This window comes from Apium graveolens, chromosome 7 (genome assembly GCF_009905375.1).
Source record: "Apium graveolens cultivar Ventura chromosome 7, ASM990537v1, whole genome shotgun sequence".
Classification (NCBI taxonomy): domain Eukaryota; kingdom Viridiplantae; phylum Streptophyta; class Magnoliopsida; order Apiales; family Apiaceae; genus Apium; species Apium graveolens.
The window spans coordinates 141553171-141616787 of NC_133653.1; the positions used below are offsets into that span (position 1 = coordinate 141553171).

The 63617-nt window shown below is 35.4% G+C and overlaps 4 protein-coding genes across 4 annotated transcripts; 1 reads left to right on the forward strand and 3 right to left on the reverse strand.

The window, feature by feature from the left end:
- The first annotated feature begins 19072 nt into the window (after window positions 1-19072).
- Window positions 19073-19501, forward strand: LOC141674073 (putative WRKY transcription factor 27). The gene has a single exon (XM_074480799.1). It carries the CDS (start codon window positions 19073-19075, stop codon window positions 19499-19501), a length of 429 nt encoding a protein of 142 aa, XP_074336900.1.
- A 456-nt stretch (window positions 19502-19957) lies between these two features.
- On the reverse strand, window positions 19958-35445 carry LOC141671788 (pentatricopeptide repeat-containing protein At5g10690). Its single transcript, XM_074478140.1, has 12 exons — window positions 35083-35445; window positions 34457-34639; window positions 30243-30375; window positions 29534-29634; window positions 29253-29414; window positions 29075-29143; window positions 27743-27878; window positions 26075-26307; window positions 24249-24326; window positions 23854-23922; window positions 21549-21725; window positions 19958-21057 (listed from the first exon to the last, which is right to left on the reverse strand). Exons 1-12 carry the CDS (start codon window positions 35269-35271, stop codon window positions 20797-20799), a joined length of 1791 nt encoding a protein of 596 aa, XP_074334241.1. The 5' UTR covers window positions 35272-35445; the 3' UTR covers window positions 19958-20796.
- Window positions 35446-36555: 1110 nt separating this feature from the next.
- LOC141672196 (uncharacterized) lies at window positions 36556-38614 on the reverse strand. The gene is made up of 2 exons (XM_074478733.1): window positions 38514-38614; window positions 36556-38360 (listed from the first exon to the last, which is right to left on the reverse strand). The coding sequence occupies exon 2, from the start codon at window positions 38343-38345 to the stop codon at window positions 36972-36974; it is 1374 nt and encodes a 457-aa protein (XP_074334834.1). The 5' UTR covers window positions 38346-38360; window positions 38514-38614; the 3' UTR covers window positions 36556-36971.
- Window positions 38615-39993: 1379 nt separating this feature from the next.
- Window positions 39994-40815, reverse strand: LOC141674074 (serine/threonine-protein phosphatase 7 long form homolog). Its single transcript, XM_074480800.1, has 2 exons — window positions 40450-40815; window positions 39994-40401 (listed from the first exon to the last, which is right to left on the reverse strand). The coding sequence occupies exons 1-2, from the start codon at window positions 40813-40815 to the stop codon at window positions 39994-39996; spliced, it is 774 nt and encodes a 257-aa protein (XP_074336901.1).
- Between the last annotated feature and the right edge of the window lie 22802 nt (window positions 40816-63617).

Consider the following 63617-nt stretch of genomic DNA (forward strand, 5'->3'; position numbering starts at 1 on the left):
TTTCTGAATACCCATTTGGTGTCTATTGGATTCTTTCCTTTAGGCTTGGGCACCGGCTTCCATACATTATTCCTCTCAAATTGGTTTAGCTCCTCCTGCATAGCTAAAATCCAATCAGGATCCAACAAAGCTTTTTCTACCTTCTTTGGTTCTTCCTTGGAAAGGAAGCTGCTGTATAGACATTTTTCTTGAGTTGTTCTCCTGGTTTGAACTCTAGAAGAAACATCACCAATGATGAGCTCAAAGGGGTGATCCTTTGTCCATTTCCTTTGTTAGGGTAGATTAGCTCTAGATGAAGAGGCCTCATTGTTGTCTTGATGTGTGATTGAGTTTTGATTATTAGAAACTCCCTCTGAGTTTGTGGATCTTTAATTTGAGAAATGGAAACTTTCTATAGGTGATCTATTCTGATTTCCATCTTCTTTTGATAACCCGACGGATGGTGATTTTTGAGTTCCGACGGATGAAGCTGGTTGTCTACCAACGGATAACGCAAATTGCCTCCCGACGGATGAAGCATTATGCAACTCGACAGATGTTGAATTTTGTGCTTCATAGTGGATTTTTCGGCATTATCCTTTAATACTATTTCTTGATCACTTTCATCATCACTGTCATCACTAACCATCTCCACATTGTCAAATTTGAGGCTCTCAAGGTAATCTCCATCTTGTAGTCCTTCAATCTTTTTATCATCAAACACAATATGTATTGATTCCACAACAATGTTGGTTCTTAGATTGTAGACTCTATATGCTTTACCAACAGCATATCCAACAAAAATTCCTTCATCTACTTTAGCATCAAACTTCCCATTCTGATCAGTTTGATTTCTCAATATATAGCATTTGCAGCCAAAGACATGAAGAAAATTTAGAGTTGGTTTCTTGTTCTTGAACAATTGATAAGGAGTCATGCATCTTTCCTGATTAACCAGGGAAATATTCTGAGTGTAGCATGCAGTGTTTACAGCTTCAGCCCAGAAATATGTTGGCAATTTAGATTCTTCAAGCATTGTTCTGGAAGCTTCAATAAGTGATATGTTCATCCTTTCCACTACTCCATTCTGTTGTGGGGTTCTTGCTGCTGAAAACTCATGCAAAATTCCATTTTCTTCACAAAATGCTCCATGACAGAATTCTTGAACTTAGTTCCATTATCACTCCTGATTCTTCTAACTTTGAAATCAGGATGATTATTGACTTGCCTTATGTGATTGATTATGATTTCACTAGCCTCATCTTTAGACTTTAGAAAATATGTCCAAGAGAACTTTGAGAAATCATCTATAATTACTAGGAAAAATCTTTTCCTTGAGATGGACAACACATTGACTGGTCCAAACAAATCCATGTGTAGCAGTTGCAAAGGTTCTTCAATTGTTGAATCAAGTTTCTTTTTGAATGATGCTTCAATCTGCTTTCCCTTTTGGCAGGCATCACACAATCCATCCTTAGAAAACTCCACTAGAGGAATGCCTCTAACCAGTTCTTTCTTTACTAGTTAATTCATGGTCTTGAAGTTTAGATGGGATAGCTTCTTGTGCCATAACCAACTTTCATCTTGACTTGCTTTGCTGAGAAGACAAGTAATGGATTCTGCATTTGATGAGTTGAAGTCAGCTAGGTACACATTTCCTTTTCTCATACCAGTGAGAACCACTTTGTTGCTTCTTTTGTTAGTAACAACACAGGCTTCTGAGTTGAAGGTTATTGAATTGCCTTTATCACAAAGCTGGCTGATACTTAGCAAATTATGCTTGAGACCATCCACTAAGGCAACTTCCTCAATGATGACATTGTCTTTTTAAATCAAGCCATATCCCACGATATAACCCTTGATGTCATCTCCAAAAGTAATACTAGGGCCAGCTCTCTCCTTGAACTCTGTGAGCAGGGTAGAATCACCAGTCATGTGTCTTGAACAACCACTATCCAAGTACCATAGATTCTTTCTGTTTCCCTGCACACATCAAAATCAAATCAAGTTTATTTTGGTACCCAAGTTTCCTTGCGTCCTGCCTTGTTAGCTTTCTTTTTCTGTTTCTTAGGCTTTATCTCATTTGACTTGAGGATATCGGATTCATCCTTAGTCATTTGAGTTAGGTCTTTGAAACCATTCATCATAACAGAATTATCATGCATACTTTGATTAACAGGGAATGACATGCTACTAGTGAACATGTTATTCCAGTCAGGCATGCTAAATGGTATTTGTGGCATACTAAATGCAGTATAATAAGGATTAGGTACAAATGACATATTAACAAACTGTACATTCATATTTTGTGTAGACATAGCATTCATAGGCATAGGAGGTACGACATTCATGTTGGGAAAGTGAGGTGGCACAGATATGGAAGTAGGCATGACAGATTTGCAATTAACAGACAAATGATTTACACTAACATACTTGACACAGATTTTTCTTGGAGTATATTTATCAGGTGTGTAGTTATTGTATTTTTTAATCCCTACTTTACCATTTCTATTATTTTTGCTTTTAGGCTCTGTTTTAACCTCAATCTTTTCAAGTCTGTCACTCAATTGCTTGACAGTCATATGACCAACATTAGCCTTTTTCCCTTTCTTAACTTGACTCGATTCTCCTGTAACAAAATTCTTGGAAACTGATCCATACTTTTCATTTAACTTAACGAGTTTGGCTTTACTGATAGGCTTGCTCACAGTCGACGGATGAGGATTTACATCACTCGACGGATAACCCTTTTTGTTATCTGACGGATGACCCTCATCATCCGTCGAGTCTACATCTGTTAGCACTCCTTCAACCAAATTTGGATCTAGCTTCTCCTTGTTCTTCTTCCAGGCTGCATCACAAAAGGACTCGATCCCTTGAACTTTGGTGATTTAAGCATAAACATCTCTAGATGTTTTCCATGCCTTAATCACCTCATGTTTACGTTCAAGCTGCTTCTTCAAAATTTCTTCTTTCTTCAAGGACTCAGTTAATTCCTCCTTGGCAATCTTACACTCAATTCTTAATTTTTCAAAATCAATGAACTGAGACTCTAGCACATTATTCCTCTCACTTAAAAATAAATTGTTTTCTTTGATTTTAGCATTTTCTTTAGTAAGAGACTTAAGTGTAACACTCAAATGATATAACTCTGTAGACATGTCATTTATAGCATCATTACACTCAGCTTTAGATAAATGTGCAAGGTTTGTAATAATTACCTGATTACTTGAAGAACTTGTCTCTGTTTCATCAGACTTGACCATTAGGGCTAGATTGACATAGCTGACATCTTCATCTTCATCCAGACCATCTGCAGCCCAGTCATTTTCTTGTGTAATGAAAGCCCTTTCCTTTTGTTTGAGCAACTCAAAGTATTTCTGTTTATAATCCACAGGCTCAAACTTCTTTTTGTTGGAATCTGACTTTCTACACTCACTTGCAAAGTGCCCTGCCAAGCCACATTTGAAATATTTGAATTTTGATTTATCCACCATGGTTCCATTTGGCTTGGATGCTCCAAAGTTCTTCTTGAACTTGAGCTTGGCAAATCTTCTGGAAAGAAATGCTAGATGTTCATCAATATCCTCCATGTCATCTTGGCTCAAAGAATCTTCAATTTCAGCTGCCTGCCCCTTGCCATTGTTTTCACAGACCCTTGAATTTGATTCAACAGCTTCCATCTTCATCTCTTTCTCTTTTTCTAACTCAGCAACTAGTACAATGGATCCTCCTTTCTTCTTTCCTCTCTTCATCCTCTCATCTTGCTTTATTTCAAGCTCATAAGTCTTCGGGATGCCATACAGTCTCTCCAAAGTAAACTCCTTATAATCTTGAGAGTTTCTTAATGAGACTGTCATTGGTTTCCATTCCTTTGGAAGAGATCTAAGGAATTTTAGATTGGAGTCTTTTGTCTGATAGACCCTTCCATACAGCTTCAGAGCATTTAGTAGTTTTTGAAACCTACTAAAGATGTCAGTGAGAGACTCACTTTCTTCACTATAAAAATGCTCATATTGCTGAATCAGTAGCTGCATCTTTTTTTCTTTAACTTGCTCAGTGCCATCACAGATAATCTGTATAGTGTCCCAAATATCCTTGGCAGTTTTGCAATTGATGATGTTGTCAAACATATCACCATCAATTCCATTAAATAGGATATTCATGGCCTTCTTATCTTTCCTCACTTGTTCAATATCAGGATCAGACCATTCATGCCTTGGCTTGGGGACAGATGGCTCATTTCCAGTTGCAGCTCTCATTGGTACATGAGAACCTCTTTCTATGCAATCTACATAGGCCTCATCTTGAGAAAGTAAAAGAAGATGCATCTTTACCTTCCAGTGATGGTAATTATCTTTATCCAGAAAAGGAATCTTGACTCCAACATCCTTCTTGTTCATCTTGCTGTTTTGTTGTGATCTTTAAACTCTTTATTCTTCAAGAGTTTGCTCTGATACCAATTGTTAGTCCCTTAACAATTCAACAAGAATTACAGAAGGGGGGTTGAATGGAATACTTGAAACTTTTTCTTAAATAAAATTATTTTAACTTGAATATATATATATATATATATATATATATATATATATATATATATATATCAGTGTGATTTGATTTGCAGAGTGCGGAATAATAACATCAAATGAATCAAAACATAAGTAATTAAAAACTTTCTGGTGGATTTGAATGCATCCACCAGAGATATATAATATATATCGAGAGAACTCTGTGTAGCAAAGAGCTCACAGCTGCTTACAAATGTTGAACAACTAAGAATGCAGAGAAATGCTAAGAATACAGCTTACAAATATTTATCTTCTTGTATCTCAGTTAGTTGTTCTATTTGCTGCTTCTTGGTTTATATATCACCAAGATTACAAAGCAATAAGACAAAATAATAAAATAAAAACTATCAAGTCTAATACTATGCTACTTCATTACTCTATTCCAGCATCTTCGAATATCTTCATATTAGCATGGAAATGGCAATGCTTTTTTGTTCTCGAAAACCCAGTTGAATAGGCTACCACATTCCATTTGCATACACTCGACGCATGTGACTGTGTTGTCACTGTCAACGGATGTTTGAATTGATTATTCATTGATTACATGATCATCCGTCGATGGCTTTGTTGACCATCCGTCGACAGCTTTGTTGATCATCCGTCGACAGCTATATTGTTCATATGTCGATAGCTTTGTTACTCATCTATTGGTAGCTATTTGGCACTTGACTTCATTTCATTTATGCAGAATTACAAGACATCATCTATGTACAATTAATCAACCTATTCTGCATATCTAGTTAAAGTCAATCATGACTTATATGTTACTACAGAATCTATACAAAGGTGTATGTAGAAATGTACTACAGACTTATTACATAAGCTACTCACTCGATGGATAATAAATCATCATCCGTCGGGACTATATTGAGTCATCCGTCAGGACTATAATCCTTATCCGTCGAGTGCTACATTTTTCACTAAGTAAAATCTATCAAGGTGTTTTGTTAATGAAATCATCAAGTTTACAACATATACACAACACAGTAAGGCAAACCTACAAAATAGATCAATTAAATACATAGGTACCCTTTTGTCTTGAGGATCCTGGGGTTAGTACATCATAAATAACATTTGAATTTACATAGAAAAATCTAGGCATTGGATAAGCATTGTTATTCACATAGAGATTTCTAGATGCATTATTCGTAATATTATAAAGTGTTCCCCGTGGATATATGGTATTTAATTTTGATCTTCTTGTACTAGCATAATTTTTAGAGTTTTCATGTTGATATATCATGCTTCTATCATTTGGATAATACACATTATTTCTAGGAAAGATGCCATGATATTTTGGTTTATTATCTTCAATCCTAATAGGTGGTTGAAGGATTTGAGATCTAGGTTGCCTTTGATTGTTATTAGCTATCTTAGGATGAAATACATTCTTTTCAACATTTTTGGATGACTTATATCCTTTTTGAACCCATTTTCCTTTAAATTCACCACTTTTAAATTTACAATATGAAACGGTATGTTCGTGTCTATTGCAAAAAGAACATGTAAATGAAGGTGATTTATGAGCATCACTTTTAGTTTGTTCATGGTGTTGAACAACTTTCTTTGGTTGAACATTCTTATCATATCCTAAACCTTCATGGTTAAAGGAATTTTTAGAATGTACCATTTTATTTAATATCTCATTGCCTTTCGTAAATCTTTGAATAACAATTTCAAGATTTTCTTTTTCTTTGTTTAAGGCATCAATCTTGTTGTTAAGAAATATTTCTTGATCCTTAACTTGATATATAAGCTTGAAATTTTCTTGTTTTAACCGTTGAGCTTCTAATTCTAAATCTTTTTCTTTAAGCTCATTGGTTTGTTGCGGCTCTTTCTCTTTTTCAAAATTGTTTATTTAAGATTTAGTTGTTGAACTTTCTTGAGTGAGTGACTCATTTTGTATTTTTAAGTTCAACAACTCAACATGAAGTTTACAAATATTTTCATTTATTTATAACTTCTCATTTTTCATTTCTTCAGATTGGAAAATTAATGATATATTTTCCACTTCTAGTGTGAGAATATTTTCCTTGTGAGTATTATTCTCAATTTTTAGTAAGTGGAGTTGATTATTTAGAGATGAAATTTCATCTTCATATTGGACTTTTGAGTCCATCATCTGAGTAAACTCTTTACTTTGATTATAATGTATTTCCTCGAATTTTATTTTCTCGGACCATAATAGATGATGTCTTTTGTCAAGATCTTTATACTTGTTGTTAATGTTTACCACAAGTTCAATTAAATCATGATTATTCATATCTACAAGATTCAAATTAGATTCATGTAATTGAATGAAGTTTGAAGAAAGGGTTACATCTTGATTTGAAGTGGAGATTTCTTTTGAAGTAGATGCATCCCCGATAGCCATTAAGCATAGATTCACAATTTCTTCACTAGCTTCCGGAGCTTCTTCATCTTCACTTAAATCCCACCCGTTCTCGGCCATGAGAGATCGTCCTTTTATAAGTTTAGGACATTCTCGTTTAAAGTGACCGGGTTGTTTACTTTCGTAACACACCTCTTGTATTTCCTCCGTGTTTTATTCTTTTTGCTGGGGAGGAGTGTAAGCAGGAGTGTTATTATTATAGACATTAGTATTTTGCATACCTTTGCCTTTATTATAGCTTGTTGACGAAAAATTACTCTCATAATTAGGAGTATAATTTTGAGAGTAATTTTGAGAGTAATTTGGCCTTCCATTAGAGTTAAAAACTCTTTGTTCATTATTTGATTTAAGGAAGCCTTTTCCGTATCTTTGAGTTTTGCTTTGAATCACACGACGTAGTTGTCTCGTAAGTAAAGCAATTTCACTTTCATCGAGATTTTGGATTTCTTCGTTTAATTCATCGTCGTTTTCTTCTTCATCTATTAGTATAGATTTTAGAGCCATGTTTTTCTTTTTGTCTTCCACTTTTGGAATGACTTTTTCTTGTAAATTATCTTCTTCGTATGCACAAAGATTTCCAAATAGATTATCAATTTTGTAATTATTGAGATTGTGCATCTCTTTGATTGTGGTTATTTTAACCTTCCAACTTGGAGGTAATGATTTAAGAACCCTTCGGTTCTTTTCATTTTGTGTATAACTCTTTCCGAGTTGAGATAGTTCATCGACAATGCGAGTGAATCTAGTTTCCATGTCGATGACATTTTCTCCTTCTTGGAGTTTAAAGTTCAAGTATTCTTGGATCAAAGTGTCCATTCGAGAATCTTTTATATCCGTGGTTCCTTCGTAGATAACCACTAATTTATCCCACATTTCTTGTGCTGACTTGCAATTATTTACTCTTTTATATTCTTTTTCAGCAAGTGCACTTGTGAGTACCATTTTTGCCATAGCAGCTATATTCATTCTTTCTTTCTCTATTGCGTTATATTCACTAACCTTCTTTTCGATAATGATGTCATCAACCATTTTGGTAGGAATAATGACTCCATCTTCTATGACCATCCAAACTCTGACTCCTTGAGATCTAGCATAGATGCGAAACCTCGTTTTCCATGTTGCAAAGTTGGTGCCGTCAAATAGAGGAGGGCGATAGCTAGATAGACCTTCACCACAGCCAATGGTATTTAGATACGCCATTTCGGATCACTTTTTGTTGTGCTTGTAAATCTGCAAATCACTTAACAAACACGTTAAAAAGCACTGCTCTGATATCAATTGTTAGGTCCCGTAAAAGGGCTATTTTAAGCTAGAAGGGGGTTGAATAGCTTAATTACCAATTTAAAAATTATCATGGTGTTTTAAAAATATTTATCCCATTTTAAATATTTTACCGATGCAGATTATATATGCGGAAATAAAAGACAAGGAAGAAAATACCACACGAGAGATTTATCCTGGTTCGCGATGGCATAACCTCTAATAGATTCTCTCACCCCTACGTCCAGTCCCCGAGCTCCTCTCCGGGACCCGAGTTTTTTCCTTAAAATAACCTTGCTCCGTACGTAGGTGAAGAAGCCACAAATACTTGTCTTGGTGCGTAACTCCGGGTTACCCCCTAAAAATAAATATGCAAACCTACACAACCTATCTTAGACAATAACACCCTGTTATTTCTTCAAAGTTGATGTAGAACCTTTGGTGTAGTCTTTGTCCTTCTAAGCTTTGTCCGGTCTTGGATCTCAGTAGTTGGTCTTGGGTCTTTCCTCTTCCTCACGGTGCAAAGACTACTAACTCTCCGTTAGTACGTCTAGGACTTGGGTCTTAGAACGAGAATCACCTCACTATACTTCACCTCACTGCAAAACGAAGAAGACAATATCTACGAAACAATACCCGTTATAGATAAAAAGAGTTTGGACTAGTAATATACTTAACTAGACCGGATGACGAACAAATATTCTTAAAGAATATTAATGTATACTTTTCATTAGATTAAGTGAATGTTAAAGTATACTTGGTATTACTTCGTTTTGAATAATATATCTTATTTCCGAAGTAATAAATATATTAAGTCCTTGGTGAAGCGTTATAGCTTTCGGATCTTTGATAAAATAATTTCTCGTTTAATATAGTCGTGTGTAGACTTTTATAAATCGAGAACGTTACACTTATTCTTTAACTATTTGCACTTATAAAATATTTGGCCGAGAGAATAAAAGGTGCGTAATTTAAACACAATATATCAAAACAATATAAGAGCAGAGTTTAAATTATATTAGCATAGTTTATATGTGTATATATATAATATAATATAAGCTTTAAGTTTTTCCCACGAAACACTGAAGATGCTAGTAAGGGAAGTCACTTAATTCTTATACGATTAAATATATACTTATATTTACTTAAAAGCTTCAAGATCTTCCCACGAAACACTAGAGGTGCTGGTAAAGGAATTCACTTAAATCTTTTAACTAAATATAATAAATATGTGTATATAGATATATTATATATATATATTATAAGCCTTAAGTTTTTCCCACGGAACACTAAAGGTGTTATTAAGGGAAGTCGCTTAAGTCTTGTTAAACAATTATAACGAATATATCAATATATGACCAAAATAAGTGCGTTTAAGTTTAAAGAATAAAATTCTAGCTTTTTAATTTAATTCCCATGAAACACTAAAGGTGCTAGTTAGGAATATAAACCAAGCGTTGTATGAAATTATCACTTCGTGCTTAGAAGTGTATAATTTGTAGAAAACAATCTTTGTACGGATTTGTTTTTCTTTAAGTTATTCTATATAAGAGCTTGTAGAGATGAAGAGAAGGTGTTACTAAGATTCTTATATGAATATTAAGAGTGGTCGGTTAAGACTCGGATGAAAGCTAAGAGGTTTACCACTTTTAAGAGATGAAGGAAAAGTTCACCGGAAAAATTCGCCGGATTTTGGCCGGATTTTGACTTGTTGGTCGAACTTGGGCAGCCCTTCGGGAGGTAAGAAAGTGGTATGGATGAGCTTTTATTGGGACGATAGAGCTTGGTTGGTGGAACTAAGCTTGAAGATCAAAAACCTTGAATATATAATATATATTTGTAAGAGAGAAGGTTTTTGAGATGAAGTATTTGGGTTTGGATATTAGAGAGTGTGTAGAGAGAATACTTCTTGAATATGCACAACAACTCTTAGCTTATGTGTAAAAATGGTGGGGGGTGGGTATTTATTTATAGAAGGGATTAGGTGAAGGGAGTGGTTGAGATTGAGTTAAATTGAATGGTGGATGAAGATAGTGGTGTTGATTGATGACATGGAGGATAAGGTGTGTTTGTTTGCAACTTGCATATAGGACAAACAAGAAAAATCCCAGCAACTATTAATTATATAATAATGGTTTTTAGCTTTTTCAATTAATCATTAATTATTTAGTTAATTAAGTAATTAGCACCATTAAATATAACGACTTTGAAAACCCTTTAATAAATATAACCAAAAATATGATAATTACCTAAATATCATAAAATGATGATCTGCAAGTTTTGGTCAATATTAGTCAAAGGTAGTTTGGTCAAACACTTGGTCAATGTCTTGGTCAACACTCAGAAAAATCACACCCGGACAAAATTTCTCAAAAATTACGAAACTTTAACCATGCATAGAAAATACCATTTAAGTGACAAATCTTAAGTTTCAAGAATTTATAGCAAGTGGAAGTATTTTATTTGGATTTAAAACGATTAAATCAGGGTTCGGTTCCAAATAAAATATGAACGATCTTTTATGAAAGCAGATAGACCTTGTTGGCTTAGTTTGGGCTAACATAAATACTTAGAATATATTTCATTAAATATAAAATATTTTGAGGGTGTGAGAAATATTTTTTAAGTATTTAAAAGTATTTTCTCAGATAAATAATATATTTGAGATACGGGAGAAAATTACTTTCAAAAATAAGAGGAGGGGGATAAAATGAGATATTAATATTCCTTTATCAAATATTAATTTTTAAGAGTGTAATAATATATCTTTGGATTTATAAATATTTATGAAGTGAAAGATATATATTTTATCCCTTTTAAAAATATCTAAATAAATTTAGCACGAGCCTTCTAAAGAATATCCAAGTTCTGATATTCCTTTTTCAAACTTGTTGCCTTATTAATATTGTAAGAGAGCCTAGGAAATATCATATTTCCGATAATTCTTTTACGATCTCATTGTTTTGGAGTATATTCCTTTAAAATATATATTTTGATTTTCAGCAAATTGGAATATCTCTTGTATTTATATTTAAATTATAAATATATTTTGAAAAATATTTTTGAAAATATTTTGCTAGATATGGTTTTTCACTTTTGATTATGTCAATTAAATTCTTGCATTTTTGGAGAGGATATACGTGTTTTAAATTTTATTTTAAATTATGCAAATATCAAAATAAATAATTAATTGAAGATGTCGTTTCAGATTTATTCTTCCTTCTTTGAACCACCTGTCATTCCTCTTCCTTATTATTGTTCACACAATTTCCACTATTATTACCAACTGCAGATTTCAGAACTTGTGCATACGTCTTTGTGCTTAATTGTTTCTCCTTGTACAAAGACACTTTTCCTTTTGTTTTGCATTTCAAGTCTCCTTTGGCCTTCAAACTCCTCCAATGAATCTGATTTAGTGCTTTCGTAACTGCTTGCTTCTCCCTAAAGAAACTCTTACTAGTTTCCTTATCAAACAAATATTTATGATCCCACACAAAGTCCTTAAGAATCTACTCATCATCATCAATCTTACTCTTGATTGCTCTTGCTGCTCCAGCTTGCCCGCATTGAAAATTCTTACCGTTGAAAGAGATGAGAGAACCGTTGAGAGACATTCTTAATTAAAATAATATATACCTCAATATGATTTCCGCTTGATTGTGTTTCGGTTGGGTTAATGACAAGTGTAGTCTATTTTTATATAAAATTAATGAAAATGATAATTTTCTGAAAAGTTGGCCCAACTATAACCGATGGGATACCAAAGTGTCAGTGAAATATTTACTATATATGAGATACCCAAATTCTTTGTAGTATGCCATACATGAAATATCAGTGTAGTATTTAATACAAATTGGAATACATAACTGACAAAATTGATCATTTTTTTCAAAATAATTATTTTGGTTATTTTTTTTTAAAATATGACTATTTTTGTCATTTTCTCTTTTCGATTTAAGGTTTTTTTGCTCTATTGTATATTAACCTGATTTGGAATACACGGCCTTAAACTTCAACCATTTATATTATTATCGAAAATAATTTTTAAAAATACTTGTAAGTAATAATTAAAAAATATAGATGAGCACATGTACATAATGATATCTATAATGTCGATCTAAATTTTTTTGTATATTTTTTCTATTTGGAATATGTTGAATAAAGTTTAATTAATTATCTTTATAAAATTTTGAAATACCTTTGTATGTAAATTCAAATTCTTTTCTAATTTATGTTAAAATATTTGTATTGATTTTTTCCCTAAATTTGTATTCCCCTTCATTATAAGTTCGATTGTCCTTTCAAATTCGAATATATTAAAAGAAGTTTTAATATTTATATTCTCAAATATGTTAAAATAAAATTTTCACTGTATGTCTTTGTCTTTCAATAAAAGAGAGACTATGATCCAGTTTGGTATTGTACATCAGCTTTTTAGTGAATGTCAAAAAGGTGTTTCATAACTTTTAAAAACTCTCTCCTAAGAAGTACTGTCTGTTAGCAAAAATATGTCCTTATTTTTAGAAAAAAGTTGTTTTTAGATTTTGCACGAAGTAAGTATGAGTTTCACCATCAAACCTTCTCAAAACATTATTTTTATATATTATATCTCAAAATATACATAAATTAAAAAAAAATACGAAACAATCGTCTCATTTTTCTAGCAGCACTTTTTCCAGCAGCACTTTTTCTAGCAGCACAACAGTTTTGTTTTTAATAACACTCTGATCTTCAATTAAATTGAAATTTTCCTTCTCTATAAATTTAAATGTATTTTCTATTTTGAATATGTAATTTGATTGGAAGAGAGATTTTTGGAGAAAATCATGATGATATTTGACTTGTGAGCAAATTTTAAAGTAAATAATATTTTTGTTATTGTTTGGTACTTAAAATTCAACAATATAAAGGATTTTTTTTGAAATATATTCCCTTAGTCAAATATGGTAATGTAATATCAAAGGATTTGGTTGCATTGTCTGGATATTTAGACAACACTACGTATATAAATAATAGGTTGGTCCTTACGGATTCACATAAAGCTGGAGCCGAGGTAGTTTTTATTCTTGTCTGTTTTTGAGGTAGATAGTATGGAGCACTACTCTGGTCAGTGTAATGCAGGCCCTTCAACTTTTAAACAAGATAACCACGCCTATGATGAAAATCACTCTGCTTATAATAATAATAATAATAATAATAATAATAATAATGATTTACACGGTCTTGTACATGTTGATGATAATGATGATGATCTCACGTATCTATACAGTAACAACCTTAGCTCTGATCATTGTTTTGGTTTGAATGATTTAATAATCTCTTTCACCAGTCCTACAAACATTCCTGGAGATGTGTCTACTGATGATTTTGATATTATTGGTACTAATGATCAAGTCGCGTTTCTGAGTGATACCAGGGTTCCCTTCCAGACCAGCAATAACCATCCAATATACACGTATGAAACCAAGACCCCCTCCAATATTTATCCGTTAAACACTACATACACCAACGAAACCAAAGCCTCATCCCAGCAGTACAAGTTGCATCCAGCATACGCATGTGAAGCCAAGGCCCCTAACCACCTCTGCACTAATTATTTGTTAAACCCTCTCTTAAACTCCTCATACAAGGTCACCTCCCAGCCATGCAATAATTATCTATTAAACTCTCCATTAAATACCACATACACCTCCAAAATCAAGGCCCCCTCCCAGGCCTCCAGTAATTATACGTTAACCTCTCCGTTAAACCCTGCATACAGGCATGAAAACAAGACCACCTCCCATCCCTGCAATAATTGTAAGTACTAAATAATAATCTGAGATAACAAGTAAATGATACTCTGAATAAAACACTACAATTGGGATTAATAATGAAGAAGAGTACACAGCTTATTTAAAGAGACCAGCTGAAACGCAAACTCTTTCCACGAAGCCTACTGAAACGCAACAACCTTAATCTACTACTCCTACTACAACGCTTAGTTGATTTATTCAAACATAATAAAAACAGATAAACAGATGAAACATGTTTAGATAATATCCCCAACATGCTCCCCCTTAGTCTAAACATGTTTCAGATTTTTGACTCCAAGCAAATTCCTCATTTTCTCGAACTTGGCTGCAGACAGTGCTTTAGTTAATATATCAGCGCGTTGTTCATCCGTTTTAACATGCTTGATCACGATCAGCCCCTGCTCTACACAATCTCTTATGAAGTGATAACGCACATCAATGTGCTTACTTCTTCCATGGAAAACCGGATTTCTTGCTAGATCAATGGCAGATTTATTGTCAATGTATAAGACAACGGGACCTGATTTAATGCCTGTAATTTGACTGAGAACTCTTTGTAACCATATTCCTTGACAAGCAGCGGTTGTAGCTGCCATAAATTCAGCCTCGCACGAAGAAAGGGCAACGCAGCGCTGCTTCTGCGAAACCCAAGAAATTAGGCTCTCATCAAGATAAAATGCCATGCCGCTTGTACTTCTTCTGTCCTCCATACTTCCAGCCAAGTCACTGTCAGAAAAACCAGATAAAATATAGTTACCTCGTCCCTTTGTGTACACCAAACCATAGTGCAGAGTTCCTTTGATATATCGACATATCCTCTTGATAGCGTTCAAATGCAGCACAGTAGGCCTCTCCATATAGCGACTAACAATCCCAACAGCATAAGCTATGTCAGGTCGAGTATAGACCAAATAGCGCAAGCCTCCTACAAGACTCTTGTAATCAGTTGAGTTCACTGCTTCACCAGTTTGGTCGGCATCAATCTGCAGCTTGAAATCCATGGGATAAGTGACAGATTTACATTCGCTCAGGCCTGCCCTTTGAAGCACCTTTTTACCATATGATGTTTGCTTTATCTCAATAAACCCCTGTCCTTGATCAACCTCCAAACCCAAATAGTATGACAACCGTCCAAGATCAGTCATGTCAAATTCTCTACTCATTTCCCCCTTGAATTTGACAATGAGTGAAGTACTAGTACCTGTAATAATTAAATCATCAACATAGACTCCGACAATCAAAGAATCAGTGCCATCCTTTCGAGTATACACAGCATGCTCATAAGGACATTTTTCAAAGCCCAAATTCATTAAACACTTGTTAAGTTGAGAGTACCACGCTCGAGGTGCCTGGCGTAAGCCATATAATGCTTTCAACAGTTTGTAAACCTTGTCTTCTTGCCCTTTTTTCACGTACCCTTTTGGTTGTGACACATAGACTTCTTCAAGTAGGACTCCATTCAAGAATGCAGACTTAACATCGAGATGATGCACCTCCCATGCATTCTTAGCTGCCAAAGCCAGGAGCAATCGAACTGTTTCCAGCCTTGTTACCGGGGCAAAAACTTCCTCGTAATCGATGCCAAGTCTCTGTACATAACCCTTAGCCACCAAGCGTGCTTTATGCTTGATTACGTTTCCATTTGTGTCTTTTTTCAGCTTAAACACCCATTTTAAGCCTATCGCCTTGTGACCCTTTGGAAGATCAGTGAGTTTCCATGTCTGATTCTTCTCTATTGTAGCAATTTCTGTATCCATTGCCACTTTCCAGTCCTCCTCCTGAACAGCTTGTTCGAAGTTCACTGGTTCATCAATACCAGATAATAGTAGCTCATCTTCTAACTCCACTATGTCAGTGGTGTTGTAAATGTCAGAAAGGCGTCTAAAACGTCGTGGTTCGCTGTCAGTGTCACTTGACATACCAGACATAGTACTTTCTGTGGTGTCTACATTCGATGATGAAGATGCAGAAACACTTTGAGTAGCTGGTGTCATGGGAGATGCTGGACTTTCAATCCCAGAATTTTCTGGTGAGTCTGGTGTGGCCTGTGCCTCTGATGTAAAAACATCGAATGTAAATTGCCCTCCTGCTGTTTGAGTGTTACATTCCTCTGACTCATTCCAGAACCATCCTTTTGCCTCGTTGAATGTAACATCTCTGCTTACGTGTATACGCCCTGAATCTGGGTCGTACAACCGATAAGCCTTGGTTCCTGGCTCACGACCAAAATGAACCAAAAGTTTACTTCGATCATCAAGTTTCTTTGTAAACACAGCTGGCACTTTCATGTATGAGAGACATCCAAACACCCTCAGAGAATCAACAGATGGTTTTTCCCCATACCAGGCCTGATATGGAGTAATATTTGAAAGTGCTCGTGTGGGGAGTTTATTCAAAATATAGACTGCATGTGTGACAGCTTCACCCCAGAATTTTGCAGGCACTTTTCTTTCTTTTAACAAGCTTCGAGCCATGGCAACAACGGTACGATTACGGCGCTCTACAACACCATTTTGTTGTGGTGTGTAGGGCGCGGTATAGTGTCTCAAAATACCCGCTTCTTCACAAAAGGACGTAAAATCTTTAGAGCAAAATTCCCCTCCACGATCAGTACGGAACACCTGTATCTTCTCCTTTGTTGCATTTTCAACAAGATTTTTAAATTTCTTGAAACAAGCCAGTGCGTCAGTTTTAGACTTAAGCATATATGTCCACATCATACGAGAGTAATCATCGACTAATAACAAGAAAAAACGATTACCAGCAGGGGTAGGGGGTGAGATAGGTCCGCAAAGGTCTCCATGTATCAATTCTAATGCACCTTTAGCAATAAAATTTGAATGAACAGGGAATGGCTTACGTGATTGTTTAGACATGAGGCACCCGCTGCAAAGTTCTTTTGGTTGATTGAGTGAAGGCAGCCCACGCACCATATGATTGTTTGACATTAGTTGCATCGCCTTGAAGTTAACATGTCCGAGACGTGAATGCCACAGCCACGTATTTTCTTCTCCTTTTGTCAGCAAACACGTTTCTTTAATATCTTCAATATGGATCTTGTAGAGACGATTTGCAGAACGTCTCACGTGCATAAGAAGTCTTCCACAGCTATCATAGACATACAAACTGTCCCCGTTCAGTACCACCCTGTTTCCTTCTTCAGAGAGTTGACCCAGACTTATAATATTACTTTGCAACGTTGGTATATAATATACTCCATGTAAGACTCTAGTTTCACCATTCTTGCAGGCAATCCTGATTGTGCCTTTTCCTTCAATATTAACAAAAGATCCATCTCCAAACTTCACCCTGCCTTTCATTGTCTTGTCCAAACTCTCAAATTTTTCACGTCTCCCGGTCATGTGATTGCTTGCTCCGTTATCTAAATACCAAGTATCCTCTGTCACAGTTCTGGTTGAGTCAGCACCTTCAGATAGAAGTATCACTCCATCTACACTCTCCTCATATTTAACCATCAAGAGTGCAGGTTCATCGTCATGTGTCTGGGTTAAATTTGCTTCACCCCGTTGCAATCTGTTTCTCCTTGATTTTCTACATTCAGCTGCGAAATGTCCATAGCCACCACAATTAAAGCACTTTACTTTACTCCTGTCAAACCTGCCACGACCACCTTGATTGTCCCTTTCTCTATGATCATTTCCAAACTGCTGACCGCTTCGACTGGATTTTTTTCAACCATTCTTCATGTGTGAGCAAGAGCTTTCCTCCACTGTCACTCTCACGTTTCGACCATTCCTCCTCAGTCAATAAGAGTTGTTGTCCCTCCTTGCTATCCACTTGACCAGATATTCGTTCCTCATGTGCTTTTAGAGAACCGATTACCTCTTCAACTGACATTTTCTCGAGATCTCCAAATTGTTCGATAGCTGAAGCAATTTGCAGAAATTTCGATGGCACTGCCCTTAGCAATTTCTTTACAACATACTCTTCTCCAATTGTCTCTCCAAGTGCCCTGATATTCGCTACCAGACCATTTAATTTCATGCAGAAATCATCTAAATTCTCAGAATCTTTCATATTTAAAGACTCAAACTCAGATTTAAGAGTTTGAGCTTTAGCTTTCTTAACCTTCTCAGCACCCAACGAAACCGTCTTAATCGCCTCCCATGCTTCTTTTGCGGTTTTCCGTTCTGCGAGTGTCAACAGCAAATCTTCTGAAATACCTTGATAAATCATGGCCAAAGCTCGTTTGTCTACCTTGTCGTCCACATTGGCCTTTGGGTCTTTAGGGTCAATTGCTTCCCACACGTTATGTGCTTGCATGAAAACTCTCATTTTCATCGCCCACGCAGTATAGTTAGTCTTTGTTAACATAGGATAACTCAGACCTAGCTGCCCCTGCCCTTCTTTACTCTTACTTGACTCTGCCATTCCGTTTGACACAGGGTACTAATTGGGATAAAATAGCTCTGATACCAGATGTAAGTACTAAATAATAATCTGAGATAACAAGTAAATGATACTCTGAATAAAACACTACAATTGGGATTAATAATGAAGAAGAGTACACAGCTTATTTAAAGAGACCAGCTGAAACGCAAACTCTTTCCACGAAGCCTACTGAAACGCAACAACCTTAATCTACTACTCCTACTACAACGCTTAGTTGATTTATTCAAACATAATAACTCTTTCCACGAAGCCTACTGAAACGCAACAACCTTAATCTACTACTCCTACTACAACGCTTAGTTGATTTATTCAAACATAATAAAAACAGATAAACAGATGAAACATGTTTAGATAATATCCCCAACAATAATTATACCCCGGACATATTCGAAACCAAGCCCCCCTCCCAGTCACACAATTATTATTCGTCAAACACCACATACACATCAGAAGCCAAGGCCCCCTATCAGCCCTGCGATAATTATCTGATAAACCCTCAGTTGAACTCCACATACTCGTTTGATCAAGGGCCTGATGATAGAAGTTTCCGTGATGGCATAGCTGATGAACGTGCACAAGACGCCTCTGATGAAGTCAATAACAACTCTACTTTGGAGAACCACAGCCCTCCTATATTTCCCATGCACACCAATCCCATAGAAAATATGGCTCCTTTATGTGCATATTCTCAACTGGATGATCCGGACTGTTATGAGACCAAACCCTCCATCATAACCGAGAATGCACAAGGCTCGGCACAACCATATCGGAAAAGAACAAGGAAACCGGCCAAAAGTTGTATAGAAGAAGTGGTGAAAGTTATTAGTGTTGCAGAGTTGGAACCAGATGAGTGGGTATGGAAAAGGTACGGACGGAAGAAACTAGCAGACTCATTGCAAAGAAGTTATCACAGATGTGCAGTTAAGACATGCCAAGTAAGGAGACATGTTGACAGAAGAGATAGTGATCAAAATACCTACATTGTCACTTATTTCGGTAATCATAATCATAGCCCTCCCACTGACAGCACTCCCATCCGGAAAAAAAGAAAGTATGTTAAGATCAAGAAAGAGGAAGAGTGCTGGAGCAGCTGATTATCATCTTCCATTATATTTCTTGTCATCAAGGTTTGAGTACCTTCAACCATTCCCTGTACTAATAAAGTGGTTTCATTATTTATATACTATATATATATTTTTTCTCTTTTTATATTCCTGCAAGTGTCAATGAGTTTATCTTCACTAAAATTGTTGTCAGACTTGTTTAGTAACTTTTACACGCGAAATTAGTTTTTATTGATGCTTGTAATTCCCTTATGTTGCACCAATTACCCTTTGTTCAATTTGTGCTTGTAATTTCCGTCCGTTGTATTGCTGGGAAATTTTGATAAATACTTCCTTGATTTTACAGTCCTATTGAGATGATCTTTGAGTTTAAAAAAATTTCAGGTATTGAAATTGTACTACTGTAATTCAACAATGCGATCTAAATTCAAAAAACAAATCCCTCAATTTATCTGAACACTAGTCGCTTGATGAACATTTCACCACTTCACTGGTAAATTTTGTTGATTTTTTTTAACTACAATAAAAAAAAAACAGGTACACGACAGTTTGTGTTGGACGAGCTATACAAATTTCACAATGTCATCAAGCTATACAACATTTCTTGTGTCAAGTATCAAGTTAGTATCACTGGATGAATCAAAACTAATGACATTAGTGCTATCAGATACCAACTCCTAGATTGTCACATACCTTAGTAAAACTAAAACCCGAGCAGGAGGGAGCTGTGATATATATATTGGTGGCAATCACTTACCAGCAGAAAGCAACCACCAAATGCCTCTAGAAACATTACTGACAAACAAGATAGCCAAAAATTACCTTGCGCCACCATTGGTCTTCGAGGAAAATCTATAATCTGGTGGTACCACTGCTAGAAACATGTTCCTGATCCATATCATCATTTTTCAACTCACTGCTCTGTTACCACTGCTAGAAACATGTTCCTGATCCATATGATCTCTGATAATAAGTATTGTCCACGTAAAGAGGAGTTCCCCATCAAATCCTTGACAGTTGTCCATGTACAAGGGAGTTCTTCACCAACTTATTAACAAAATAATGAAAGCCATCTAATAGTTTTCATAATATCCGGTGATGCATACATATTAATTCTTTTTTACCAAACTTGCACCAAAATTCTGGTCTGTAATCTACCAAATCTGTGCAACACCTGTCATCTACCTCAAGATGGACATTATATCTGATTCTAAATCACATCCACGTTCAATTTACCATTGAGAGGCTTACTTGGATGTAAAAGAATTTCTATTGCAGCTACAATTTACTATGCAGGGATGCATAATGGATCTCTTTGTGGACAATCAGTATGATGTTATGCCACGGGGATATTGTTGATTTGACAGCTTTGATGCAGGTACAGTAAGTTTATGTAACTGGTCAGCTGTAAAAACTCCAACTGCTCTTGAAGTTGAGTTGTAATTACCGAAGGTGTCCCCACATTTTACAACGATTACCATCTTGTACCGCTTTTCTAGCATCAAATCAACAACCCGGCCAATAGATGTCGTGGTTATAACACATGGAGCTGGGCTTTTCATCATGGCCGAAAGTGGGGCATTCAACTGCAGGACATGGAAAGAATAAACATATATGCATAGAATCATACACGAGAATAATATATTTTGTTGCAAATTAATGGTAATCTTAAACTTGAAAAACTATGCATTTCCTGCCAATAATGGTGAGAATAAAATATATTTAACGGTAAACTAAAACGAATATGCCATTGGGCAAATGAGGCATTTAAATTACTTTTGCTTTTCCTAATCGGTTCTCTCAGTTTGCTCATTAAGCAATCTTTGAGGATACATTAACAGGATAGGTGTTTATTCTATTTCTCTCCTAAATGGAAAAGGGGTAGGGGAGTAATATCCAGGCTATGTCTAGGATACATCCATGCAATAAATGCAGCTAGGAATGATTGACAAAGTCATAGCCTGTAGAAAATGATAAAATATTGTATCTTATTTATCGGAGTAAACAACAATGTTGTAACTGCTTTAGTACTGCTTTAGTAACAAAGAACAGTCCCTGAGGACTTGAGAGAAGGTACCTCATTGCAGTCTTCAGCATGAAGTATGCCAACACAGCTTCCCCAATCATCAATAATGGGAACACTTGAATCCCTGTAGAAACGCATCACAACTTGATTCAACCTCAAGGTGGCTTGCAGTGGACAAGCTTCTTGCAGTGGCATCATTATGCACTCAATGGAATCACTAATTGATACCTGAATTAGTAATACAGTAAAAGTTATCAGACTTTGGCAAAGACAATTGTACCGAAAGGTGACAATGATTTCAAATGCAACACCGAGCAGCATGCTTAAGCATTGATGTAATAGCCCCTACAATTTTATGCACACACATATATATACATGTATTCTTGGAGTTCCATAGAATTACTTAGAAGTGTTTATATTGAGGACTTTCTTTAAGGGTACAAAATTGTGTTCATGAAATTTAAGAATTAAAATTTAGATAAATTTCTGACAGAAATGATTTCAATAATTTTGTTACTAGTTATAAGGGTGAGTATAAAAGAAACTAATATAGTCTAACATTTAGAGAGACTAAACAAATTGTGAGGTACTTTTAGTTAGGAGTTTCAACGTGGGTTTTAAAAAGAGATCTGCAAAAGAAGGTTATTATTTGGTCACTAGTTAAATTTTACAAATAAATAAGAGGAGCTTTATAGAGTGGCAAAAAGATTTTTGTAAAAATAACTCTTAATAAATTATTGTTTGCATTAGAGATGACCTTTTTAAGATTTATGTACATGTGAAATTGTCAATCATAACAATGTATTTAGCAGGAAACATGGCATTAAGATGGGAGTATGTCATTGGTGACTAAGCAAAGTTTTATTAGATTAAATTAAAATTACATAGTTATAAATTGAAGAAATACAGACCGAGACCGAAGATTAAATTTCGAAACAGAGAAAAGACGAGGAAACTTGAGATACCCGGATATTCAGGCAAGTATGCCATCCTTTTATTTTTGGTGTTTTACACTTGAAAATTGTTGAGTAACCAGCTCATCTAAAACCTTAAGGTGTTAGAGGAAGGCCCCAATAGGATCATATATTTAACACCCCCCTCACTCGAAGCCCATTTATGAGTTGAAGAGTGATACACCAGCGCCCATCTTTGGGGCATTAATTGCCTTTAGTGTCCACATTAAATTGTGAGAATGTTGGGGGTAGTTGGGAATCGAACCTTAGTCCTCCCGCCAGCCTAAGCTCTGATACCATGTCAAGGAACCAGTTACTCTAAAACTTCAAGGTGTTAGAAAATGGCCTTTTCCAGGATCTTATATTATTCTAACACTCCCCTTCACTCGAAAACCCATTTATGGGTCGAAGAGTGGATCACGGGCGCCCATTTTTTGGGCATAAATTTGCCTTTCGTGTCCCTCATAAATTGTGAGAAATGTTGGGGGTGGCAGGGATCAAACCTGAGTCCTCTGCCAGCTGAGCTCTGATACCATGTAAAGCAACCAGTTACTCTAAAACCTCTAAGGTGATAGAGAATGGCCCTTTCCAGGATCTTATATTATTCTAACAGAAATCTTCTCCAATTATGATAAAATTTTAGCAGGCTATATTATGCAGAACTTTCTAAGAAGGTTTTAGACTTTTTAAAATATTTTTGTACATATAATAGTGCTAATAACATGTAATCTAAACAATCTGATGTGTTTGTTTTGGAGACGACTGAAGTCCTTGAAACGTTACAATTGATTTCCTCTTAGGATCTTGGCATTACAGTAAACGTTTGAATCATTTCTTCGATTTGTTATACTTAAATAAAGAGAGATAGTTTGGAAGAGTATGTGTGTGTGTATGTGTGTGTTTGACAATATAGGGCTGAAAGAAATGCTGTTGGGCAGTTTATCTTTGATATCTACAACAGTCTTGATTTCTCCTGTTGGTTCTACTCTTTTCCATAACAAAAATGAACAATATCTAATGATATAAATATAGCATAAATTATCTACTTCCACGATATGTCTACAATACATAGCTCGACTCTTTGTTATATACATGTACACTAGATAGCTGGCCTTGGCATAGCAGTCTTAATTATTTTGACCTCACATGCCAAACTATATCAATGACTGTCTGATTTGGTGCACATATAAGCACAAAGATCTCAGACTCTTCAGGTTAGATAGGAAAATATCCGAGGTTTACTCGGCTATGTAAAAGTACTACCATCAGAGTGTAAATTAAGGCATAGTTGAAATGGAAGAAATGGCATGTGCCGGATGAACATACATATTAAAGTGACATGATATATTCTCGTTATAGACATGCACAATTTCTTAAATGTGGGGAAGGAACAAAAAATATACCTCGGGAAGTAAGTAAGGATCAAACATGGAAGAAGTGAAACCCAACAAAGCTTCTATACGCGCAGCAACCTGCATGCCAACATCACTATTCAGAATCATAGTTGTTCGCCAGAAAGGAAGAACATACAAAATCATGGTTGTTCGCCAGAAAGGAAGAACACACAAACTTGACAACATGACACGTACACTTTTGAGTATGTAAGACTTAATTAGTAAGGATTTAAGGTAAAATACAAAACTTTTGAGGAGTCTCTGAATATTAATAGTAAAATGAGTTGAAAGTTGCACCTTTCGTTTTCAAGAAAAATATATGATCTGACCATAAAGGATGTTCCAGGAAAATCATAGATAACTAAATAGAATATTCAGAAAAACATTTAGAAGTTATCTCTTACCATTCCTCCTCGACTAGTCCAGGAAATGCCATTCCAATCTTTGATGATATTTGACAAATAGTGAACAGCCACTTCAAACTGAGCCAACCAAATAGAAAATAATTAAATAGGTAACCCACATTATCATTGTTCATTTATCATGATATATAATTTTAATTAATATACTTTAGTGAGCATGAAAAGAATCAATGTTTCCTTGTTTTCAAATAAACAAATAGAAAAAAGGTAAATCACTTAAAAAACACATTTTGAGACAGATATGGTCTTTTACCATAAGGAGGTCGTTGTTTTTGGCAAACTTGGGGATGAGTTTCTGGACCGTGGTACTAGCTGCGGTTAAATGGCAAGTCACAACAGCTAGTGGTGATGATATGGTTGTGGAGCAGAGTTTGACAGTATGCATTAAGGACTATACTTTCAGTAGGGTAAAATTTTAATAAGGGTTATGGTGTTCTTTACCTCCATAGACTGATTTCGTAGAATTTGCAGATCAAGATTTTATGGATGATTACACCAGCAGGACTCTGTTAATTGGTTTGTTTCACTGGTTTCGTAGCACTTGTGTATCTCTTTTTGTTCCTGATTTGTCTAAAGAACACCGGCACTGTCTGTGTCTGTGTTTCGGGAGGGATGTAAGGGATTCTGTAGATGAAGCTAGTTGTGGAGGATGCAGATTTATGATTGTAGTAAGTCGTGGCTAATGACAACCGTACATTTGGGATATCTAAATGTAGTAATTTAGCATGTAATAACTACTTAAATATATGATTTCGAAAAAAAATACATAAATATACGTGTATATACATTTAAAATAGGACAAAACAGAAAAGACAAAAGAAAATAAACTGCAATGCAATCCATAGATCCCAAAGAATTAAAAAGATAAAAAAACAAGTTTTAATCTGTAGTAGTTTCTATCCCGTGCAATGCACGGGTTACTTTTAAATATTTTTATATGTATTTTACCAACATGAGCACTTCCTATTTCACTTCTAATCACGCTAGTAATATAACAACATAGTTTAGAGTCGGTATCTTGATGCAAATTGATATTAGAAAATGTCATCACAAACAATAATATTGACATGCTTCCACAAAGATTCTCTTCTTCTGCTTGTCTTGTACTTCATAATCAACTTAATACCAGCATCTTTTGTTTTATTTCCTGGCCCTAGTCCAAAACATTGTGCTGGGTTGCTGATGCTGCATATTAACTTCATTTTGTTTTCTTTCTCAACTTAAGCAGCCAGTTGTCATCTATAACCATAGTCACTAGAGAACCAGTACTTGCTTCGTTTAATAAATTAATTGAATTTTATGACTGTAAATCTGACTTTACTAACTCTAATAATTCAAAAGGGGCATGAGAAAATCCATATTCCTAATACTTTATCACCTGCGCTACCCTTTATGACATATGCCATGGAATTGTTTCAAAAGTGCATAATCTTTCTCTATTTGAGACAGGCAACTAGCATCTTTGATTAGGTAGATTAATTAATACATCCGATCCACTAGTGATATTGTATATGATACTCTACTCAAAACAAGTATAAATAGCTTGCTTTGGTAGCTATCACTTTTAATAAGTACTCAAGTGAAAGGACACACAGTTTTTTTCAATTACATCGAAAGGATTATGTCAACTTTTCCACACCTCAATCACTAGAAATTTTACATACCTAGATTTTAGAATGCTGAGAAGCATTATGCAGGGAAAACTACTTTACTTCATTTATTTAAAAATGAACAGAAGATTTTTTCTAAGAAAGGAACATGATAGTATTAATAAGACACTTGGTACACTACAGAAGTAGATAGGGTACCTGACTATCATTTAAAGCTGCTTCCATGAGAAGATGATCAGCTTCAATATGAGCATCCAGTGAAATGGTTCCAGCTGTGTCTGGCCACATGCGCTTGTGCAGATTTTTTACCAAATAATATTCACCTTTAACAGCTAAAGCACGCATCAAGGAGAGGTAAAGATGAGGTTTTGGGCGGAGAGTACTATCCTTTGCAACCTGCTTCAGAATTTCCCCAAACACACAGAGAGCACCTTCACCAAAAATTGTGTTTGTTATGCAAATAAAAGAAGCAGTATAAACTTTTGTGGTGCAAATGGAAACAGAAGGTACAAAAGGTGAAACCCAGCATAGGCTCAACAAACAGCATATGAATAATATTGATTATCTCTAGCATCACATGCACATAAACTATAAATATGAACATCTGAACATCCTACAGTGAAAATCTGATAAAATCTCGAGAAAAGAATTCTGGATACTTAATATCTTGTACTTGTACAACATTAGGAATTTATATTTTCATTCCTAATATTGTGAAATGAGTTAATTTTTTTGGAATGCATCACTGGTATTACTTTTGAAAACAGGCAGTTACTATTCCAAATGTATACATACTAATATCGAATGATAACTTATTACCATTTTCTGATTAACTTGCATTACTTTTTGCCGTTGTTCTTTTAAATACTAATACTGCTGCACCATAAGCTGTAGAACCACATTTGTTGCTTAATAACCGTAGATTTATCTCTCTTCCATATCTTTGTAGTATGCTAAGTGAAAATACAAACTGACAACACTAGTAGTCAACTTGCTACATGGTTCAACATAAGAGTGTAAGTATTTAGCAGTCAATTCGTTACATTCCTGTCATTACTAGATCAGTTGAATATGGTCACGTAAGGCCTACAAAACTAAAAGTAACAAAGTAATAATTTGTGTTTCCAGATTTTCATATGAAATACACTCCTTTTAACTATATAGCACCTTTCTAAAAACTGCGACGAGCATTCGTTCCATCACGAAATATTTATGCCGCAATGTCGGAATGTCCTGAGTCTTAATATTATGAGATACCATCGAACTACCACTAACAAGATAACTATTACCATAGAACAAAAATCGACATAAATACGAGCAGATGAGCACCAAGTTCTAGGGTTTGATTGCTTAATACAACATCGAAGGGCAATTATGGCAACGTGGATGCACAACCTCAACTCCATAGATAGCCTGCTTATACAGATTACTCTCTTCCACTTCCGCTTTAAAAGCATTTTACCTCGTAGAACATTTAATCCACTTAATTTTTTTAAAAGTCCCCTTAGGCGACCGATTCTAGTGATCAAGCAATATGGTCAATCCATCACTCAGTTCCACCTGACACATTTTAAAACACCATGTACGCCAAATAATTGGGCAACAAAAATCTCCAAGGTGGATCTGTATACGTAAAGAAACATCTCCACAATGTCGTAGAGACACATCATCTTGGGCTTCGGTTGTTGTGAAGATCATAGATTCACCTTTAGTTCTAAGTAGTTTACAAAAATAAATGTTCTTTGATTACAACTTTAGCAGCATATGTCAGCATTCCTATTATTAATATAGAAGGTTTAACACGCTATGTTGCATACTCCAGATTCTGAATACATTGCATAAGAGACATTCAGAAACATACCATACCTTTGGTCGAACCACAAGTTAGCAGCACATCAACAATTGATGTGTATGCAACTCGATCGATCAACAAGTTATGATGAAACTTCATTTCTATCACAATTTTCTCAATGGAACCAAGATCTTTGGCCTGTCCGAAACCCTGTAAAAGAGAATGCATTTTTAGGATAAAAATCAAATAACAATTGTGTCAAGAAAAGCACTTAAGACCATTATATATCCATATTTTAAAATCTTTTGATACATGATACCACACGATTTATTACAAAGTACGAAAAACACCATATTCATAGGTTCGCTTTAACTAAATTTATTAGTGTCTCAGAAGCAATAATCGAAGATGGATACTGAAGATTTTCTGGAAAAAATAAATGTCTTGAAGATGAGATGGGATAATCCCTGTTTCGATTATCCTGTTACCCTAACTCCAAATATTTCTTGAATACTCGACCTGGGAACTCGACACTCGCACAGGCATGGACACTCAGGGACTTACTATAGGCCAAAAACATGTACAATTTTCAAAATTTCCGACTCCGACACTTGAAGACGTATTCTTGTTGGACACCTCCAGCCGAGTTTGGATAACAAAGAACGTGTAAATAGTAATTTACTAGGTGATAAAAAAAAGTAAATACACCTTGCTGCAAAACTTGTTGGCATCAGTGGAATTTACTAATTCATACCCCAAAATTAGGAAATGCATATTTTGCAACTTGAAGATCTATTTTCCAACTAAAACACAAATTCCTATTCGCAGAGAAGATTTCCACTTAAAAAAATAAAATGAAAAGATTGGAAACTCAAAACATCAAGTTTTTAACACTTTAAAGCAAGATACAGAATTTCTAAAAGTTTCTAGCACATCCGATTTTAAGGAATAAAAGAAAGACAGCAGGAGTGGGAGAACTCTGACTATTAGAAACATGAATATCAAGGAGAAGCCTAAACTTTATGAAGAGTTTCGAAAGTTGAACCTTGAGAAAATAAAATTGAGACATAAAACACAATTTACTTGCACCGTAATGTATATGGAATTAAAGGTTTTTGCTTCATTATATTTGAGTTCGAAATTTTTACAGAGTATAATATATATCAACTTTAATCTATCTTCTTGTATTGTATATCTAATTTCCAGCAGGTTAAATGATGCCCTTTATCAAGAGCTGTTTAAAGTAATAATAAAGACTTAAATACCTGTACTTCTCAAGAGAATACTACTATGCAAGACCAATAGAAACTATTATTAGATACTCCACTAGAAATTGATCATTCACATCACATAAATCATGCCATCCATCTAGATTATCGTACGAGGTATATAATTGCAGAACTAACCTTAAGTAACGTCGTATACGTAATAACATCGGGTGCCAGGTCATGATGACCGTCTTTCTTTGACCTATCCTGCAAAATTTTAATACTCGTATGTGTCTAAATTCCAGAAGATCAAAAGACCTATTAGCACCAGTATAAAAGTAATCAGGCTCTATATAGGGATGTCAAAACATATAACCTTCATTTCCTGGAAAATTCGCAATGCAGATTTTAGATCATTCATCTTTACACATGCAAAGATTATAGTATTATATGTGAGTTTGTCAGGGTTTAACCCTTGTTGTCGTATATCATCGAAAACGCGTAGTGCTGACTGAGGAGACCCCGTGCTGATATATCCCTGCTTAGAAAAGTAGGCCGCTGATGTTATTTAAAAACTTCCAAACTTTTTATAACTGAAACTAGGAGCACAACAAACATGAAGTGCCTAAAAGCATATAGATTGTCAATATCGCAAACCTTCATCAACATATTGTAAACCGAGATTGAGTAGTGCTTGCCTCCCTCAGTAAATACGAAACCATAACGTGCAAGAAGACCATTCGCTCGACGCAGATCCCCTGTACTAAAGCAGCAGAACACAGTGATATAATTTTGTGAAAACATGAATAAATTAATAAATGATCAAATTACTATGAGATGCTTTGTTACTCGGACTCGGCTTAAAGTGTTCAACGAGGATACATGTCCAAGCGTCAGAGTCGGCAATATTTTAGAAAATTTACATGTTTTTGGCCTAAAATAAGTGTTTAAGTCCGAGTGTCCGACACAGGCTACTCGAGGCAAAATAAAGAGTCCGAGTAACGTACATGAGATGTAACACAGCGCCTTGCAACATAATGCTGACTCCTTCCCAGTTTATAAAATAAATAATGCTATTGTTATTTGTTAGCATGTATGTTAAGACGCTACAAACATTGGTGCAATCCTATAGTTGCGGACTGCCATAGGCCCATAATGACTACTGAGTTACCAAGTATAAGACCTAGTATTAGCAGAAAAAGTAAGACAGATATATTATAATTCAAAAGCCTACAATATCTACACATTTCTTAACATGACACAAAGTGGGATGGAAAATAAATTTTATGCCTGTGGTCACCATAAAATTTAGAGCCGATAAACAGTTAAGTATATTTGAGGGACACTAAGCGTGAAACATTCGTACCTGCTTCAATTAGAGCATTCAATAACCCATAGATAAGTGGGGCTGACAAAGATGGACTGCCCACAGCAGTACCTTGTTCCACGGATTCAAGTATTTGAAATGACTCGTCAATTCTTCGAGCATCGCCCAAACCCTTCATTGGAATAAACTAAAGAGATTATTTGTCTGTTTGTAAATGCATATATTAAGAATTCACATACAATGTTCAGGTAAAAGCCAACCAATATGCCAGGGCTTAATATTATGCAACATGAGGGCTTGGGAATTACAATACACTTAAAACAACCAATAATCTTTCCGATTAGGGTTTTAATAATACAAGACACTAAGCTACAAACCTCAAAACAAAGCCTTACAAAACAAATTGCCTTTCTAATTATATTACAAATTAAGTTTCCTTTGAACTACAAAGCTTAGGAGATACCATACTTATTACAGCATGGAAAGTTGTCGGCTGACTCATGGGATAGAGGAAAATAAATATGCATTGGTTACTGGTGTTTCTGCCGTGATGTTTAGTGTCTTAAGATGTTATTCTGGGCTTCATTGTCCAGTCAATATTCAGAATTGACCCAATGATCGAACAGGTAAAAAGGTTGAGAAGATTGAAAATAGTTGCAAGTTGATTTTTCACCTATAAATGATCTGATCGGTAATATTGAGGCAAATATGGGTCTCGCGAAAACTGATATGAAGATCTTACTTCACAATTGACATATGATTGTTATGCATTGCACAAAAATGAAATCATGCCATGGCACAAGTATTCCTTTTCACTTGAAAAGCAATATGGGGTGAGTTATTTGTTAAAATCCACTAGCAGATTCCTTTTCACACACTGTCACATGCCACCCTCATACAATCTGTCAGATGACCAGCGCTCTCAGGCACGTGGGCGACCTTCGCCCATTTTCTCATAGTTTTTGGACATTATAGTGCTCATCAAGTCTATCCGTGATGGTCCAGTCAGATTTCGGTAAGAATTGTTTTCTAAGTCTATGATCAGTAATAAGTATAAATTTTAGCAGTGTTTGTAATTTGTGAAAAGTTGAGGCTACTATTTTTAAGGTCGCTAATAGGCATTGGTAAGTGGTTGATGGTCATCCATCAACCCATCAATCATGGTGGTCATCCACCACAATTCAAAGCTCTAGTATACAACTGCAAGTTCAAGACCATGTATCCCCATTTTTCTTTATTAATCAATCTCGGGAGAGGTCTTAACTCCCAAGATGGGACTTATGAACACTAAGGTTATGCTACGGACTTACAGCGCTACTAGTGACATATATTAATCCGAAGATGGATTTCAGGAAAGGGGTCATGCTAAGATGTTAAACAAGCATGACATTAAAGCCATTGGGTACTATGACATCAAAGTTCAGGTTCCAAATGGAAGGAATTTTTTATTTATATACTAATAGCTCATGCTCTACAATGTAATGTGCAGACGATAAATATAATTAATATGTACAACATAGTTTCCGCCTCAATCTTTCTTTATACATACCATTGATTTCTCGTTCTAAACACAACTCTTATCAATTGTAATAGTTCTCATGAATTTTGACAAAGTCTTACCATTATCAAATACAATACAAACTTCATTACAAGGAACAGCGTACAAAAGTTACAAGGAACGGTTCGGAATTACCAAAACTACTTGTAAATTAAGTGTGAATTTAGATTCCTAAGGTTGCCTTCTACTAATGGTTTCTATCTTTCTATGACACTCCTTCCCCATTACTACACTTACAGAGTAACTGAGTAGTCAAATTATAATTCTATTACCTATTAGGTTTTATTGTTTTATAAATTTCCCTATTTAATTATTCAACCAAAATTTAGGAAATTATGTTGTTTATATGGGATGACCCTGAATTTGTAGTATCCATTTAAATAAAATGCACCTGCGGTGTCAACAATTTCACACATTAATGTATACAAGGGTCAAGCTGCACATTGTGTATGCAGCTATAGGAAACTGAACATTGAAAATCTGAAAATAGGAAACAAGAATTACTAATATAACCTATGTTACCCGGACTCCACTAAAAGTTTCCAACATGAATATGTGTCCAAGCGTCGGACTCGGCAGTATTTTGAAAGTTTTATATATATTTGGCCTAAAATAGGTGTTCGCGTGTCCATACCCATGTCGAGTGTAGAGTGTCTGACACGGGTACTTGGGAGGATTGAAGAGTCGGGATAACATAAAATATAACATATACGAATAGGAATATAGTGGAAACACGGAAATTGCTATGATATTCCAGAATATGTGTAATGAACCCGTTTACATTTTCGCCTATTCTGACCTTCAAACTAAAGATCAAAACCAAATAATAGCAATCTGTAGTCGTGCACGACTGTGATTCGTGCTTCGAAGAACAAATAATGTTGGTTTGACCCAAATACACATTCAGGTATTACGGATGATAACTAAATAAGTCACAGGCACACTGTTAGAAGGCCTGTGTCAAAGAGTCCAACTATGTGTCAAAGAGTCTGGCAAGAGGAATCCTGCAAAAGTTTATTCCTTTATGCCAAAGGTTAATTCCCTTTTTCTTGAAAACTCTTTCGTTAGTTCCCAGCACACCATGATACCCTTGACATCATGCTCACAGAAGCATAGTTTTTTATAGCAAATATTTTCTATAATGTGGACATAGAAGATCCCTTGTAGAACCTCAACGTTAATTAGGGTTCAACTGCTCAATCACAGAAACACCCTCAGCAAAGCACCCATAGATGATATGCTGTCTTGAAATAGAAATATTTAGAGACAAATTTGGAGTGTTTCCTCTAATTTAATAGAGGACTTACAGACATTTATTTTCACAGTGTCTGTACTTGTCCTGATAGCATTTCTTACTAAAAAAAATATGATTTTATGAACACAGCTAGTATTTCATTCAGATACCAATCTATCTGGATACAAACTAATTTGTAATAACAAGATATAAAAATATATTAAAATGCCAAATTAATATCCGCTAGCTTAAAACTCGTGCGATGCACGGATCGCACGAATCTTTTTTAATAATATATATATATAAATTTGGAATTGAATTCTTAAATTTGATTATTTAAAATTTTAAATAATATGAATTCATGATAAATACTTTACTAAATATATGTTCGCAGTTTTTTTTAGAACATTTAAACCTATTTAAGGTAATAGCTTCGGTACCCGGAAAAAATATTATTATAGCGAGCTTATTATTTTAGAGTAAAAATACAATGTCTCTTTAAAACTTAAAAAGACACTATTTAGTGATTTATTACTTAATTGATTGGCTATAAGCGCTATTTAAAAAAGACAATATTACTAACTGAACGATATATAGTTTATTAATAATTCTTTGTGTGTTTTAAAAAACTAATAATTATGTTGTAAATAAAAGTTAATTTTTAATTTAGATCTATAGGATAGGAATTATGCTTAATCTGATATTAATTTGATTTATCTCAAATCAGTATTTTATATTATTTTATTTTAGCTTGAGGCCCGTTACAACGATCAAATCCAATTGATTATCTTTTATTTAGTTTTAATTTTTTTAAGACCGGATTTATAAGATTATAAGATAATTTTGTTTTCATTTGGATCAATTGATTAATTTTTTTAATTGTTTTCTAATTTATCAAATTATATTTTTACTTTAATTTTGTGTTTGTTTTGATCAATTGTCTAATTTATTTGTTTACAGGAAGAATAATATTAATTATTTTGTTTATTCTAGTTCAATAGTTCGCTTAAATTTATTTTAAGCAGAAATATCAATTAGAATAATATAGAACTCGATATGAAATAGAATTTAAATTGGTAGAAGAAGTTGACTTTAATATCAATTATAATGATATAGAGTTCGATATGCAATAAAATTTAATTTGATAGAGGAAGTTGACTTTAATATCAATTAAAATTAAAATTGACCGGCTGACCAATTGGCCAATTATAACTAGAATAATTAAGTAAGGCTAATTGAGTAATTTCACCAAGTACCGACCGACCGACTACCAAACTTTTAATGTTTCGTCTATTATAATATAGTATAGTATAGATAGATAGATAGATTATAAGATCTTGTTATGTCAAAATAATAAATTAACAAATTTTATCACAGTTATTTTATAAAACAAGGCAAACGGGCCAGACAATTATTCAACTTATTAAATACTAAATTTAATAAGCAAAATCACCCAAGTACCTTAAGTAGTGTCCCATACGTGACATTATCAACCCCGCAGCTTTCTGACTTGCACATATCTGCAAAGATTCTGAGAGCTGAATCAATGTCACCACAATAAACGCAAGCCTGCATTACGGCGTTCATCACAATTGTGTTGAGCTCTCCATGCCGCTTTTTTGCAGCCTCAACTTCCTCAAAAATCTATAACAATTTACATGCATCTCTCTTTACAAATATAACACAGTTACATAGATATCATAAATTGCATATTTTGAACTCGACAAACACTTCGTAAACAAAAACTACACGAGTACATTCACAAAAACAATTCATTTGGCCTGTCAGTTAATTAACAAATTACGTCAAATTGTTAGGTACATTAGCATTTTGACTTCACCAAACATAACATCTTAACTAAATTTGCTTCTTATACACTTATAATTTAGTTAATTTTATATTATATTTTATAAGTTAGGCATGATCAATTAACCAATAAAAACAAATGATAATTAATAAATAAACAAGTTGTGAACTAACTTTAATTAACAGGTAACTTTTTTAACATACAATTCATTTAAGTTAGACAAAACAGAATATAATTGATTTCCGATTTTTACAACCATGAAAAAAGCAGGAGAATAGACCTGATTAAGTTGTCGTTTGCGAGTGAGTCTAACAATGCGAGAAGTAAGCGGTTTGAAATTGGGAGAATCTAGTATTTGAGATTGTCGTGTGGCCACTTTCTTCCAACAATTTGAAGATGAAACCAAATTTTTGGTGGTAAATTTATCAGAAAATACTCCAATTCGAATTCGATGCTGCATCATCATCATCGTAATCGAGTTTTTTGATGTGGTATAATCTGAACATATGATTACATACAGAAGAGTGTATGTGTATGTATGTAGTGAAGAACTAAAAAAATCCTATCTATACGCGAAATGTGTAATCAAAGGAGTCAGAGTTTCATCCGTTAATGTGATGAAATGTTGGTATAATATCTAATCGGACGGCTCATGTCCCTGTTTTTTGTTTTTTTATTTTTATGTAGTAGCCGTTATGGATAATATATGTTCCTTTTCTCTAATTATGTTTTCTCCTCTACTCCCTCCGTCCCACATATCTGGTGGGCACGGAGACCAATATATATATATATAAAAGTAGGTAAAGTAATGAAAAATGATGAAAAGTGGTTAAAGTAGTGAGACCTGTTACTATTTAATAATAGATTTGAGAGAGTGGGGGAAGTTAGTGGGTGTAATAGTGTTTTATATTATTAAAAAATTACTATTTTTGGAATGTAAAGAAATGGATGGGACGGTCCAAAATAGTAACTGTAAAGAAATGGATGGGACAGAGGAAGTATATGTTAAATGTTAAAATGGGCGAAAACATGCTTATAAGCATGTTTTTTTGCATAAAGTCAAAAGACATGCCTAAATTATCAATTAAATATAATAAAATTTAAAACATAATTATTATGTTAATATACAGTGAATTTAAATATAAAATTAAAGTTAATTGATAATAACACCTAAAACCATCATAATACTCATTTATATTAGTAACTTTTTAGATATTTAAATATATGTAAATATTTTAGAATTATATTTATTATTTCTGGATATTTCTAATATTAAAATAATTATTAAAAATATAAAAAAAAGGTAGTAAAAAGGCATGCCAAATTATGAAAAGACATACTTGGTGATTGATGTTATGACATTCCTATCTTCAAATGTCCTCACCATACACTATTCCCCCTATTTTCAATTTTCATGTTCATGTTATCTAAATTTGGTTTTAGGATCGAACATCGAATCGAAAAATTTCGGTTCGATTTAATTTAATTTTTTTTTTATAAAATTCGGTTATATTAATTTTTTGATTTGAATAGAAATATAATTAATATAGTTTAAAACATATGCATCAATTATTTTTAGAGTAAATAATATAAAAAATATATAATATTATTTAATATGTAGAACTTTCCTTCTAAAAGTCAATAATAACATAAATACAATGTCAGATAATTTGTACTAGTTAATTAATTATCAATATTAAATGTAATAAAATACAAATTTATATATATATATATATTAATTAACGTATTTCGAGGCACACAAAAAATTAATATCATTTCAATTGATCTTTCCGTACAAGAAGTTATTTCGTGTCCTGGCGGTCATGTTGGTGTTTAAATTTCTGGAGGAGAAAACCAGAAAACACAGAACACAACTTAAATTGATGGATGTAACAAATAGAGGAGCAAAGAGGGTCATATTCAAAGTTGAGAGGCAAATGACTCTGACGGGGAATTAAATCCAACACCATTAAAATAAATTTATAAAGGAAGAGGATTAACAATTTTATGAAGCAAAAAGGAAGTTTGAATTTAAATTAGATACACTGTTTTGCACATGTCACTGAATAAGTTTAATGGCAAGCAGAGATATCCGTAATTTTGTGTAGGTAAGAAGAAAAAACCATTTATGAATGTGTGTTTTAAGGGTAAACAGTTGTGTAAATTTGTTTATGAGTGTTTTGAGGACATGACAGTTTCAAAGGCTCCAACCAGTGCTAACACTTTGTTTTTCCTTTGAACTCTGAGTTTAGAAGCTGCCTCTTCTATCACATCATTTGATGCTGCAGTTGGTTCCTTCTTGTTACTCCATCTTGCAGTGTTAGTGTTAATCTTCTTTTTCATGTCGTCCTTCTCACTCTTTACTTGCTCATCACCTCCACTCACCTTTTCAACTTCTTGCTCTTTGTCACCTAATTCCTCATTGTTTTCTTCCACTGCCTTCTCCTCTTCCCCTGCAGCAGCCACACATTTTTTTCCCAAAGTTTCGTTACAAGTCACCTTTTCTTCCTCTAATTCTACTCCATCTTTATCTGAATTGGCTTCATTGGCATTGTCCGCATCACTTCTTGACTCATCATTGTTTCTGTTGTCCTGTTGCTGACTCTCGGTAACTTCATTAACCTTGTTCTCCAATTTTGCTTCACTTTGTTCAATTTTAGTATTGTCCTGTTGCAGCTTCTGGGTCACTTCATTAACCCTGTTCTCCAATTTTGCTACACTTTGTTCGATTTTAGTATTGTCCTGTTGCAGCTTCTCGGTTACTTCGTTAACCTTGTTCTCCAATTCTAATACACTTTGTTCGATTTCTGAGACAACTGTACTAGCCTCCGAAAGAAGATAAGCGTCTTCATCTGTTTGTTCCACTAGATCATCAAGTATCATATCAGGTGACATTTCGGGATTGTCATTTTCATTGTTTGCATCAACAACTGACGAAAATATTGATTCTTGATCATGAATGTCTTGACAAGAATCTGTTTCTACATCATGCTGAGCACTACTAATTGTAGATATCAAGGTTTTAGCAGCAGCAGTGCTCTGAGGCTGCTTCTTTCTATAAACAGCAGTTGTAGCTGGTCTTGTTGCTGGCCTTGACGATCTTACAGGTACAGATTTTTTAGTAGTAGTATCAACCTTAGACCTAGGCGATGCAGTTGGTGGAGCTTTTAAGGACGATGAGCTGCGTGACCTCTCAGTGCGTGGTTTTGGGCGGACGACAGGGCCAGTACTTGTAGGACTCTTATCAGCAGGAGCTGGTGTTTTTGGCTGAGAAAGAGGCTTGCTTGCAAAGGATCTTCGTCGAGCTAAATCAGGTTTTGGGAGTGTGGTGCTGGAGGCTTTGGTGCTGACTGGCTTTACTGAAGGATCTGCATTTGAAGGTTTAGTAGGTTTAATGTAGTTTGGTGGTATTGTTGTTGTGGTTGTTGTGTTGACACTCTTTCTGGCTGTGTTGGTTGGACGAGGAAATGAAGGAGAAGACGAGATTATCCTTTTGTCCTTAACAATGCCAGGAGTAGTTGTGTCTTTTGCTCTTGTCGCCATGTGTTGCAGGACCTCCTAAAAACACACAAATGATCATACATTACTTTAATAAGGTCACTTAATACTAAATTAGTATCTCATTAATCCATGTAGGTAAGAAGGAAAAATGAGCATGAACATGCATAAAATTGTTGAATGATTCTATAAACACGGCAAGAGGGGGTTTACCTTAGAGTTGAGCAAAAAGGATGCCCTTGGTTAAGAAAGCCAAATGAATAAAGATTGGAAGAGGTGAATAAATATGAACCTGGCAAGTTTGGTTGGATTGCCAAAATGAGCGCCAATAATGCACAACTTATATCTCAAATTTGTCTGTGGTAGAATACAGGTTTGTATTTATGGAAATGCATTTTGAACCTTTGAAAATTGTTAAACCAACATCATACATTTATTCTACACATAACCACAACATTTATCAAATTCTCCAAATTTAGAGAGGTTGGAACCAGATATATATTCCTTTTCTACCTTGGTACTATATAAAAATGTATGTGTTTATTTAATTAAAGCATTAAAACAGTTTACAAATTCTTCTACTACCTTACTTTGTTATCTGAATTGAATACCCTCTTCATTAATATTGAACAAGTTTGATATTACTCTTTTATATTGAACAAATTTTATATGAAAACTTGTTGTTAGTCTCTTGTAACAATCATATGGATTATAAAATTGGTTGATGGCCTTGTTTAGAGGATTTTTAAAGATTTGGATGGATTAACTTTTTGCTAGTTTTTAATTTCTCTCCTGGGAGTACCAACTTGCTCACCCTATAGCTAAAGTTGCTTTTTTGGATATCAAAGCAAATTACTGTTGGGATTGGGGTTTTACCCTCTGTGATGCATGCTGCAGTTTGCCCAGAAACATGCTCTTTAGATGCTTATTTGGTTTTGTAAATTAAATTACTTTATCAAATAATTAAGTATTGATTTCTTAGTTATAATTGCAATATCAAATAGTTAAGTACATGGAAAGAGAGTAAGTCTCGCTCAATTTATTAGAACAAATACTATTTTGTAATATATAAGAGTCTGATTATTAAAAAAAATGATAATCATATAATATTCTCATTCATTCTTCAGGGATGACCAAACTTAGCAATAACCCCTTCATATTCCGCTGATTAGTCTTGTGTGTCATCTTTGAGAAGTTTTTAAAAAATTTCATGCAGACTGATACAATCTTGCATGTGTGTCTTTCTCTTGGTCGAAAATACAATTGTCTTTGTTAGTAGTAGCTGTCAAAGTTAGATTAATTTAGTATATTCTTCCAGTAGTAAGGCTATATAATATAACAGATGAGAACTAAGTTTATAACAGATTAGAACTAAGTTTGTATGAGAGTTTATTAATACAAACCCTAAACCCTAACCCGCTATGTATCATATCAAGTTCATTTAAACGATTCTAAAATCCAATTTTGGGGATTAATGAACCCTAAAATATTAAAAAGTGTTAAATTCTAATCTTACATGAAAAATAAAGTCTAACCCTAAACCATAACCGTTCCGTATCATATGTAATTCTTTTAAACGCTTTTAAAACCCAATTTAGGGATTAATGAACCTTAAAATATTAAGAAGTGTTAAATTCTAATCTTACATGAAAATAAACTCGTCCCATATCATATCAAGTTCTTTTAAACAGTTCTAAAACCCAAGTTGGGGATTAATTAACCCAAACAAATTGATAAATGCTAAGTACGTGAGTCCACACGGAGCTGCAGCCCGACCCTCCCAGAAACGAGCATCAAATAAAGGATTAGAGGTGCGAATGGGAGTAAGAGTGGGAAATCTCTCACATGCCCATAACTCTAACAATAGCAGACAACCAGCTACCTCATCAACTTCCTTTTTGCTTGTCTTGCATAACTCCATATACAAATATGCAAGAACTGCAGCACCCCAAGCATAATCTCCGCACCTGTCTAGGTCACGAATAAAATGTATAAACATGGGATGGAAGAGACCTCCCGAATTATCGGTAAAAAGTACACCACCAAACAGATGAACAAGATAACACAAGACCTGAAACCGAATATCATTTGCTGATGCATCCTACGGTAAACGTGCTGGAGCACGTAAAGAAATAAAAGACAACCGAACTCTTGATCCATTCATGTCTTTATTCGGATCAGGATCTTTATCAAAAAGCTCAGCAACATAAGAACGCCAACTCATATCAGGGCGAGGGGTGACATCAGAAATAACAGCATCACCATCAACCAGAAGCCCTAAAAGAATACCTACATCCTGTAGGGTAATAGTGACCTCTCCCACAGAAAAGTGAAAGGTATGAGTCTCTGGTCGCCATCCCTCAACAAGAGCTGATATGAGACTCCAATCCAGCTGTAAATATGCCACCCGAGCTACACCATAGAAACCAGTAGACTGAAGTAAAGGGACCATACGAAGATCTAGCGGTAGAAGATCATCTTGATTATTAGGGTTTTTTCGGCGATACTTCAACATATCACCACCACCTAACCTTCAAATATCTAAAGATCTATGTGTATGCTGAAGATGAAGAAGACTAGGGTTAATAGGGCCTGGATGCACATACTACGAACATGTAGAAGTACAAGTGTAAAAATGAACAACAAAAATAATCAAAATGATCACAATCAATCATATGTAAAAAACCCAGAATAAAATAACGTGTACATACATACATGCATATAAAACAAGCAACAAGACAGTAAATTAAATACTTAATAATGATTGATAGCATTTTATGTCCTGTATGTCCCTCTATTTAAGTTGTTGTATAGGAACAAATTATGGCTCATAACCTTAATTCTTTTCAATGTTTTGCTTGGTTTAATCCATGTAAACTTCTAACAACTAGAGTATAAAACATTAGCTAAATTATATTATTGTGGGTATTATTAGTCTTGTGGTCCTTTTAACAATAGTGCTAGACATGTGCGACTTTGGGTTCTAAAACTATACAACATATGCATGTTGGCCCTTGGGTTTTCGATACTTTAATGAGTAATAGAATTTTAATTGCTTAGCCTTTTTGTAATCCATTAATTTCTTATATTGTGACGGGCATTAAAGTAACGAGGCTCTGAGAACATCAACCAATTACTTAGCAGGAACTATCACAGCTTGGGAGGTTTTGTTAAGTATTTGCACTTTGTAATTTGTTGCCTTCCACATATGTCAATTCACTAACTGACAACTGCAGTTCAGTATACGGGCTCGCATATCTGAACTTTAAACATGACAGGATGGTTAAATGTCATCTAGTGTCGTCCCTAGTTGCTTGCTACCGACCCTCAATGAGCATACAGCTCCCACACAACCAACTCAGGATCTACCCCTTTGGTCATACTTCATAGCCCTTTCCTGTTTTGTATTATTCTGAAAGATAATGATTTTATAGTCCAGCTTGCTACATGCAGGTATGAGAAGTTTACACATAAGAAGCAATGTCAAGACTAGGATCAGGTACAAACTAGTGAAAGATAATGTACGCAGCTTGCTTAAAAAATATATTAGTGAAAGCCAACTCATAATATCATTATAATAATGTCATCTTGTGTGCGCCTCTATGTTGCAACTGTGAACTGTTGAGAAATTCAAGGATAACTTCAAAAAACCATTTATAATCTCGTAACTAGTATAGTCAATATAAAATATCATCAGGGTATAATATACACTATTATACCAGTTGCTCAACACTAAATACACTACACAACAGACAATATTGCTTCATGATATCGCTTCTACAAAATTAAGATTATGATACAATAACTTACGGGGGAAATTATAAACTAGTAAACATCTCTGCCATCAATTCATTCATTCAAAGTTAATTGCCATTCATTTCAAAGTTATATTACGGAGGAATGATATTATGCCTTCGAAACTCACTTCATTCATTCAAAATTCACTCATAAAAAATACAAAAAATACAAAATTTCAATGAGTAATTTAATCAAACAGTTAGTATGCAATCAAATCATAAACTCAAAAACTCAAAAATTATACACGAACAGTAAATTACCTCAATGTTCATGGACATGATTGTTGTAAGGAGGAATGTGAAATGTTTTGTGGTCGTGTTATATGTTTTATTAGTCTTCTCCTGGCAACCTGCTCCACCATCTTCACCCGAACTCGCCACTCATCATCCATAACTGAAGCACTCTGCCTAGACTCTCGGGCTAGCCTATCCACCAAAGCTCCCAACTCAGGAATACGGGAGTAAACAAAGTCTCGGTCCTTGGCTAACTTGCCACCAACACTGACAGGTACGGTCTTAGGCATCTCAGACTCTGGCTCAGGGGCAGGGGTCTCTGAATCTGGCCTCAAGGGTGAAATCTGCATAGGGATCTTACTACTCTCAGAAGGGTCCTCCTCTGGGTCTGAACTAACATACACAAGCTCCTCTGGAGAGGGTGGAATGGGGTCCACTAGGGTACCAGTCAAAGTAATCTCTGAATCTGAGTTACTACCACTACTGGGATCCTGAGAGAAAACACAAAACAACAACCAAGAAACAATGTTAGTGTTAAATAAAGCTTCCATCTAACTCACACCCTAACTCTAGTTTCCACTTTAACAGATATACACTTTCCTTAGACTATACCTAATAGTCTAACTCAAATCTATATGAGTCGAACTCTCTCGCGATATAAATATACCCAAAATACCCCTTTTATTCCTAACTTGTGTCAGGGACTAGATCCTGTAGCTCTGATACCAACTTGTGACGCCCTCAATCTCGGGGTTAGGAAATGAGGACCCGCACACCTTTATTCTAATAATTAAATATGCATAAACCCCGATTAACTACTAACAGGATCAAACGGGATAAAGTATGAGACAAGATTACAACTACCAATCATAAAATATAACTTACAGCCCCAAAATATTATTAAATAAATATAATCGATTCCAGCTGGGAACCGACAGATAACCCACTGTATCTTTACAAATTTCCTTCTAAGCGCTTGCTCACTCAGAAATACCACTACCTGCTCTGGCAACCGGAAGCCCTCAACATTATAGGGACCACCAGGTACGCTCTTACGAGCAGTGCATCTAAGCCTGACCATCTTCTTGCTTAACTGTCATGGTTAGATTAAAACAAAATATATGAGTATAAAACTCAGCAAGTAACTATAAAGCAGTTCTACGATATCAAATCCACAATATACTTTACCGAACTCAGGGCATTCTACTTTATTTGTTCTAGGTGGCAGATTTCCAGCTTTTGGGGTTAAGGAAAGGTTATGAAGAAAAATGTGGGGCTTTCAAAGAACAAGGCTCAACGTAGGATGAAAACCGACATTCATCACGAATCATTAAAGGATCATAACAGATCTTTCAGAAAGAGGAAAGCAACAATATTTCACTCTATGGAATTAATTATAAGATCAACAGATTAAAATCAGGGTTCTCGAGCTTTAAGCTTCACATTAACACAATCAACTCTTTTCAAAACAATATAAACAATTTTCATTTGCAAGAATCAATTTACTGAACAGAAAGTTTCAGTTTCCTTTTAAATAATCAATTATAACCCTTGATTGGATCACTTTATCTTTCCATTTCATTATAATACGGGTGATCAGCCCGTACCGACCTCCATCCGGTCTTTAAGGTACCAATCGGAATAATTTCAGCATTAAGTTGGACTAGCCCCGCTAGCCTCTTACCATGACTGGACTAGTTCCCTAGCCTCTTACGTCCCAATCCAATCCATCAGGAATTCGTTTGAAAAACCTTGAGTTGGAAAATAGATTTTCTAAATTCATTTTATCATTACCAGGAATATGAAATCATTCGGACTCTTTCGAGTCGAAACTCATTCTTAAGTCAAAATTTCAAGAAAACAAAGCTTAGTGAGTGATTCAAGGATCAGCAAGGAACAACCCTTAAGGATTTTGAATCAAGGATAACAGGGTACTTAAATTAGAAGGATCAATATCTGTTTCAGGGATCAGTAGGAAATATGGTGATCAAGAAATAATGTATCATTACAAAGGGGTTATCAAAGGTAGTTATAAGGTTTATAACAGTTCATGGCTTAACAAATAACTTGAACAAAAAAGACAGGTTACCAACGGGTTGAATCAGTAAGCTTATAAATAACAGTTTATCAAGATCAAAATGGGATATCTCAAATCATTAACAGATCCATACTCTACATGGTATGAACAATAACCTCTCTATAACTATTTTCACAAGTAATGAGAGTTACTTGCCTGAATTTGCTTTCCTGAAAGTTGAACTACTGCCACCTAGTTTACCCTTTCCTTTCCTAGCCTGAATGCCCTCACGCTCTAATCTACAATAAAAACCAAGATCTTAATCAGTTCTCAAATCTCGTTCCCGGAACGATCACTCAATATGATAGCTCGATTATACCCTTGACTCGAATATACGAATATAGCTTATACACATAAGCACATCACACGTCATACACTTTATTCTTAACCTTTACACCTTTATATACTCGACCATCGACTTATAAACATCCTTATCTCATTTCGAAGTCAAATCGTACTTTATATTAGTACACATAGCTCTTTTTACTAGAAATTCTTATATGAATAAACAAACGGAAAAACTTGCAATATCGACCCTAAAGTCATCCTTAAGCCAACAAGACAACCACAAATCAATCATCCCCTTTCTTTTTATACTTTAATTCGAACCAAATATAGCAAATTAAGCAAAAATCTCACTTACAATCCTTAATTAATCCTTTGATCAAATCAAGCACTTAAATTAGAATTTGACCCTTTTAAGTACTATAAACCATTCGGCCTTAATCACAATCACAATCAAACCAAGACATGCGTCATCAATTCCTCTTTTAAATCAGCATGCAATCTCATTTCTTCCTAGTTAAACTTAAATTATACCAAAATCAAGTCACAAAAATCAATTTTTCCTTTTTATTAGCAAAAGGTCGAACCAAAACCTTCACCTTGCAATCCCAAATTTGATTTCTCAAGCATCCAATCAAGCATACAAGTCCAAAAATCATAAAAATTCATTGTTATCAATTAACATACTTAAATCACAAAAAAACATAACCCTTATTGATACATGCATGCAAACATTAAGTAATTTATCATCCAAATTCTCTAATTAATCACTAATTTCCAAGAATGAACATCAACAAGTCATATCCATTACTAAAATCATTTTTGACCATCTAAAAACCAAGATCCCATTCGGGTTTTCAAGAAGCAACACATGCAAATGTTTATCTTAATCCTTAAATCATAAATCATCCTAATATCAACCCATAATCACTTTAGTTAACAAAAATCAAATCAATAACTTCCAAAAACCAAAACCATTCGGGTTTTCAAAATTAACACATGCAATAATCAAAAGAACAAGTTTGATGTAGTAGAGTTCAGTGGTTACATCATTACTCACCACCGGTTCACCGGAGTTCATCACCGGTGGCAGTGGCCTCACGGTGGTTCCCTCATTCGAGGGCGTCCAACCACGAAACCTCCGTTTTTCCATTAATTACTCAAAACAACTAACATGCACATCTTATATACCAATCATTTATAAAGAATCATTCTTAAACAAGACGATTTCAACAATAACACCAAGAATCGAGAAGCTCTCGGGTAAACACACACAAACACACACATCGAGCTTTGCATGCAAGGGGATATACACACATGCAAACTCTAATAACTACTTATATGTGTTTAACAAGAGATTTTTGAGAAGGATTGGTGAGATTTATCAAAGAAACAAGTAGTATACCAAGAGAGAAAAAGGAGAGCTGAGAGAGAGAGATAGAGTAGCCGAGAGAGAGTGAAAAAAAGAAAGAGAGAAGAGAGAATGGGGTGCACGGGAAAAAGAAAAGAAAAAGGGGGGACACGTCACTTAGGACGAAATACTTTATTTAAACATTTATTTCACTCAATCACACATTTTCCACATTTTATATTCTTTAAATCCTTATTAGGACGGGTTCCGTTCTACCTGACGGCCCGATAACACAACTTAACTCCTAAGCTGACTCTTTAAATTGGAACGCTTTTACTTACGCTCCTATATTCTAATATACAGTAAAGACAATTTAATCAACACTTAATCACACATAATTATAATCACATCACATAAAGCATACTTTATTGACTTAATTACGTCGCAAAATTCTCAGTCGTCACAATCTACCCTCCTTAAAAGGATTCTGTCCCCAGAATCTAATCTAAGCAAATAGATGGGGATACTTTTCTTTCATTTCGCTTTCTAATTTCCAAGTCGATTCCTCAACTAATGGATTTCCCCATAACACTCTAACTAGAGGTACAACTTTATTTCTAAACGTCCTCTCTTTTCGGTCCAAAATTTGAACTGGTTGTTCCACATAAGACAAATCTTGTTGGATTTCCACTGGTTCCAGCTCGATCACATGGCTCACATCAATATTATACTTCTTCAGAAAAGATACATGAAATACATTGTGCAGATGTTGCATTTGCGGAGGTAGCGCCAACTCATATGCCACCTTCCCAACTCGTCGCAATACTTCAAATGGTCCAATATACCTAGGATTCAACTTCCCTTTCTTTCCGAATCGGGCTAAACTCTTCCAAGGATATATCTTTAATAAGACTTTGTCTCCAGATTCGAATTGCACATCTTTTCGTTCTTAATTTACGTACTTTGCTTGTCGATCTTGAGCTGCAATTAATCTCTTTCGTATTATTTCTACCTTTTCCTTCGTTTGTTGAACTAGCTCTGGGCCAATTAATTTGCGCTCACCAACCTCGTCCCAATATGTAGGGGACCTACATTTTCTTCCATACAACGCTTCATAAGGCGGCATGCCAATACTCGCGTGATAACTGTTATTGTATGAAAACTCAATCAATGGCAAATGATCGTCCCAATTTCCTTTGAAATCTATTACACAGGTTCGCAACATATCTTCAATTGTCTGAATTATCCTTTCACTTTGTTCGTCTGTCTGCGGATGGTATGCCGTACTCATTTCAACTTAGTTCCCAAATGATCATGGAATTGTCGCCAAAATCTCGAGTTAAACCTTGGATCTCTATCAGACACGATAGATACAGGGACTCCGTGACGCATCACAATCTCATCCAAATAAATTTTGACCAACTTTTCCAACGAAAATCTTTCATTTATTAGCAAGAAATGTGCTGACTTTGTCAACCGATCGATTACCACCCAAATCGCATCATGATTAGACTTGGTTTTATGTAATCCTACCATGAAATCCATCGCTATATGCTCCCATTTCCATTCTGGTATATCCAGTGGCTAAAGCAATCCGCTTGGCCTTTGATATTCCGCTTTGACTCTTTGACACGTATAAGACTTACTTATCCATTCCGCAATTTCCTTTTTCATATTTGGCCACCAATAACTCTCTTTTAAATCCTGGTACATTTTCGTACTTCCAGGGTGAATTGAAAATCTCGAGTTATGCACTTCTTGCAAAATCTCGTGCTTTAGTTCCTCAACATTAGGTATCCAAATACGTGAGTTAACACGGTACATTCCTTTTCCATCCTTTTGAGCTTTAATTTCTTCTCCTGTCAACTTATCCTTTTCGCGATTCATCACTTGCTCTTGACAGCATCGAATCTTTTCCAAAATTTCGGGTTGAAATGACATTGCATATATAGCTTCACCTCCAAATTCTGGAGTCTGCACCTCTATTTTTATCTTTTCAAAATCCTTGATCAACTCTTCCGATGACATCAACATATTCAACCTTTCCTTGCGACTTAGAGCATCTGCTACCACATTTGCCTTTCCAGGATGATAGTTTATCGCACAATCATAATCTTTGATCAATTCCAACCACCTTCTTTGTCTCATATTCAATTCCTTATGGGTAAAGATATACTTTAAACTCTTATGATCTGTATAAATCTCGCACTTTTCCCCGTATAAATAATGCCTCCAAATCTTAAGGGCAAACACAATTGCTGCCAATTCCAAATCATGCGTTGGATACTTTTACTCGTGCGGTTTGAGTTGCCTTGACGCATATGCTATTACCTTCCCGTGTTGCATTAACACACATCCAAGTCCTTTATACGAAACATCACTGAATATCACAAATTCCCCTTTTTCATATGGTAATACCAACACTGGGGCGGTTACCAACCTTTTCTTTAACTCTTAAAAACTTTCCTCGCACTTTTCCGTCCATATAAATTTCTCGTTCTTTCTTGTCAACTTCGTTAACGGAACGACAATCTTAGAGAAATCTTGCACAAATCTCCTATAATATCCGGCTAATCCCAGAAAACTTCTGACTTCCGTAGGAGTCTTGGGTCTTTCCCAATTCATTACAGCTTCTATCTTGGCTGGGTCCACTTTGATTCCTTTTTTATTAACTACATGTCCAAGAAATTGCACTTCTTTTAGCCAAAATTCACACTTCGAAAACTTAGCGTACAGCTTTTCTTTCCTCAGAGTTTCCAAAGAAATTCTCAAATGCTCCTTATGATCTTCTTCCGTCTTGGAGTAAATTAGTATATCATCAATAAATACAATAACGAACTTATCCAAATATTGCTTGAACACTCTATTTATAAGATCCATAAATACGGCTGGCGCATTCGTCAAGCCAAATGCCATTACCAAAAACTCATAGTGCCCATATCTCGTTCGAAACGTAGTCTTGGGTATATCTTCCGCTTTAATCTTTAATTGATGATACCCAGATCTTAAATCAATCTTGGAGAAACACGAAGCTCCTTTTAGCTGATCAAATAAGTCATCGATCCGCGGTAGAGGGTATTTATTCTTAATCATGAATTTATTCAATTCGCTATAATCAATGCACAACCTCATACTTCCATCCTTTTTCTTTACAAATAACATCGATGCGCCCCACGGGGATACACTCGGTTGGATTACTCCTTTGTCCAACAATTCTTGCAACTGAGCTGCCAATTCCTTCATCTCGACTAGCGCTATGCGATAGGGAGCTTTCGATACTGGTTCCGTTACAGGAGCCAAATCAATCGTAAACTCGATCTCTTTGTCTGGAGGTAGTCCAGGCAATTCGTCAGGAAATACATCTGGAAAATCTCATACTATCGGAATATCCTCGATCCTTACAGATTCTTTCTCCACATCCATGACATGAGCCAAATATACTTCGCATCCTTGACGTATTAATCTTCTCGTCTCAATTGCCGTTAGGAATTTCTTCTCTTGCCTCTTTCCTTTGAATACCACTTCTTCACCATCCTTGGTTCTTAACTTCACCTTCTTACTTTTACATTCTATTTGCGCTTCATGGTTTGACAACCAATCCATTCCTAGTATAACCTCAAATTCTCCTAACTTAAAGGGAATTAAGTCAGCAAAAAAGTGCCGACCTTCTTTAGCCACATCACAATCGGGACAAACTTTGCTAGCAATAACTTTCTCTTGATTTGCTACCTCTATAATCAAACTAGGTTCCAGAGGGTACGCAACACAATTTAACTTATCAAGAATACTTTCAGAAATAAAAGATCTAGTTGCTCCAAAATCCATCAATACTTTTACTTCTACTGATTTAATTACAAGCATACATGCTACCACGTCCACATCTTGCACCACATCTTTCATTGTCATATTAAAGGTTCTAGCTCTGGGTTGAGCTGATGGTGCTAGGAGAGACGGCGGTCCAGCAATCCTAAGAACATTGGCCTTCTGAACAGGCTCCTTGCAATTCCTGTCCATATGGCCCACTTTACCACACTTGTAACAAGCCAAATCAGGCTTCCTCGCTCCACTTGGGCATTCTGAAGAGTAATGCCCCTTCTGGTTGCATTTAAAACACGTCACATCCAACTTATTACCCCTTCCCGGGTGTCTCTTTCCACAATTCTTGCATTCCTGAATCTGAGGTCTGTTATCCTTCCCCGGTTGTCCAGCTTTCTGGAAACGGTTCTTCTGAGCTCCATTACCGGGCTTAAACTTCTGAAACTTTTGGTTCTGACCTCCACCATTCTTTCCAAACTTTCCTCTAAACTTTTAACCCCCTTGCTCTTGCTCCGAGCTTTCGAATTTCCTTTTTCTTCCTTCATTTTTTCTCCTCGCAGCTTCACGCTCACCTTCCACTATCATTGCCTTTTGAACCAAGGCAGCATAATTTTTTATCTTCAACAATGCTACTTGACTCCTAATCCACGGCTTAAGTCCCTGTTGGAACCTCTTAGTCTTCTTTGCCTCCGTATTCATATATTCAGGTACGAATCTAGACAACTACGAGAACATCACATCATACTCCGCTACTGACATATCCTCTTGTCTAAGGTCCAAAAATTTCATTTCCAATTGATCTTGCATATAGCTCGGCAAATACTTCTCCAGAATCATCTCAGTGAACTTCTCCCATGTTAAGACTTTACCTTCCAACAAGGCCTTCGAAGACTCCCACCAGAAACTTGCTTCATCTTTAAGGTAATAACTTGCATACTGAGCTTTCTTGTCGTCCTTAACTTCTGCTAACTCAAAAGTTTTTTCCATTTCTCTCAACCACGACTGTGCTTTGATCGGGTCTGGAAAACCTAAGAACTATGGGGGATGAACAGATTGAAAGTGTTTGAAGTTTCCAAATTTAGGGGCCACAGGTTGTTGCAAAAGCTGAGCAAGTCTGCTCATCATGGTGGTTTCTGGGTTTACTTCTGGGTCTTGGGTTGGAATTTCTTCTTCTTGGTGATCTGGTGAGTTGGCCATTTCTTACAAACCTGATTGAGCAATTATTTAGCAATATGATAACATTGCATATATAACAACATTTTTTATAAAATCTCCCTTGCGGGTTTTAAGCTTTACCCAATTTTTGCACATGCAATCCTATTACTACATAATTCTCATATCAGTGTTGTTTTATCATGGCACAGAATAGGGTATTACGAATTTTAAACATGGTTGTATGGAAACATGATATTGAGAACAGTTTATGAGATATCTAGGGTGCACAATGGAAAACAAGACAATGGATTTATTTAAACAAAGGGTACATAAAGAAAAGTCTGGCCATCACAAGTTCTGAAATAAGGTACAATAATATAGCAGGGTTAAACAGAGGAAAAACTGGAAAATATCCCCCTACATACCCCTAACTTCTAACAACTACTACTATAACATAGTTCTGAAATATAACAAGTTAATGAAAAAGGGATCCCGGCATCTGACCAAGTATCCCAAAGCCTACCGGCGCTGAAAAAACAACAATCTACGGGTGCAACTAACAGTCCCGTCTAATCATCCAGAATCTCTCTCAACACAACCAACATCCAGCGAATGATCTTATGTAGCCTCCGGGCCTCAGCATCAGCATCACTAGTGGATGGCCCCTCATCCAATCTCCTCCTGGCAACCTGCTCCACCATTTTCACCCGAACTCGCCACTCATCATCCATAACTGAAGCACTCTGCCTAGACTCTCGGGCTAGCCTATCCACCAAAGCTCCCAACTCAGGAATACGGGAGTAAACAAAGTCTCGGTCCTGGGCTAACTTGCCACCAACACTGACAGATACGGTCTTAGGCATCTCAGACTCAGGCTCAGGAGCAGGGGTCTCTGAATCTGGCCTCAAGGGTGAAATATGCATAGGGATCTCACTACTCTCTGAAGGGTCCTCCTCTGGATCTGAACTAACATACACAGGCTCCTTTGGAGAGGGTGGAATGGGGTCCACTGGGGTACCAGTCAAACTAATCTTTGAATCTGAGTCACTACCACTACTGGGATCCTGAGAGAAAACATAAAACAACAACCAAGAAACAATGTTAGGGTTAAATAAAGCTTCCAGCTAACTCACACCCTAACTCTAGTTTCCACTTTAACAGATATACACTTTCCTTAGACTATACCTAATAGTCTAACTCAACTCTATATGAGCCGAACTTTCTCGCGATATAAATATACCCAAAATACCCCTTTTATTCCTAACTTGTCTCAGGGACTAGATCCTGTAGCTCTGATACCAACTTGAGACGCCCTCAATCTTGGGGTTAGGAAATGAGGACCCACACACCTTTATTCTAATAATTAAATATGCATAAACCCCGATTAACTACTAATAGGATCAAATAGGATAAAGTATGAGGCAAGATTACAACTACCAATCATAAAATATAACTTACAGCCCCAAAATATTATTAAATAAATATAATCGATTCCAGCTGGGAACCGACAGATAACCCATTGTATCTTTACAGATTTCCTTATAAGCGCTTGCTCATTCAGAAATACCACTACTTGCTCTGGAAACCGGAAACCCTCAACATTATAGGGACCACCAGGTACGCTCTTACGAGCAGTGCATCTAAGCCTGGCCATATTCTTGCTTAACTGCCATGGTTAGATTAAAACAAAACATATGAGTATAAAACTCAGCAAGTAACTATAAAGCAGTTCTACGATATCAAATCCAAAATATACTTTACCGAACTCAGGGCATTCTACTTTATTTATTCTGGGTGGCAGATTTCCAACTTTTGGGGTTAAGGAAAGGTTATCAAGAAAAATGTGGGCCTTTCAAAGAACAAGGCTCAACGCAGGATGAAAGCCGACATTCATCACGAATCATTAAAGGATCAGAACAGATCTTTCAGAAAGAGGAAAACAACAATATTTCACTATATGGAATCAATTATAAGATCAACAGATTAAAATCAGGGTTCTCGAGCATTAAGCTTCACATTAACACAATCAACTCTTTTCAAAACAATATAAACCATTTTCATTTTCAAGAATCAATTTACTGAACAGAAATTTTTAGTTTCCTTTTAAATAATCAATTAGAACCCTTGATTGGATCACTTTATCTTTCCATTTCATTATAATACGGGTGATCATCCCGTACCGACCTCTATCCGGTCTTTAAGGTACCAATCGACATAATTTCAGTCTTAAGTTGGACTAGCCCCGCTAGCCTCTTACCATGACTGGACTAGTCACACTAGCCTCTTACGTCCCAATCCAATGCATCAGGAATTCGTTTGGAAAACCTTGAGTTGGAAAATAGATTTTTTGAATTCATTTTATCATTACCAGGAATATGAAATCATTCGGACTCTTTCGAGTCGAAACTCATTCTTAAGTCAAAATTTCAAGAAAACAAAGCTTAGGGAGTGATTTAAGGATCAGGAAGGAACAACTCTTAAGGATTTTGAATCAAGGGTAAAAGGGTACTTAAATTAGAAGGATCAATATCTGTTTCAGGGATCAATAGGAAATTTATGGTGCTCAAGAAATAATGTATCATTACAAAGGGGTTAGCAAAGGTAGTTATAAGGTTTATAACAGTTCATGGCTTAACAAATAACTTGAACAGAAAAGACAGGTTACCAACAGGTTGAATCAGTAAGCTTATAAATAACAGTTTATCAAGATCAAAACGGGATATCTCAAATCATTAACTGATCCATACTCTACATGGTATGAACAATAACCTCTCTATAACTATTTTCACAAGTAATGAGAGTTACTTGCCTGAATTTGCTTTCCTGAAAGTTGAACTACTGCCACCTAGTTTACCCTTTCCTTTCCTAGCCTGAATGCCCTCATTCTCCGAATCTACAATAAAAACCAAGATCTTAATCAGTCATCAACTCTCGTTCCCGGAACGATCACTCAATACGATAGATCGATTATACTCGTGACTCGAATATACGAATATAGCTTATACACATAAGCACATAGCACATCACACGTCATATACTATATTCTTAACCTTTACACTTTTATATACTCGACCATCGACTTATAAACATCTTTATCTCATTTCGAAGTCAAATCGTACTTTATATTAGTACACATAGCTCTTTTTACTAGAAATTCTTATATGAATAAACAAATGGCAAAACTTGCAATATCGACCCTAAAGTCATCCTTAAGCCAACAAGACAACCATAAATCAATCATCCCCTTTCTTTTTATACTTTAATTCGAACCAAATATAGCAAATTAAGCAAAAATCTCACTTACAATCCTTAATTAATCTCTATGATCAAATTAAGCACTTAAATTAGAATTTGACCCTTTTAAGTACTATAAACCATTCGTCCTTAATCACAATCACAATCAAACCAAGACATGAGTCATCAATTCCTCTTTTAAATCAGCATGCAATCTCATTTCTTCCTAGTTAAACTTAAATTATACCAAAATCAAGTCACAAAAATCAATTTTTCCTTTTTATTAGCACAAGGTCGAACCAAAACCTTCACCATGCAATCCCAAATTTGATTTCTCAAGCATCCAATCAAACATACAAGTCCAAATATCATAAAAATTCATTGTTATCAACTAACATACTTAAATCACAAAAGAAACATAACCCTTATTGATACATGCATGCAAACATTAAGTAATTTATCATCCAAATTCTCTAATTAATCACTAATTTCCAAGAATGAACATCAAAAAGTCATATCCATTGCTAAAATCATTTATGACCTTCTAAAAACCAAGATCCCATTCGGGTTTTCAAGAAGCAACACATGCAAATGTTTTTCTGAATCCTTAAATCATAAATCATCCTAATATCAACCCATAATCACTTTAGTTAACAAAAATCAAATCAATAACTTCCAAAAACCAAAACCATTCGCGATTTCAAAATTAATACATGCAATAATTAAAAGAACAAGTTTGATGTAGTAGAGTTCAGTGGTTACATCATTACTCACCACCGGTTCACCGGAGTTCATCACCGGTGGCGGTGGCCTCACGGTGGTGCCCTCATTCGAGGGTGTCCAACCACGAAACCTCCGTTTTTTCATTAATTACTCAAAACAACTAACATGCAAATCTTATATACCAATCATTTGCAAAGAATCATGCTTAAACAAGACGATTTCAACAATAACACCAAGAATCGAGAAGCTCTCGGGTAAACACACACAAACACACACATCGAGCTTTGCATGCAAGGGGATATACACACATGCAAACTCTAATAACTACTTATATGTGTTTAACAAGAGATTTTTGAGAAGGATTGGTGAGATTTATCAAAGAAACAAGTAGTATACCAAGAGAGAAAAAGGAGAGCCGAGAGAGAGAGAGTAGCCGAGAGAGAGTGAAAAAAAGAAAGAGAGAAGAGAGGATGTGGTGCACGGGAAAAAGAAAAGAAAAAGGGGGGGAGGAGTTTATAAACAATCTGGGACAAGGGCAATTTAGTACTTTACTAATTCCCTTTTATGCTTATTTGATCCTTTCTTTTTACTCAAATACAATATAAATCAAATATAAAATATATCTATCTCGGAAAGTCGAAAATTATTGCAAATGACAATTTTAATACGTAGATCTCGAAATTAGCTTTTCAACCATTACTCATAATAAAATTTTGTGCGAACGGTTGATTTTATATGATTTTCGCAAGTTCGTGCTAGTAATAGCATTTTAGCACATAAAAATCAATTTAAAATATAACGACCAACAAATAAATCTGTCCACCATTTTTAAAAAGTCTCTAGACTATTATGATAATAACAGAATAAATCCCACATTTTTATCTTACTCAGATAATTTTATAAAAATGCGTGAAGGTTAAATAAACCTTTATTTAAATCAAATAATTCCTTTAAATTCATAAAAATGTCACAGGGCACATAGTCATGCACACAAACCAGCAATCACACATATACGAACACATAAAAACTCAGGTCTGATCAGAGAATTTTTCCTTCCTTAATCTTTATCATTTTCTACGCGTACCGGGTCACGTTCAACCTGACGGCCCGACGCTCAGCGTTTCGATTACGCTTCTCATTAATATTATCGACCGACACGTCACTTAGGACGAAATACTTTATTTAAAAATTTATTTCACTCAATCACACATTTTCCACATTTTATATTCTTTAAATCCTTATTAGGACGGGTTCCGTTCTACCTAACGGCCCGACAATACAGCTTAACTCCTAAGCTGACTCTTTAAATTGGAACGCTTTTACCTACGCTCCTATATTCTAATATACAGTAAAGACAATTTAATCAACAGTTAATCACACATAATTATAATCACATCACATAAAGCATACTTTATTGACTTAATTATATCATAAAATTCTCAGTCGTCACATTCCTACTCAGAAGTGACAATTTGGGCATTGTTTACTAGTATTGTGACAGTTTGGGCCTTTGTTCGTGATTCTTATAGTAATCACATTTTTGATATTATACATGTCGATGTATGGGGACCTTATAAACAAGTCACTCATAGTAAGTGTTCTTATTTTTTGACTGTTGTTGATGACTTCTCTAGAGCCACATGGGTATTTATATTTGCTCATAAATCCTAAGTGCCTAGTCTGCTTAAAATTTTTATGGCATATGTTACTAACCAATTCAACACCTCTGTCAAAATATTGAGATCTGATAATGGCACGGAGTTTACTAATCATGATTTTACCTCCTTTCTTGCTTCTCATGGTGTTCTTTGTTATGCCCAAAAATTGGTATAAACAATATTCATATTGAGATTGATAAAATAGTCAAAATTAAGGAAGAAATACCAAAAATTATGGAACAGATAAGGTTATTTTCCTTATGGAAGGAAAATAGGCGTGCCTGGTGTGTAGGAAGGACGCGCCCTTTATTTTCATGGCTGATGAAGAAGTTGTTGTCTGTAGGCCCCATGTATAAGGGGGCGCGCCCTCATCATGGAGAGGAGGCGTGCCCAGTGACTTGATAGGGAAGTGAGAAAATCTCTGGAAAATGCCCACCAATGATAAATCTTAGGGCGCGCCATAAGTGAGTAGGATGTCTTGATGAGAACTTCAATATGGTTGCTTGGAAGGGTTCTTAGAATGTCCTATATTTATTAATAACCTATTTGATGCAGGTACCTTATTGAAGAACTCCTTCCTGTAGCATATCTATAGAAAAGGCGGTGTCCGTGGTCAGAGACCTCTGTTAGATATATTTGATAATGTCATGGCTAATATGTTTTATGTTTAGATTTCAGATCTTATTTGAACAGAACAAATCAGTACTTAACTGATCAGTACTTATACTGGAAGTCAGAACTTAAGGGATATCAGTACTTATGTTATCAGGAGATAGATATCAGAACTTAAGTGCTGAAGGACGATCAGATAAGGACAGTAGCTGATTAAAGTTAAGAAGATCAAGATAAACATAAGAAGAGATATGCATGAAGAAGGAATTCCGTGAAGAATGGAATACTTGGAATAGAAGATATCTGATTGATATATTTTAGGAAGCAGAATTATATTCCATATCAATTAGCGAATATCTTGTAACTGTGTAGTATATAAACACAGAAATAGAGTTTACACTATATGTGTTATCATTATCGAGAATATTATTTAGTATAACTCTAGCAGCTCTCGTGATATTTTGTTCATCACTGAGAGATAACAGTTCCAGATTGTAACAGAGTTTATTGTTTAAATAAAGTTTGTTTTCTGTTACATAAGTTATTGAAGTTTGATTTGATTGTGATAAACACTGTATTCACCCCCTCTACAGTGAAAGTGTGACCTAACAAGTGGTATCAGAGCTATCTGTTAACACACATACAGTTAAAGATCCAAACACAGTCATGTCTGACACAGAAACTCCAACTAAGCCTACCAAAACTGAGGAATCATCAAAGACATCAATTCAGAGTCGATATGAGACTATCAGAGTTCCCATATTGAGACCATCTGAATATCCCATATGGAAGGTAAGGATGACCATGTTTCTGGAAGCAACAGATCCAGAATACCTTGATAGAATCAGGGAAGGGCCTCACAAACCTACCAAGCTCGCTGTTGTAGTTCCAGGTGAAGCAGCAATGACCGTACCAAAGGAAAAGAATGATTACACTGCTGAAGATATAGCATCTATTGCTAAGGATGCCAAGGTACGTCACTTATTGCATAGTGCCATTGATAATGTAATGTCAAACAGGGTAATCAACTGCAAGACTGCTAAGGAGATATGGGATGCACTGGAGACAAGGTGTCAAGGAACTGAAACAGTTAAGAAGAACAGGAAGACAATACTCACTCAAGAGTATGAACACTTTGACTCTAGGACTAATGAGTCATTGACTGATGTGTATGAAAGATTTGTCAAACTCTTGAATGACTTGTCATTGGTTAATAAGGAGTATGATCTTGAAGATACAAACCTCAAATTCCTGTTAGCTCTTCCTGAATGTTGGGATTTGAAGGCAACAACAATAAGAGACAACTACAATCTTGATGAAACAACTCTTGATGAAATCTATGGAATGCTCAAGACTCATGAACTTGAGATGGAACAAAGAAGCAAGAGAAAAGGAGGAAAGTCAAGGACAGTTGCTCTCAAGGTTGAAGAGGAATCCCCCAAACCACCTTCCTCAAAGAAAGATAAGGGTAAAGCTCTTATCATAAAATCTGATACTGAGTCATCAAGTTCTGAGAGTGATGATGACTCAGATTCTGAAAGCTTGCCTGAAACTGATGCTGATGAGGAGATGATGAATCTGTGTGCTCTTATGGTGAAAGGAATCACAAAGATTGCATACAGGAAGTTCAGGAAGGGAAAGAAGTTTTCCAGGAAAGGCATAAGTTCTGATAAGAAGAATTTCAGAAGATCTGAAGGAAAAGGAGGAAAGTCTGACAGAGGAGATTATGCTAATGTTAAATGTTATAATTGTGGTGAGAAAGGCCACATATCTCCTGAGTGCAAGAAGACAAAGAATGACAAAGGCAAAGCTCTTGTCACAAAGCAGAAAAGCTGGACAGACACCTCAGACTCTGAAAGTGAGGAGAACTATGCATTGATGGCAAATGCTGAAAAATCAAGTTCTGAGAGCAGTTCTGAAACTGCTGAAACAAAGGTACCTCAGACTACTTATGCTTTTCATACTGATGATATTAATGAGTTGAGAAGATATCTTAAAACCATGTTTGTTAGTTATAGAGATCAAACTTTAACATGTGAAAGATTAACTTCTGAAAATCTTGCTTTTAAGAAAAGAAACAATTTCTTAGAAAAAGAGTTAGTCATGTTTCATCAAACTCAGAAGGATAGAGATGATGCTTTTTATGTTAGGGATGAAGTGCTAAAAATAAATGAATCTCTAAAAACTGAGTTAGAAAAGGAGAGAGAGATTATCAGAACTTGGACTAACTCTGGCAAAACAACTCAAAATTTGCTGAGCAGTGGAAACTGGAAAGAGGGCTTAGGTTATGAAGAAAATAATGAAAAAGGAACTGAAGAAATTAAGCCTGTTGATAAGCAAAAGTCGAAGTTAAAACCTGTTAAGTTTGTAACTGAAAAATCCGAAACTGAGAAATCAGAAGTTAAAAAGGAATTAGCTTCTGACAAACTAAAACAGGAAAAGACAGCTGAAGTTAACATAGGCTTAATGACAAAGAAGCAGCTTAAGCATAAGCTGAAAGATGTTAAGAATGCAAACAAGGTAAAATCACCTAGGAAAAACAGGAATGGAAAGGAAGGTGTGAATAAAAGCAATAACTATAAATCTGTTCCTGATGCTCCTAGGAAAGCATGTTATAACTGTGGAAGTTCTAACCATCTGGCTTCTTTTTGCAGGAAGAATAAGAATATTAACTCCTTATCTACAAAGTCAGGAGTTAAGAGTCAGTCTGTTAGATACAAACCACAAAATCCTTGTTTTCATTGTGGTAGTTTATGGCATTCCATTTATACTTGTAAGGAATATCATAGTTTGTACTATGATTATTATCAAATAAAACCTTCTTTAAAGAAAGTTTCTGTTGTTCCTTCTAGTATAAGTTCTGATAAGAAAACTGTTAACATAAAATCTGATGTTAAATCCGCTGCAAATGTTAACAAACCTAAAAAGGCCAAAGGATCCAAGCAAGTCTGGGTCCTTAAAACTAATAATTAGTGGTCTTTTTGATTGCAGGGCAACAGGAAAAATATTTTAGTTCTGGACAGTGGATGTTCAGGACACATGACTGGAAATAAGGCCCTGCTATCAGACTTTGTGGAGAAAGCTGGCCCAAGTGTTTCTTATGGAGATGGCAACATTGGAAAAACTTTGGGATATGGCAATATCAATCTTGGGAATGTCATCATTAAAAATGTAGCTCTAGTCTCAGGACTTAAACACAACTTACTGAGTATAAGTCAAATCTGTGACAGAGGTTATCATGTTGATTTCTTTGCAGAACATTGTGAAATAGTTAGTAAATCTAAAGAAAAAATTGTTCTGAAGGGATTTAGGCGTGGTAACATTTATGAAGCTAAGCTTTCAACAAGTTCTGATGGTTCTGCAATCTGTTTAGTGAGTAGAGCCTCAACTGAAGAAAGCTGGAATTGGCACAAGAAACTCTCTCATTTAAACTTCAACAAGATAAATGAACTGATCAAGAAAGATCTTGTGAGAGGACTGCCAAAATCAGTGTTTGTTCCTGATGGTCTTTGTGACTCATGTCAGAAGGCTAAACAAAGAAAATCTTCGTTCAAGAGCAAGACTGAATCATCAATTCTTGAGCCTTATTATCTACTTCATGTTGATCTATTTGGTCCAGTGAATGTCATGTCTATTGCAAAGAAGAAATATGCGTTGGTCATAGTAGATGAGTTCACCAGATACACATGGGTGTATTTCTTGCACACAAAAAGTGAAACTGCATCTATCCTGATTGATCATGTCAAACATCTGGATAAATTGATCAAAGATTCTGTGAAAATTTTGAGGAGTGATAATGGCACTGAATTCAAGAATTTGATAATGGAAGAGTTCTGCAAAAATCATGGAATAAAGCAAGAATTTTCTGCTCCTGGAACTCCACAGCAAAATGGAGTTGTTGAAAGGAAGAATAGAACTCTAATTGAAGCTGCACGAACAATGCTTGAAGAAGCAAAGCTTCCAACCTATTTCTGGGCTGAAGCTGTGCAGACTGCTTGTTTTACTCAAAATGCAACACTCATTAACAAGCATGGAAAAACACCATATGAGATGGTGAAGAACAAGAAGCCAAATCTCAAATACTTTCATGTATTTGGATGTAAATGTTTTGTTCTCAAGACTCATCCTGAACAGCTATCCAATTTTGATCTAAAAGCTGATGAGGGAATCTTTGTAGGATATCCACTTTCTACAAAAGCCTTCAGAGTCTATAATTTGAGAACAAAAGTGGTCATGGAATCTATCAATGTCTCTTTTGATGACAAGAAGATCACTGGACTTGAAGATTGCATTGATCATGATAAGCTGAGATTTGAAAATGAAGATTCATATTCTGATATCTCAAGTCCTGACAGTCTAAGTCCTGATACTGTAAATTCTGATGGATTAAACTCTGATGTTATTGAAACTGTGGTGACTACGTCAAAGGAAGATGCACCAATGCAGGGGGAGCATACTCAAGATATTATCACATCTCAAGAAGCATCAGAACATACATCTGGCTCTTCAAATTCTGATTCGTCAAGTTCTGATAAGCCAAGTACTGACAGTGCTGAAAATCTAAATACTGAAGGATCCAACTCAGAGAGCATAGTTTCAGGGGGAGCATCAGAAAATGAAACCGAAGACAGCATGAATCATGGGGGAGCATCCAGTTCTAGAGAAAATCTTCCATCTGCAAGGAAGTGGACAAAATCACATACACCTGATTTAATAATTGGAAATCCTGAGGCAGGTGTCAGAACTAGAACAGGTACTTCGAATGAATGTCTTTACAATTCTTTTCTCTCTCAGTCTGAGCCAAAGAAAGTGGAAGAAGCTCTTCAAGATGCTGATTGGGTGCAAGCAATGCAGGAAGAGTTGAATGAATTTGAAAGAAACAAAGTCTGGACCTTAGTGCCAAGACCCAAGAATAGATCGGTTGTTGGTACAAAGTGGGTATTCAGAAACAAAACTGACAGTGATGGCATAATTGTAAGGAACAAGGCAAGGCTGGTTGCAAAAGGATATTCTCAACAGGAGGGAATTGACTATGATGAAACATTTGCTCCAGTTGCTAGGTTAGAAGCCATAAGGATATTCATGGCTTATGCTGCTCACAAAAAGTTTACTGTCTTTCAAATGGATGTGAAAAGTGCTTTTCTCAATGGAGAATTGGAAGAGGAAGTATATGTTGAACAACCTCCAGGCTTTGTAGATTCCAAACATCCAGATTATGTCTACAGGCTTGATAAAGCACTTTATGGACTTAAGCAAGCTCCAAGAGCATGGTATGAGACTTTAGCTCAGTTTCTTCTGGAAAGTGGATTCAACAGAGGAACTATTGACAAAACATTGTTCTATCTCAATCATGGCAAGGACTTACTTCTGATCCAGATTTATGTTGATGATATTATTTTTGGGTCTCCAAATGACAAACTTTGCAAAAAGTTTGCCAACCTAATGCAGTCAAGATATCAGATGAGTATGATGGGAGAACTTAGTTATTTTCTGGGCCTTCAAGTCAAGCAGACTGAAGAAGGAACTTTTATTTGTCAATCTAAGTATACCAGAAACTTGCTGAAGAAATTTGGAATGCAAGACTGTTCAAGTGCATCCACTCCCATGGCCACTGCAACAAAACTGGATAAGGATACTGGTAATTCAGTAGATATTACTGATTACAGAGGTATGATTGGCTCACTTCTCTATCTAACTGCTAGTAGACCAGATATCATGTTTGCTACCTGTCTTTGTGCAAGATTTCAAGCAGATCCAAGAGAACCTCACTTAACAGCTGTAAAAAGAATCTTTAAGTATCTTAAAGGAACAGCTGATCTAGGATTATGGTATCCTAGAGAATCAGATTTTAAATTAATAGGTTACTCAGATGCAGATTTTGCAGGTTGCAAAATTGACAGGAAAAGCACAAGTGGAAGCTGCCAATTTCTTGGAGGCAGGTTGGTTTCTTGGTATAGCAAGAAACAAAAGTCAATTTCCACATCAACTGCAGAAGCAGAGTATATTGCTGCAGGAAGCTGCTGTGCACAGATTCTCTGGATGAAGAATCAGTTACTGGATTATGGGTTAACATATTTCAAAATCCCTATTTACTGTGATAATCAAAGTGCTATTGCTATGACAGGTAATCCAGTTCAACACTCTATGACAAAGCACATCAGCATCAGGTACCATTTCATCAGGGAACATGTGGATGAAGGTACAGTGGAATTGCATTTTGTTCCCACAGATCAACAAGTAGCAGATATCTTCACAAAACCACTGTGTGAAGCTACCTTTTCAAAATTGGTAAACGAACTTGGAATGATTTCAGGTTCTTTCTCTAAATCTGCTTAAACTTGTTCTATGTTATCAGACTTTATGATCAGTATTTAC

Excerpts from the sequence above, each read along its gene's own strand:
- LOC141674073 (XM_074480799.1), top strand. The coding sequence starts at position 19,073 with ATGGCTCCTTTATGTGCATATTCTCAACTGGATGATCCGGACTGTTAT.
- LOC141671788 (XM_074478140.1), bottom strand. The coding sequence starts at position 35,271 with ATGATGATGATGCAGCATCGAATTCGAATTGGAGTATTTTCTGATAAA. Across the intron at positions 29,635-30,242 it reads GAATGCTCTAATTGAAGCAG|GGGATCTGCGTCGAGCGAAT; the intron begins GTACGAATGTTT and ends GCTTTAGTACAG. Across the intron at positions 21,726-23,853 it reads ATCCTTACTTACTTCCCGAG|GTATCAATTAGTGATTCCAT; the intron begins GTATATTTTTTG and ends TTACTAATTCAG.
- LOC141672196 (XM_074478733.1), bottom strand. The coding sequence starts at position 38,345 with ATGGCGACAAGAGCAAAAGACACAACTACTCCTGGCATTGTTAAGGAC.
- LOC141674074 (XM_074480800.1), bottom strand. The coding sequence starts at position 40,815 with ATGTTGAAGTATCGCCGAAAAAACCCTAATAATCAAGATGATCTTCTA. Across the intron at positions 40,402-40,449 it reads AAGACATGAATGGATCAAGA|GATGCATCAGCAAATGATAT; the intron begins GTTCGGTTGTCT and ends CGTTTACCGTAG.